The sequence below is a fragment of the Staurois parvus genome, unplaced genomic scaffold (assembly GCF_062004578.1).
Source record: "Staurois parvus isolate SC_StPar_1 unplaced genomic scaffold, SC_StPar_1.0 ptg000142l, whole genome shotgun sequence".
Classification (NCBI taxonomy): Eukaryota; Metazoa; Chordata; class Amphibia; order Anura; family Ranidae; genus Staurois; species Staurois parvus.
The window spans coordinates 2,163,996-2,224,823 of NW_028317938.1; the positions used below are offsets into that span (position 1 = coordinate 2,163,996).

A 60,828-nucleotide genomic window follows, 5' to 3' on the forward strand; every position below is an offset into this window, starting at 1 on the left:
ATCAGTGAGATGAGACCTTTTTTTTTTATATTGTTTAACCACTAGCCTACAGGTCACTTATACCCCCTTCCAGCCCAGGCCAATTTCCAGCTCTCAGCGCTGTCACACTTTGAATGACAATTGCGCAGTCATGCAACACTGTACCCATATGAAATTTGTATAATTTTTTTGAGAAAGATAGAGCTTTATTTTGGTGGTATTTAATCACCTCTGGGATTTTTATTTTTTCTTAAACAAACCAAAAACCACTGAAAATTTTGAAAACAAAAATTTTTTCTTAGTTTTTGTTATAAAATGTTGTAAATAAGTGATTTTTCTCCTTCACTGATGTGCGCTAATGAGGCTGCAGTGATGGGCACTGATAGGCTGCACTGATGGACACTGATAGGTGGCACTGATGGGCACTGATGAAGAGGCACTGGTAGGTGGCACTGATGGGCATTGACAGGCATCACTGATGGGCAATGAAAGGCAGAACTCATATATGGCATTGATAGGCGGCACTGATAGGCGGCACTGACTGGCACTGATAGGCGGCACTGATAGGCAGCACTGACTGGCACTGATAGGTGGCACTGACTGGCACTGTTAGGTGGCACTGACTGGCACTGTTAGGCGGCACTGATAGACAGCACCGACTGGCACTGATAGGCGGCACTGACTGGCACTGTGAGGTGGCACTGACTGGCACTGTTAGGCGGCACTGATAGGCAGCACTGACGGGCACTGATAGGAGGCACTGATACACACTGATAGGCAGCACTGACTTGCACAGATAGGCGGCACTGACTGGCACTGATAGGTAGCACTGACTGGCAGCACCGATAGGTGGCACTGACTGGCATTGATAGGTGGCACTGACTGGCACTGATGGGTGACACTGAAAGGCAGCTCAGATGGGCACTGATATGTGGCATTGATGTGCACTGGTAGGCACTGATGGGCACTGGCAGGTGGCACTGATGAGCACTGACAGCTGGCACTGATGGACACTGACAGGTGGCACTGCTGGGGCTACACAAATAATCAGGGCACACTGATCATCAGTGCCCTGATGATCAGTGCACATGTCCCCTCTGAGGAATGCTGATTACCGGCTCTCCTCTCCTCTCGAGCTGTCAGCGTGACAGCTCGTGAGGAGAGAAATGCTGATAACCGGCATTTCCCTATTTACATGTGATCAGCTGTGATTGTACACAGCTGATCACATGACCAAGCCGACATCTTCGGCTCTTTCCGTTGATCGGTGATCCGCCACCCAGGTTTAACCTTTGCCCTTATGTTTATTGCCCATTGGAATACACAGGATAATACCTTTATTTAGTATGTTCCCAAAGTATTTCCATTTTTGCTTAGTGTTCAATGCTTTTTGGATTTGGTCCCATTTGATACCTTGTAGTACTGAGCGTCATTTAGAAAAGTTGGTTCTTTTGAAATGTAGTGTTCTTGTACTACCCTTGTGCCTCCTTTTGCTATGATTTATGCTGAATGTAATTATCTTGTGATCACTGGTTCCCAAGTTGTCCCATATTTCTACATCTGCAACCAGATCTGTGGCATTTGTTATTACTAGATCTAGTAATGCATTATTTCTAGTTGGGGCATCCATCAAGTTGTCTCGTAAGACATTTAAGAAATTATGAGCCTATAGTATACCCCCACTATTATTTTCCCACTTGTTTCTTCTGTTTGAAGCTCTACCCAAAGGGACTCCACCTCCCCCCTTGCCCATTTGCAATGTCATCCCTTGTGTTCACTGGCGAATCATTCTTGTTGTTCTATGGCTGTAATTTTTTTTTCCAACCCACTCACCCAGCATTTAGGTATTATGGTTATACTACTACTAATGGCTCCATTAGCACCCTCCGACCTTCGCTTACTGCTGGCTATTGCTTCATCTGATCCCTCTCCCAGCACCTAGTTTAACAGCCCCTCCAACTTTTTGGCCATCCTCTCCCCCAACAGAGCTGTACCCTCCCCAATAAGGTGCACTCCGTCCCTACTACAGAGCCGTTAACTGAGAAGTCAGCATAGTTCTCCAAGAACCCCTCTTTTCTGCACCAATTTTTCAGCCTCTTGTTACATTTTCCATGTTTCATGTTACAACCATATTTAGGGTGTAACATGAAGCATGATAACATTCTGCCCCCCTCCTTACCATGAAATGCTGGTTGCTTTTGTCTGTAGCTTGTTGATATTTATTTTATTTAATTTAGTGTGACTGTGCATGGCTTTGCCCACACAGCCATGTTAAGGTCCAGGATCCATCAATGGAAAATATTACCAGTCCCATCTGCCACCACAGCAGAAGGAGCAGGGTGGTGCCATCACCACAACTGGAGTTCAGCCATGGGCGTAGCATCAGGGTTCTTAAGGGTCACGATTGTGACCCCGCTCATGCTTCGGGGGGGGCCTGTTCTGTCTCCCTGTCACTATGACAGGGAAAGCGGAATCCAGAGAAAAGCAGAAACTCTGACCTCTGAGCTTTTGGTTCCATTTTCAAGTCCTGAGCCAGAAAGTAGTGGAGGAAGGACAGGGTGAGGGAAAGTGTCAGCTCTGACAACCAGGCGAGGATGGACGCCGAGCTCTCACCAGGCTGTGGGAAGGAGGAGAGCACCTTCCAGGAGCTGGTACTGCTGTGATTGGGGAGGTAAAAAGATACCGGTTGGATCCATGCAGAGAACAGACACACCGCCCCACCCCTCCCCACAACTCCTGCTGATACGCACACAAAAATTCTCACAAAATTCCATAACACTTCCTGAGGGGCCCCCAAGGGACTGCGGGATTCAGAGGCTGCAGATGTTACTGTGAAGGTTTGAGCAGGATGAGCAGAGTGGGAGCTGGATGGGGAATCTGTCATTGTCAGCATTGGGGGAGGATATAATGACATTACCAGGACAGTGGGAGTGGGGAAACCAGTAATTCTCTGGGGAGGCCATGTTTTTGTTACCAGGAGGAGGTCACCTGAAGATGGGGGTCATCTGTCATTACCTGGTGCAGAGAGGGGGGGTTTCATCTGTCATTACCTGGTGCAGAGAGGGGGGGGGGTTTCATCTGTCATTACCTGGTGGGGGGGAGGGGGTCATGTGTCATTACCAAGAGGGAAGTCATCTGTCTTTACAGGAGGAGGGGGTCATCTATGATTATTTGAAGTGGGGCTCTTGAAGGAGGAGTCATCTGTCAATACCAAGAGGAGGCACGAGGGCATGTGTCATTGCTAGGAAGGGGGGGTTTTCCTAATATCCTGCACCTCCATATCACTGCAGCCTGGCCATGAGAGAGGTAACTGGATGCTGTTTAATAAGGTGTAAAAGATGTTTAAAAACAAAACAAAGGTGTGATATCTGTAGTGGTAGTGACACTCTCTGATCAGCCCCCACCCAGCCCAGTACAGTACCCCCCTCCCCCCTGCTCAGCCCTGAACATGCGCACAAGTTAGGGCCAGGCAGGATACACTGAGAACTGCTGGGTGAAAGCAGTGGGCTTGTATGTGGATATAGAAGTCAGAGGGCCTGCTGAGTTTCCTCTTTTACATACAAACCTACTGCTGTCACCCGACAGCTCATAGTGTGGCCTGCCTGCCCCCACCTTGTGTGAACGTGCAGACGGCAGCAGGAGAGAGAAAAGAGAGAGACAGCCACCCTACAGCTATCATATCTTGGTGCGTGGTGGGAGCATCTTGGCGCACGGTGAAAGGTAGTGGAGGGGGGGGGGCCCAGGTCAACATTTGCATCAGGGCCCACAAGCTTCAAGCTCTGCCTCTGAGTCAAACTACACTACTTCTAGCCCCATATCAGTCTGTAAAGCCACATGGACCTGGGACTGGGGACAAACACCTCAACAGCCTGCACACCATACCCACAATGCACTGATCATTGGTACAATGCTGCAGGCTTCAAAAGTAGTAAATGCTAATTAATCATAAGATCTGTATTGCTGCATTTACTACTTTTTTTCACAAAAGGATAACTGTGCTTTTAAAGTGTATAACCAGACAAAATTGTTTTCTTGGTTGTTTTCTTGGTTTTGGATAGCGTGTGAAAGGAGTAGAATCAATGCTAGGTTTTTACTACTATCTAGGCACTAGAGGGCACTAGACGTATTAGAAATATTTGCCCTCACTTTCAGTCCTGCTGACATTTTACTAGTAAGGGGGTAAAAGAACACAGACAGCAATAAAAATGTTTTCTCTTCAGTAGAGTTGCAGAAGGCTAGAACCCACATCAGATCTGTATTACTGTTTTTGTCCCCTGTTGCAGAGTATTTCCTCACTTCCTGTCTGACTGTTTTTAGTGGGACCAAAAGTGCCCAATTTCTTCTTTAGAATAACCAAAAGTATGTAATATAAAAACCTACATAAACTATCTAATCAATTTCAATTCAATCAGGCAGTCCCTTGCACTACACAGTTGTTGGTAGATGGTAAGGAGACTGTACAATCAGATTGTAACATATAAATATAACAAAAGTGCAGATTCCCTGAAGAAGTGTGTTGGCATGAAACACGTCAGGGAGGAGCCATGCGCTGATGTCACACCCCCACTTCCCTTTACAGAAGTGGTGACCATCTGGGTAAGTGCACTATTGTATATGTTTTTACTATTTAGCATCTGGATATTTTTTTATCATTTATACCATATGTTATTCTTAAGCATCAGTATTAAATTACTACACTATATCTGGCCCATTTTGGTATTTGGCTCCTTGCGTGAGTGCTTCTTTTCCATCCAGTGGCATTATGGCCTTCAAAATCTCCCCTAGTGGTGGGCTGCTGCTGCTACGGTCAGAAGACCTCAGGTGGATGATTGGAGCTGCATGTCCATAGAGTGGAAGCTGAGATTGTTAATATCTAAAGTATGACTTGCTGCATTAACAGCTAGTGAGCTGGTAAGTGCCGCCTTACCCTCAGTTGCACATGGTGCACGGACATTTCTGGAGCTAAAAGACTTCTTAGTTCATGTATTTTTTTACGTGTGTGATTTTCACTTTCACGTTATGCACATGATTTATAATGGATGTTTTCATTTATTTACTTGATTATTTAATTTGTTGTTGTTATTTTATTACTGTTATACTTGGGTTTTTGTATGCTTACCTATTGCTAGGAGCCTTCTATTTATAATTATTGTTTTAGCGCTGACTTATTACATTTATCTTTGGAGATTGAGATTGGAGCATGTGGTGAGCTTCACGTAGACATAAGATGACCATTAACCATTTTGATCACTTTTGCCCCAGATCTGACGGCAGTCTCATGTCAACTTAATGAATGGGAATATCCTCCTGCGCTTGGTATGGGTGAGTCCCTATCCTAAACAGCTGCTATCACTCTGCCTTAACCAATAGGTGATAAAGTAACAAACACAAAAATAGTGAAGCGCTAAAACGAATCCCTACATACGCACACAGTGCATATAATATTAAATGAAAACCATACCTCATAAGTAAAATATATCCGTGACATAAAAAATGTGTCAATAGAAAACCAAATAAAATATTTTCCTTGCCCCTAAATTATTTCTTTAAATCATACATTGGTAAAAAATAGAAAATCCATGATAATACGAATAAACAGTGATGAAAAAATATATATATATAAAAAACTGTGTTAATTAGTATATATATAAATATATATGTGATAATACCAATAATAAATGTGACACCTAACAGAATAAAAGCATATAAATAGTGAATCTCAATCAAATATACGTGATTGTTGTGAAAAAATTATGCTATTACATAAAAAAAACCACTAAAACTTGTGATGTTTAGATATAAAAAAGTGTCCATAAATGAACAAACACAGTCCATGCAGTAAGGTGAAAACGACACTCAGTGTTCTTCACTTCTAGTGCTCATAAAAAAGACAGGGAAGAAATCCTCCAATGGCAGCAATGCCTGCTCACCTCCCCAACTCGACCCGCAAAGGGCCACAAGGCTATATCTCTCCTCCAGGTAATCCTTTGCTTCCAAGCAGCTCAGTAAGGAATCACAGGACCTCCTCTCCACCTCCTCTCAAACGTCATATAGGACACAAACAGAGCTTCCCATAGTGTAATACCATTTATTTCAGACACTCCATATAGCAAAAAGTTTCCACTCACATGCGTTTTGTTAGTAAAATGCAGTCCTCCTCATTCCCTGGGTGCATTCACATGTACATAGGGAAACCAATATGGTCGCTGTGCTCGGACATCCGTCCCCACGTGACCGGAAATGATGTGTCTCTGGGCTGGGAAAAGCGTTCCGACGCGTTGCGTCACGTGCGTCGTGACTTCATCAGGGTCAATGAAGTCACGACGCACGTGACGCAACGCGTCGGAACGCTTTTCCCAGCCCAGAGACACATCATTTCCGGTCACGTGGGGACGGATGTCCGAGCACAGCGACCATATTGGTTTCCCTATGTACATGTGAATGCACCCAGGGAATGAGGAGGACTGCATTTTACTAACAAAACGCATGTGAGTGGAAACTTTTTGCTATATGGAGTGTCTGAAATAAATGGTATTACACTATGGGAAGCTCTGTTTGTGTCCTATATGACGTTTGAGAGGAGGTGGAGAGGAGGTCCTGTGATTCCTTACTGAGCTGCTTGGAAGCAAAGGATTACCTGGAGGAGAGATATAGCCTTGTGGCCCTTTGCGGGTCGAGTTGGGGAGGTGAGCAGGCATTGCTGCCATTGGAGGATTTCTTCCCTGTCTTTTTTATGAGCACTAGAAGTGAAGAACACTGAGTGTCGTTTTCACCTTACTGCATGGACTGTGTTTGTTCATTTATGGACACTTTTTTATATCTAAACATCACAAGTTTTAGTGGTTTTTTTTATGTAATAGCATAATTTTTTCACAACAATCACGTATATTTGATTGAGATTCACTATTTATATGCTTTTATTCTGTTAGGTGTCACATTTATTATTGGTATTATCACATATATATTTATATATATATTAATTAACACAGTTTTTTATATATATATATTTTTTCATCACTGTTTATTCGTATTATCATGGATTTTCTATTTTTTACCAATGTATGATTTAAAGAAATAATTTAGGGGCAAGGAAAATATTTTATTTGGTTTTCTATTGACATATTTTTTATGTCACGGATATATTTTACTTATGAGGTATGGTTTTCATTTAATATTATATGCACTGTGTGCGTATGTAGGGATTCGTTTTAGCGCTTCACTATTTTTGTGTTTGTTACTCATGTCAACTTAGCAGCTATAGAGTCTTGAAGATACAGAAAGCTGGCTTTCAGATAGTCTGTAACATGCTAAGTGACACCTTCTTCACTCTCCTCCATGTTCTAAACAGGAACTTTGTTTAAATCAATCATTCTTGTTTATGACTAAAGCTGTACACGAAAACATTCTCTGATGTCTTCAGCTAGCTTTAGGGCTCAAATGATTTTATTTTTTGCATTTGGCTTGCATTTGAAGTTTGCTTCAACTACAAGACTGCAGATTCCTAATTATCTTTATTGTGTGAATGACCATTCTGAGGCTGTTGGACCAGTTTTGTGTTTCTTTGGAAGCACTCGGTCCTATTAAGATCAGTTCTTGGCAGAGACAGAGCCAGAGACCTGAAACATAGAATACCCCCTCTGAATTCATGAGTAAGTAATTAACGACTCCAAAAATGGCACATTCTTCCTCCCCCTGACCACCAATGCTGGGGCACTCTTCTTTCCACTGACAACAATATTAGGGATAATCTTCCTCCCATCAAGAGAAATGTACAGTAAGGGGGAAATGTTCTCACACTGACACCAATGTAACAAGTGTTTTTTCCTCCCATTGACCATCAATATATGATAAAGCGTTCCTCCCCCTCCTGCTGACAGCAAGGTAAAGTGCAGTCTTTGACCCAGTGACCACCAATGTGACGGGTAGTCTTCATCCCAGGTAACGTATGTACTCTCCAGCGCCTCAGGAAATGCACAGCCAAAGGAAAGCCAAGCGAACCAGGACAGCGGCAACCAAAGGAGATGCTTCAGGGGTGAAGCCCTCCTCAGACAGGGAGATCAGCCACTAGATAAAGAATAAACAGGTGGTGCACACACCTAGTGCATTATCCAAGGTTTATTCAAAGGTATAAAGGATAAAAAACATACTCACAGACGAACCATGTATCTAAAAAGCATTTGCATTATGAAGATGGCCACAATGGCAAGTAAGGAGTTCCAACAGTCAATGCGGTCAAATGGCTGAAGCGTTTCGGGGACGAGTCCCTTTCCTCAGAGCTGCTGACCAGCCTCTAGGACTGGTCCAGATGTGTAGTGGATATGGTGGACCGATGGTAAGAGCCTTGCTGCTGATGCCTGGCTCTTACCATCACCATTCTTTATCTAGTCTTCATCCCACTCAGACTCGTCTTTAGAAGAGGCAAATGGGGCAGCTGCCTTGAGCCCAGTTATTGTTATGGGGCCCAAAGCAGCTGCCCCATGCTTGCCAACTGTTCCAGTTTACATTCCTTTGACCCTTAAAGTGTTCATCCTGTGCTGTGTCCTGATATCTCAGAGTGAACTTACTTTTTTTACTTTTTTCTGACCTCCGGAACGGATTAATTGGTTTTGAATGCATTCCTATGGGAAACCGCGTTTTGGTTTACGAATTTTTCGCAATACGAAATGTCACGCAGAACGCATTAAATTCATAAACCGAGGTATGCCTGTACACTGACCACCAATGTAATTGAGACATTTAGCCTATGTTCATATTTGTTCATACCTCGGTTCATACCTCGGTTTATGAATTTAATGCGTTCTGCGTGACATTTCGTATTGCGAAAAATTCGTAAACCAAAACGCGGTTTCCCATAGGAATGCATTCAAAACCAATTAATCCGTTCTGGAGGTCAGAAAAAAGTAAAAAAAAAAGTCTTTTATCTGTTCAAAACTCTTTATAAAGTGCAGTTTAAAGGCATAAATACTGTACAGGGACATCATTAAAAAAAAATTTGTAAATGCATTGAAAACCAATTAATCCGTTCCGGAGGTCAGAAAAAAAGTAAAAAAAAGTCTTATCTGTTCAAAACTCTTTATTAAGTACACTTTAAAGGCATAGTATTATAGAGGGACATGTTTAAAAAAAAATTGTAAATGCACTGAAAACCAATTAATCCATTCGTATTGCAAAAACAATTCGAAAACCGAGGCATTATTTTCAATGGATTTTCATTCGTAACCCGAACATTACATTAACCGAGGCATTTGTAAACCGAGGTATGCCTGTAAATCTTCTCATTACATTGGGGTGTGGTGTAGAATCCTTTCATTCGCACTAGTGGTCAGAGTGAATGTCTCCCTTACATTGATGGTCACTATGAATGCTCCTATTACATTAGTGGTGTAAATCCCCTTTACATTGGTGGCCAGTGTAGAAACTCCTCTTTATATTGGTAGTCGTTATAAAAAAACCTAACATGCATTTGTCGTCAGTGTCGAATCCTCCCTTACAATGGTGGTCCCCCTTAAATTTAAGGTCAGTGTAGAAATGTATTGGTTGTTAATGTAAAATCCCCCATTACATTGGTTGTCAGTGTAATTTCTTTATTACATTGGTGGTCAGTGCAAATTCCCCATTACACTGGTGGTCAGTGTAAATCCCCCCTTACATTGGTTGTGCTGTTACACTTGTATGAAAATATAATACAATACATAGTCATGGCTAATGTTCATATTACTGTGAATTGAGAATTTACAAAGGTAATTTCCCTAAGCCATTGTTTATTGACCCCAGTATATTGGTTGATATACTGCCATCTTGTGGTCATTTTGGTTACTGCACCATTTTTTTCTATGCTTCCTCCCAATTTATGATGTATTTTCCCTTCCTTCTCCCATTGCCTTCATTTCATAAAAATTGCTGCTTGTCTCATGGCCACATGTTAATCTACTCGCATTGGGGAAATGCATTACCATGTTTTGACCTGCAAATACAGTATTTAAAATCATCTGCCACATTCTGTTGTCTGCTGTACCCGGCCGCATTCAATAAAGATCTTCATGGATGAGAAAAAGGTGTTTGGTGAGTTCAGAGATCTGATTGTATCTGCTTATACGGGGCAGGCATACAGGTCTCAGCCAGGGATAAGCCACTAATACAACAGTTGAGCCAGACTCTTGGTCATCAGTGTAAATACCACCTAACATTGGTGGTCGGTGTGAGAAATGTCACCTCCCGTCCCCATCCTGCACTGCCACTGATCCCATCCCCCCCACCAGCGCTGCCACTGGTCCCAGGAGTCCTAGAATCCCTAGGGATTTTCGGTCTATTGGTGGGTCCCCTCGCATTCTCAGTCCATTGTGTGCAGGCAGTAAGATGATGTGTTGTAACCTTCAGAAACCAATCAATGAGATGTAATCAAATGTGGTAACCTCTAGCAAACAATCTTTAAGCTGTAATGATGTGTTGTAACCTCTAGCAATCAATAAGTAAATGGTAATTATGCACAGTAACCAATAGCAACCAGTGAGTGGTAATGATGTACAGTAACCTCTAGCAACCAATCAGTGAACAGTAGGGATCTGCTGTATTCTCCAGCAACCAATCAGTGAGCAGTAATGATGTGCAGTTACCTCTAGCAGCCAATCAGTGAGTAATAATGAAATGCAGTAATCTCTAGCAACCAATCAGTGAGTGGTAAGGATGTGCAGTATCCTCTAGCTATCAATGGCAGAGCAGTAATCAAGTGCAGTAACCTCTAGCAACAAATAAGTGAGTGGTAATAATTTGCAGTAACCTTTAGCAACCAGTGATCAGTAATGGTGTGCAGTAACCTCTAGTAACCAATCAGTGAGTGGTAATGATGGGCAGTAACCTCTAGCAACCAATCAGCAAGCAGAAATCATGTGCTGTAACCTCTAGCAACTAGTCAGTGAACGATAATGATATGCTGTAATTTTATTTATTTCAGGTACTTATATAGCGCCGTCAATTTACACAGTGCTTTACATATATATTGTACATTCACATCAGTCCCTAACCCTCAAGGGGCACACAATCTAAGGTCCCTAACTCAAATTCATACCTACACATACTAGGGACAATTTAGACAGGAGCCAATTAACCTACCAGCATGTCTTTGGAGTGTGGGAGGAAACTGGAGTACCCGGAGGAAACCCACGCAGGCACAGGGAGAACATGCAAACTCCAGGCAGGTGGTGCCGTGGTAATTGCCAGCAACCAATCGCAATTGCTGCCTGATCTGCTGCAGTAAGCTGATTTTGAGTCTATTTGAGTTGCTATGCACTGTATGTCTCAAAGCAGGTGGAGAATGAAATTGCTGGGGGGGGGGGGGGCTACCCAAGGTCCAATCATTAATAAAGACCGCACTGCTCCCATTGACACCTATAGAACAAGCAGTCTTCCTTCCACTGACATCAATGCAAGGGGCAGTCTTTGATCCACTGACACCAAAGTAAGGGGTAGTCTTCCTTCCACCGATACCTATGTAAGTGGATATTTTTCCTCCCACTGACACCAAGGTAAGGGGCAATCTTACTATACTGACACCAAGGTATGGGGCAGACTTCCTTCCAGTCACAACAATGCTGGGGTATTTTTCCTCTCTCTGCTAGCATTGTAGGGGGTAGTCTACCTTCCACTGATTCCACTGTAGAGTTATGCTTCCTCCCACTGACACCAATATATGGGGTACTCTCACCCACTGACACCTATATAACAGGCAGTCTTCCTCCCACGGATACTTATATAAGGGTCATTCTTTTTCCTATTGTTGGTATACCTTCCCCTGACTTCATTGAAAGGGTAATGCTTCCTCTACTGACACTAATGTGAAGAGCAATTTTGACTCACTGACACTTATATAACAAACAGTCTTCCTCCTACTAACACCAATGTAAGGGACAGCCCCCCTCCTCTGACACCAAGGTAAGATTTAGTCTTCAACCAACTGACACCTAAATAAGAGAATACCTTCCTCCCACTGACACCAATGCTGGGGTATTATCAGGGGCGGACTGACAACTCATGGGGCCCCCGGGCAATAGGGGATCATGGAGCCCCTGTGTCCTTGGCCAAACTGCCCTCGGGCAGTGCCTGAGTTTCCAAATAGTCAGTCCGCCCCTGGGTATTATTCATATCTCTGATACCATTGTAAGAAAGATTCCCTCTTATAATGATGTCAGTGGGAGGAAGCCTTCCTGATGTTTAGCTTCATTCCACTGACACCAATGTAAGGGGCAGTCTTCGACTCACTGAAACCAATGTGACAGTCTTCCTTCCGCTGACACCTATATAAGGAGCATTCTTCCTCCCACTGACATCAATGCTGGGGGTATGTTTCCTCTCCCTGATAGCATCATAAGGAATGGTCTACTTTCCCCTGTATCCATGGTAATGGTCATGCTTCCTTCCGCTATTGCCAATGTAAGGGGCAGGCTTTGACTCACTGAGACCAATGTAAGGGGCAGTCTTCCTCCCACTGACACCTCTATAAGGAGCAGTCTTCCTCCCACTGACACCTCTTTAAGGAGCAGTCTTCCTCCCACTGACACCTCTATAAGAAGCAGTCTTCCACCTACTGATACCTCTGTAAGGGGCCGTCTTTCGTCCAGAGCAACCTATATAAGAGAAAGTCTTCCTTCCACTGACACCAGTGCTGGGTTATTTTTCCTTTCCCTGAGAGCATCATAAACAGGGCTTAAAATTTCAAGTCCTTAGCTACTAGCCAGGCCTTAGAGTTACTAGCCAGGCCCTAGAGTTACTCGCCACCAACAAACACACACAGAGACACATGTATACACACACAGACATGTACATACACACACACATACACACACAGAAACATGTACACACATGCACAGAGACACATGTCCACACAGGCACCTACAGACACACATACACACAGATACATGTACATACACAGAAATACACACGCACAGACACATGTACATACATACACAGACACATGTACATACATACACACAAACACACATGTACACACACAGAGACACATGTACACACACGCATGTACAAACACACAGACCCTGCCATAAGAGATGGCCCTGTCATAAGAGATGGTCTACCTTCCAATGATTCCATTATAATGGCATTGCTTCCTCTCACTAACACCAATGTAAGGGGTAATCTTTGACCTACAGACAACTTTATGACAGGCCGTCTTCCCTCACTGACACTTATATAAGGGGGAACCTTTCTCCCTCTGACAACTAGATAGGGGGTTATTCTTCCTTCCACTGACACCAAGGTAAGGAGCAGTCTTCAATCCACTCACATCAGTGCAATGCACAGCTTTCCTCCCACTGACACCAATGTTGGGGTATTTTACCTCTCTCTGACACCATTGTAAGGGATGGTCTACCTTCCAGTGACTGCAATGTAGGTGGCAGTCTTTCTCCTACCAACACCAATGTCAGGGGTCTTCTTCCTCTCACTGACGGTCACATCAAAGCCGATTTTGAAATCGTGCGACTTACAGTGAAGTTGCACAATTTCAAAGTCAGGTGACTTTCTGATTTGAGGTGCAATTTGCAAGACATCTGACACAGATGTCTATGCAAATTGCACCAAAAGTAGTGCATGCACTATAGAAATCAGTGAGGCTCCAACCAAGTCGGAACTGCACCGATAGGACTGCTCTAATAGTGGACAATAGGGTGCGACTTGGCATATGATTTGCAAGTTGCATGGCATACAAATCGCAAGCCAAGTCGCACCCGATGTGACCTGGGTGTTACTGGGCAGTACATCACATACTCCTGACCCCTGCGCTCTGCACAGGCACTGTACACTACAAGGCTGTTCATAGACACTAATATATTTAATACATAGTAATTCTGGTTATTGCTGTGTTATGCAGGCCATAGACGGGTCGAAAATCGGCCGATTTTCACATCGTTAATGGGTTAATTGGTCGGCCGTTTTTCGGGATTTTGGCACATTTTTTTTATCAGTGAAGTTGGAAAAAAATCAGCCGATTTTGCCGATTGACCGATTTTCCTGGCAATGATGGGCAAATCAGCCGATCTTTTTACCGATAAAAAATCTGCGCATGAGCCGTGACCAGGGGCGGACTGCCCATTTGGAAACTCAGGCACTGCCCGAGGGCCCGGGGTCAGTAGGGGGCCCCATGAGATGCCCCTGGTACCTTTTTCATAGGCATTTTTGAGTTTGGGCAAGGACACCGGGGCCCCATGATCCCCTATTGCCCGGGGAGCCCCATGAGTTGTCAGTCCGCCGTGGCCTGCAAGAAGAAGAAAAAGAAGAAGGAAAAGAAGAAGGAAAAGAAGAAGAAAATGAAGAAGAATAAGAAGAAAAAGAAGAAAAAAAGAAGAAGAAAAAGAAGAATTCCAGTCCGCTATTATATCTGACATGAAAAAGTATTGCGGTTATAACAATGTATCTATTTGTATCTGAATAAAAACATCTGTATCCAAAATGGATACAAATAGATACATTGTTACAACCACAATACTTTTTCATGTCAGATATAATAGCGGAGCTCTCTGCAGGGACAGAAGTAATTAAATGCTGTAGACGGGACAAAAATTGGCCGATTTTTTTTACCGTTGGTGGTAACGTTGGCCTATTGAACGACCGATTTTTCTTTTTTTTTTTTAAAACGGACGGTTTTTGATCTGTCTATGGCCTGCATAAGATGAATGGAATGTAATGTTCAGTATATATTATGTTTGTGGTTATAATGCAATACAGCTGCCTGTGATTACATTGATTAGAATTGTGTTTAATTGCTTAAAGTGTTACTAAACCCAGGACCCTACATTCACTATATCTGGTCTCCCACAGTACACACTACATGGAAATTATTTTAGTAAATATAAACTGATAAATACCTTTTCTCATCAGTAGTTAGAGCAGTCTTGTGACTTCTATCAGTGTCCAGCCAAGCACTGGTTAAAACTTGTGGGAGGAGTTTTCATTTTGCTCTAGGAGGATGCAGAACCCGACCTCTGTCTGGACAGCTCGGATTGGCCCTGTGCTGATCCCATGCACGCTACCAAAGAAAAAAAAGAACCCCTTGGGTTCCACAGTGAGTATAACAAGCATGGTTTACTGATTTTACTGTTGTGGGTTTAGTAAGACGTTTAGCCATGCTTTACACTCTACAATTGGGGAGAGGAGCTCACACATTAGCATACATTGGCTGTAGTAAAATGCTGGCACCAGCCTTCCTGATGTGAAGTAGGAATGGTACAGGTCCACTAAATACTCTGTGTACTCCCAGACCTCAGGGAGACTTCCACACACTTCCTGAATCATTAGAAGTGAGAAGCCCTCTCTGTGAGCATTCATTCCCAATGTACATGAGAACTGTGACATGGAGCCCTCCTGCTTCTGAGGAGCCCGCCCCTCCCTACAGACAAGCAGCCCACACATACACCAGCAACGTTTATTCCACACTGGGAGACAGAACCTATCAATGTCACTCAAATCTGAACACACACCGCCAGCGGCGCCTAGCAACAGGACCCGCCCCATGGTTCGGACGTTCCATTGGTTACCCGGCTAATGACGACCACGCCCTTTGGCTGTGATTCGCTAGTGACCGGAGACTAAATGGCGGCTGCACGGTATCGACGTTTTCTAAAACTATGTGAAGAATGGCCTGTGGACGAGACTAGGAAAGGACGGGACCTTGGAGCCTTCCTGAGGCAGCGGGTGACTCAGGCATTCCGGGAAGGAGAGACTACCCAGGTAATTAGGGGGGAGAGCTAGCGCTTCCTAGGTCTGGGGACACGTGACTCTCGGAAGAGAGCCAATAGTAGTACTTGTCATTGCCGGCTGTCATTGAGGATCATGGCTCCCTGTGATAGGATAGGCGAATGCAGCCTAGCTCAGGCTTTGTGATTAGATAGGGTGCTTACGGGTAGGCGGGGTTTATTCTTCTTCACACCTACGGTAATATCCTAAATCCCATGTATTTTAATGGTGGCTGTTCACAATTGAGCGCTGAGGCTTCTCTGGCATCCAGCCTGTCACTCCAGAAGATACGTGAACTACTTTGGAGGCAGAAATTGGCATTTTAGTCCTATAGACTTCAATAGGAGAACCTGACAATGAAAATAGAAGTTTTGTTTGTCTTTTTTTTACCCTGTAAGGGATTGTTCACAAAGGCATTGATTCTGAAGAATGAAGCAATGCTCCTACGGCATTTATGATGTGTTTATGGAGCATTGAAAAAAAGCTTCCAGAATGTTCGATAGATGTCCCTGTAAGGTCTTGTTCACACAAAATATTGACACTGAACACACTTGCAGTAAACGGCCAATCACAGTGGCTTTTTACCACGTGATTAGCTGTGTCCAATGACATAGCAGATCACTGGGTAAATCCAGTTGCCGGTTATTTGCTGTCACAGCGTGAGGAAAGTGCTGCCGGCAATTGTCAGCAAAGGGATTGGCACTGATCATCAGTGCCACCCATCTCCACCCATCAGTGCTGCTTATCAGTGCCACCTCATCAGTGCTGCTTATCAGTGCCACCTCATCAGTGCTGCTTATCAGTGCAGTCTCATCAACGCACATCATTGATGGAGAAAAATTACCAGTTTGCAACATTTTATACTAGAAACAAAGAAAACGTTTTTTTTTGCTTTTTTTGCTCTTTTTTTGTTTATAGCGCACAAAAATAAAACACCCAGCAGCAAGTAAATACCACCAAAATAAAGCTCTATTTGCGCTAAAAAAAGCTAAAAATGTCATATAGGTACAATATTGCATGACCGCGCAAATGTCATTCAAAGTGTGACAGCACTGAAAGCTGAAAATTGGCCTGGGCAGGAAGGGGGTATAAGGCCCGGTAGGCAAGTGGTTAAACATGTCCAGTAAAAAAACTTTAAAAATCAACTTTGGTTACACATTTAGACAAAAATGTATTCTGCTACATGTCTTTGCTAAAAAAAAAAAAAAAATCCCAATACGTGTAAATTAATTGGTTTACATGAAAATTATAGCATTTACAAATGGCAGTATAGATACTGGGATTTCTTTTTTTTTTTTTTTCCCTACTAGTAATGGCGCTGATTAGCGACTTTTAGCGGGACTGTGGCGGGCATTCTGACACTGCGGGGGGGGGACTAACTTGGTGTTGCTGACATCCTCAGTGACACCAATACATCAGTGATCAGTGCTAAAAAACACTTCCAATCTGTAAACCAGCTGAACATATGATGAGAAATAAAATCACAATATAGTAAAATAAATGTGTAAAGTGGTGACAGCCTGTGGTAAGTGCTGGTTACAGGAGATGTAAGTGACTTCAACGTTCCGGGTGGCGAGGTGATAAAATAGCTAAAATACGCACTCATCAGATGCATATCTTTATATACGCATATCAATAACCAGAGGTCCTCCTCAGAGATGGGATGGATGAGCTGAACCGCTTATAACAGACTCTCCCCCACTTGGTATTGGTCTGGTCAGTAGTCGGCTCTCTTGGGAAAACCCCGAGTACCACCGTGGAAGCCTCTCAGATATAGAGCCAGGTGGATGAATTGCAAGGAGCTGTAACGCCGTGACATCCTGTCACCTGGTTCCTGTTATAGGTCCGGTGGCCTCCTTTATGATACTATACGGTCAGTGTACTTTTTGCATTTATATAACTTGATTTTATCGTTTACCATTTACCCACGTGGATTAATAAATTAATTTTTATCAAATTACTACACTATGGGCTATTATTCTTGTTGACTCCCCCGTGAGCCAGCAATTCATCCCTAGCGCCCACACTCCATGGAAAAGGAGATATCCCTATATTGCTGACTCCAGCATACCACTACCTGAGGAGAACGCCAGGTCCAGGGTGATCCACCCGGCTCTATATCTGAGAGGCTTCCACGGTGGTACTCGGGGCTTTCCCAAGAGAGACGACTACTGACCAGACCAATACCAAGAGGGGGAGAATCCGTTATAAACGGTTCAGCTCATCCATCCCATCCCTTAGGGGGACTTCTGGTTATTGTTATGCGTATATGAAGATACGCATCTGGTGAGCGTGTATTTTAGCTATTTTATCACCTCGCCACCCAGAACGTTGAAGTCACTTACATCTCCTGTAACCATCACTTAACACAGACTGTCACCATTTTACACATTTATTTTATTATATTGTGATTTTATTTCTCATCATATGTTCAGCTGGTTTACGGATTGGAAGTATTTATTTGTATTATTAGCGCTGCACTTTCTTTTTAGTATCCTATGAGATTTTATTCTGGTTGCCTTTTCGTGCTTTTAGCTGCTATATTACTACTAAGCGCTCACTGATTATATTGTACTGTTCAGTGCTAAAAAACAGCACTGACACTGTACTAATGACACTAAGCAGGAAGGGGTTAATGTGGGGGGCGATCAAAGGGTTAACTGCGTGTAGGGAGTGTTTTACTAGGGGGTGGGTGTGCTTCAATGTAAGCACACTGATGGGGATGGCTGTGCTGTGCACAACCATCCCAAGCAGTGTGCGCGAGCTAACAGGGAGGAAGACTGTTAACAAAACAGTCTTCCTCCAAGTCGGTGATTGTCGGTAATCACCGGGTGCCAGCAGGTAATCACTAGCCGTGACCCGGTGATTGACATCCACGGCCGCGAATGGCGGCACAGGTAGGGCGCGCACCCTCTACCCAGAAATGAAAATCATGTATGTATGTGTGTGTGTGTGTATGTATGTATATATATATATATATATATATATATATATATATATATATATATATATATATATATATACACACATGATTTTGCTCACCTGTGCCGCCATGTACAGTTTATCTGCTATACGGCGGTGGGGAAGCGCTTAATAACAAAGTCAAATATATTGTTTTTTTTTCCTCAAAATTGTCAGTCTTTTTTTATTTTTTTGTTATAGCGCAAAAAATAAAAACCGCAGTGGCGATCAAATACCACAGAAAGAAAGCTCCATTTGTGGGGAAAAAAAGGACGTAAATTTCATTTAGGTGCAACATTGCATCACCGCACAATTTTCAGTTAAAGTAATATATATTTAAAAAATGGACACAAATTGACAAAATAAACTGTGCAATCTTTAAAGTGATAACACTGAGCAAAATACAAATAAAATATTAATATTCAGTCCCAACATGTGAATAATTGGTGCAACGGTGCTTTATCTTTAACGGTGATACTCCATACTGAAATGACAAGTGCTTCACTGGGTTCACACTGGTGCCCCACATAGATGTAAACTCACCGTCATTTCATGACCACCTATCTCTAGGTAAGTCACACTCGCTTTTTGGGACTATCCCAGTTTGCAATCCGGTCCTGATGGCCGATATTCCTTCGCCCTTATAACCGTGGTTGCTGGTAGTAACCAATAACTTTCCACTAGATCTGCATCAATGTTAGGCAACTCCTCTCCTCCACAGGCAGTATTTCATATTTTCAGCATAAATAAAAACAAAACCAGACATCCCATAGTATAAAACTTTAATATCGGGTCAAACAATTGAAATGCCACTCACATAAAAAGTGCCTTTCCTGGCACTAGGTGTATTCAGCTTTGTATATTATGAATGGGAATTAAGATGGCTGCCGCATTCCAGCGTGCGTTTCAAATATTATTATTATACAGTATTTATAAAGCGCCAATGGTTCGCTCAGCGCTGTACATTACAAAGGGGGACAGAACATGTGACAGAACAATACCAATACAATGCAAAACATGAGGGGATCGAGGGCCCTGCTCTTTCGAGCTTAGAATCTAGGAGGGAGGGGATGGTGGCACAGGAGGAGATAGCTGTGGGGGATGGAGTGGTAGGAAGAGTAGAGGAGGTCGGCAGGTTAGCAGGGGGTGGGGTAGGCTTCCCTGAAGAGATGGGTTTTCAGGGTGCGCCTAAAGGAGAGGAGAGTAGGTGATAATCTGATGGGTTGGGGCAGGGAGTTCCAGAGGATGGGTGACCCCCTGGAGAAGTCCTGGAGGCGGGCATGGGAGGAGGAGACCAGGGAACTAGAGAGAAGGAGGTCTTGTGAGGAGTGGAGTGTGCGTGCTGGCCGGTACTTGGATATTAGGTCAGTGATGTAGTACGGGGCAGTATAGTGGACAGCTTTGTACGTCAGTGTTAGGATTTTGAATTTGATCCGTTGCGCAATCGGAAGCCAGTGGAGGTATTGACAGAGGGGGGTGGCGGAGATGGAGTGGTTGGAAAGGTGAATGAGTCTGGCAACCGTATTCAGGATCGACTGAAGCAGGGATAGCCAGCGGCGAGGCAGGCCAGTGAGGAGGGAGTTACAGTAGTCGAGTCGTGATATGATGAGGGAGTGGATGAGCTGTTTAGTGGTTTCTGGGGTTAGGAACGTGCGTATTTTGGCGATGTTGCGGAGGTGGAGTCTGCACGAGTTTGTTAAAGATTGGACTTGGGGCTGGAAGGATAGGTTGGAGTCCAGAATGACACCAAGTACTCTGGCCTGCGGGGCGGGTTTGATGGTGGCGTTGTTGGATGTGATGGAGAAGTCAATGTACAGTATGTTTTTTATGCACATGCTGGCTATAAAAGGTTGGGGAATGGGGTGAAGTGTAACTAAAAGGGGGGGTGGTGTCCGGGCTGGGGGGAAGACAAGAAACTCGGTTTTGGAGAGGTTCAGTTTAAGGAAGTGGAGCGACATCCAGTCTGATATGTCGCTCAGTAGGTGTGTGATTCGGGCAGAGACCGAGGGGGTGAGGTGGGGGGTTGAGAGATTTGTGTGTCGTCGGCATAGAGGTGGTAGTTGAAGCCGTGAGAGTGTATGAGTTGGTCAAGGGAGGAGGTGTAGATGGAGAAGAGAAGGGGCCCGAGGACAGAGCCTTGAGGGACCCCAACAGAGAGGGGGAGTGAGGGGGAGGTGGTAGCATTATAGGTAACGCTGAAAGAGCGTTGTGACAGGTAGGATGAGAGTCAGGAGAGAGCAGAATCTCTGAGGCCGAGGGAGTGTAGTATTTTGAGGAGGAGGGGGTGGTCAACTGTGTCGAAGGCCGCAGAGAGGTCAAGGAGTAGGAGCACTGAATAGTGGCCATTAGCTTTGGCGGTTAGCAGGTCGTTGGAGAGTTTGAGTAAGGCAGTTTTGGTGGAGTGTAGGGGACGGAAGCTGGACTGTAGGGGATCGAGGAGGTTGTTGTCGTTGAGGTGAGAGCTTAGGCGGGTGTAGACTAGGCACTCGAGGAGTTTAGATGTAAATGGGAGCAGGGAGATGGGTCTGAGGTTGTTCGGGTCATTGGGGTCCAGGGAGGGCTTTTTAAGTATGGGGGTTATGTGTGCATGTTTCAGAGGGGAGGGGAAAGTGCCGGAGGAGAGGGAGAGATTAAAGATGTGGGTGAGGGAGCGTAGGATGGAGGGGGAGGGAGGTCGTAGGAGTTGTGAGGGGATAGGGTCGAGGGGGCAGGTGGTGAGGCGGGCATCAGAGAGGATCTTGGAGACTTCTTTGATGGTAGTAAGGTCAAAGGTGTGGAGTGTTGGGGGGGCTTCAGTATGAGGAATGTAGGGTGGGGTGGAAGTGGGGGTCAAAGCAGTGGTGGGGCTGTGGGAGAGGGGTGATGAGGGGGTAGTTGAGTAAGGGGGAACGGGGTTGGAGGGAGTTTGAGCAGCGACGAAGTCCCTATGGGTTATGTCGAGGGAGAGAGGGGATGAGGGGGTAGCTGTGTGAGAGGGGACGGGTTGAGAGGGCGTGTGAGTTGCGGCGATGTCCTTGCGAATTGTGTCAATCTTGTTTTTGAAGTGATTGGCAATCTCAAGGGCAGTGAGTGAGGTGCTGGGTGGAGGTGGGGGTGGCGAGAGTAGAGAGTTGAAGGTGGAGAAGAGTCGGCGAGGATTGGAGGAGAGGGCCTTGATGAGGGTCAGGAAGTAGGCTTGTTTGGCTGCGTGGAGGGAGGAGGTGTAGGTGTGGAAGGCAGATTTGTAGCGGGTGAAGGCTTGTTGGGATTTGGTTTTGCACCATAGTCGCTCCAGGGTACGACTGCGTCGTTTGAGGGTTTTGGTGTGATCAGTCTGCCAGGGCTGGAGCGGTCGGGGTCTGATGTTGCATGTGGTTAAAGGCGCTAGTGAGTCAAGGACTGTTGACAGCGCGTTGTTGTAGGCAGTCATAGCCAGGTCGGGGCAGGACAGGGGGAGGATGCTGTCATGGAGTTGATCAGCTGCAGAGTGGAGGGGGGCAGGGTTAAGGTTGCGGAGGTTACGGCTGGTAGTAGTGTGGCATTTGGAGGGGTAGGCGTTGGAGGACGAGGAGATAGAGAAGGTAATCAGGTTGTGGTCAGAGAGAGGGAAGGGGGTGTTAGTGAGGTTGTGAGGAGCGCAGCGGTTGGAGAAGACAAGATCAAGGATATTACCGTTGGAGTGGGTGGTGGATTGTATGCACTGTGCAAGTGCAAAGGAGGAGGTTAAGTGGAGGAGATGGGATGTGTCTGGGTTGTCGAGGTTGACAGGGAAGTGGATACTGGAAGTGATGTCAGCGGAAGTTGCGCCATAAGCCCTCGACTAGTTTCGACCAATAGATCGTCTTCAGGAAGTACCAGAAGGTACTTCCTGAAGACGATCTATTGGTTCGAAACCATTTAAATGAATAGGCTGCCGTACTTGCGCAAACACGGGCTGCAGTAGTGTGAACCGGGCCTTAGATCGGGATCAGGTCAGGATTTTATCCTGTTCACAAATGATGACGTGATTCAGAAGCATTCCCATAGAAGTCATTGAGTTTGAATTCGCAACTGAGCCAGTCCACACTGCTCAGAAAACTGACAGGATTCTTTTTCAGTTCGCACTGAATCTGCACTCTGGTTGCACTGCATATATGTCAACAGGCACAATAGAAACCAATATTATTTCACATGTCATGCAGTTCAGAATGCATCCAGTTCACATACAGTTGTGTTCAAAATAATACCAGTCAGACATCACTAACCTGATCAATCACTGTTTTTGGTAGAAATTATATTTCTACATGGCAAATAATTTAATAGCAGGTGTAGTAGAGTAATAGAAATCCAACAGACCCAACAGTCATGACATGCATGCTGCTGATTCTGTGTAATTGAATCACTAATTGGAAGGGGCATGTTCAAAATAATAGCAGTGTGGAGTTCTATTAGTGAGGTCATTCATTCTTTGAAAAACAGGTGGCAATTATTGCCCTTATTTAAGGAAGGAAGGCAGCAAATGTTGTACATGCTGGTTACAGTGCATTTCTCTCTGAAATTCTGAGGAAAATGGGTCGTTCCAGACATTGTTCAGAAGAACAGCGTACCTTGATTAAAAAGTTGATTGGAGAGGGGAAAACATATAAAGAAGAACAGAAAATGATAGGCTGCTCAGCTAAAATGATTGCAAATGCTTTAAAATGGCGACCAAAACCTGAAAGACGTGGAAGAAAGCGAAAAACTACCATTCCAATGGATAGAAGAATAGCCAAAATGGCAAGGACTCAGCCAACAATCAGCTCCAGGAAGATCAAAGAAGGTCTAAAGTTACCTGTGAGTACTGTTAGAATTAGAAGACTCCTATGTGAAGCCAAGCTATCTGCAAGAAGCCCCCACAAAGTCCCACTGTTGAAAAAAAGACATGTGCTGAAGAGGTTACAATTTGCCAAAGAGCACATTGACTGGCCTAAAGAGAAATGGCGCAACATTTTGTGGACTGATGAAAGTAAGATTGTTCTTTTTGGGTCTAGTGGCCGGAGACAGTTTGTCAGACGACCCCCAAACACTGAATTCAAGTCACAGTACACTGTGAAGACAGTGAAGCATGGTTGCGCAAGCATCATGATATGGGGATGTTTCTCATATTACGGTGTTGGGCCTATTTATCGCATACCAGGGATCATGGATCAGTTTGAATACATCAGATTACTTGAAGGGGTCGTGCTGCCTTATCCAAGAAGACAACAACCCCAAACACACCAGTAAACGTGCAACATCTTGGTTCCAGACCAACAATATTGACGTTATGGAGTGGCCAGCCCAATCTCCGGATCTTAATCCAATAGAAAACTTGTGGGGTGACATCAAAAATGCAGTTTCTGAGGCAAAACCAAGAAATAGAGAAGAACTGTGGAATGTAGTCCAATCATCCTGGGCTGGAATACCTGTTCACAGGTGCCAGAAGTTGGTTGACTCCAAGCAACACAGATGTACAGCGGTTCTCAGAAACAGTGCTTATACAACTAAATATTAATTGATTCAAAGGAAAGCAAAATCTTCAAACATTTTTCAGTTTATATAGTGAATGTTTGAGTTTGTAAAGAAGAATACAAACACTGCTATTTTTTTGAACAGTCTAATATTCACTTTTCTTCAATTTTTTTAGAGGAACAACACAAATTTGATATATTTTTCTTCATGTTTTGATTTGGAATAGAATGTGTAGTGTTCCCAATGCATTTGTGTGTATGGAAATAAAAGCTATTAGAAGGATTTTGAGCTTTATTCACTTTTTTCAACATACTGCTATTATTTTGAACACAACTGAATATGTGAACCGACTCTGAACCTTGTAACTGGAGATCTGCACTCACCAGAGCAATGCAGTCCCAATCCCATGATTTCGATTGCAGTGCTTTGTAGGCTCTAATGCAAAAAAAAAATAAAAAAAATGCACATTTGTCTTTTGATCAGTACGGTGGCTTTATTATTATTTTATATATATATATATATATATATATATATATATATATATATATATATATATGAAATATTTATTTATTTTATTTTTTATTTTTTTTTTGCAAAAGGTGGAATATGCCTTTTAAAACAACTCTGTGACCACATTAAAAAACAAAACATTACCTACAAAGGAATAAGTGAATACTTGCTCATCCCTCTGCCCACACCTCAGTTTTCGATCGCTGCTGACAAATCTTTAGAATTAGACCTACCTCTAGAGCAGCGGTTCTCAACCTGGGGGTCGCGACCCCTTTGGGGGTCGAACGACGCTTCCACAGGGGTCGCCTAAGACCATCGGAAAACACATATTTCCGATGGTTTTAGGAACCGAGACACCGCTCCTCGCCGCCGCCGCCGCCACCGCCGTCTCCAGGTGTGGGCGGGATGACATGCCGCCCCTGTCATCTGGACACACCTCGAGATCAATCCTCGCCTGTGATTGGCCGCCGGCACTGTAGCTCAGGAGAGGCACACAGGCGGCCAATCACCGGCAAGGAGGTGGAGCTTGGAGAGGAGGAGCCGAGCGGCACCGCGAAGATCGAGCGAGTGAAGAGGAGGAGAGCGGCCGGAGAAGGAAGACATCTGACAGGTAAGTGTCGGTACCATGGGAGAGGGAGGGAGCGAGCGAGCCCAGGCTGGAGCAGGGGTCTGCAAGGTAAGTATCATTGGTGTCAGTGGGAATAGTGCCCCATCATTGGTGTCACTAATACCAATGATGGGGCACTATTCCTCCCACTGACACCGATGGGACACTATTCCTCCCACTGACACCAATGATGGGGCACTATTCCTCCCACTGACACCAATGATGGGGCACTATTCCTCCCCCAAATGACACCAAGGATGGGGCACGATTCCTCCCCCACTGACACCAAGGATGGGGCACGATTCCTCCCCCCACTGACACCAAGGATGGGGCACGATTCCTCCCCCCACTGACACCAAGGATGGGGCACGATTCCTCCCCCCGCTGACACCAAGGATGGGGCACGATTCCTCCCCCCGCTGACACCAAGGATGGGGCACGATTCCTCCCCCCGCTGACACCAAGGATGGGGCACGATTCCTCCCCCCGCTGACACCGAGGATGGGGCACGATTCCTCCCCCCGCTGACACCGAGGATGGGGCACGATTCCTCCCCCCGCTGACACCGAGGATGGGGCACGATTCCTCCCCCCGCTGACACCGAGGATGGGGCACGATTCCTCCCCCCGCTGACACCGAGGATGGGGCACGATTCCTCCCCCCGCTGACACCGAGGATGGGGCACGATTCCTCCCCCCGCTGACACCGAGGATGGGGCACGATTCCTCCCCCCGCTGACACCGAGGATGGGGCACGATTCCTCCCCCCGCTGACACCGAGGATGGGGCACGATTCCTCCCCCCGCTGACACCGAGGATGGGGCACGATTCCTCCCCCCGCTGACACCGAGGATGGGGCACGATTCCTCCCCCCGCTGACACCGAGGATGGGGCACGATTCCTCCCCCCGCTGACACCGAGGATGGGGCACGATTCCTCCCCCCGCTGACACCGAGGATGGGGCACGATTCCTCCCCCCGCTGACACCGAGGATGGGGCACGATTCCTCCCCCCGCTGACACCGAGGATGGGGCACGATTCCTCCCCCCGCTGACACCGAGGATGGGGCACGATTCCTCCCCCCGCTGACACCGAGGATGGGGCACGATTCCTCCCCCCGCTGACACCGAGGATGGGGCACGATTCCTCCCCCCGCTGACACCGAGGATGGGGCACGATTCCTCCCCCCGCTGACACCGAGGATGGGGCACGATTCCTCCCCCCGCTGACACCGAGGATGGGGCACGATTCCTCCCCCCACTGACACCGAGGATGGGGCACGATTCCTCCCCCCACTGACACCGAGGATGGGGCACGATTCCTCCCCCCACTGACACCGAGGATGGGGCACGATTCCTCCCCCCACTGACACCGAGGATGGGGCACGATTCCTCCCCCCACTGACACCGAGGATGGGGCACGATTCCTCCCCCCACTGACACCGAGGATGGGGCACGATTCCTCCCCCCACTGACACCGAGGATGGGGCACGATTCCTCCCCCCACTGACACCGAGGATGGGGCACGATTCCTCCCCCCACTGACACCGAGGATGGGGCACGATTCCTCCCCCCACTGACACCGAGGATGGGGCACGATTCCTCCCCCCACTGACACCGAGGATGGGGCACGATTCCTCCCCCCACTGACACCGAGGATGGGGCACGATTCCTCCCCCCACTGACACCGAGGATGGGGCACGATTCCTCCCCCCACTGACACCGAGGATGGGGCACGATTCCTCCCCCCACTGACACCGATGATGGGGCACGATTCCTCCCCCCACTGACACCGATGATGGGGCACGATTCCTCCCCCCACTGACACCGATGATGGGGCACGATTCCTCCCCCCACTGACACCGATGATGGGGCACGATTCCTCCCCCCACTGACACCGATGATGGGGCACGATTCCTCCCCCCACTGACACCGATGATGGGGCACGATTCCTCCCCCCACTGACACCGATGATGGGGCACGATTCCTCCCCCCACTGACACCGATGATGGGGCACGATTCCTCCCCCCACTGACACCGATGATGGGGCACGATTCCTCCCCCCACTGACACCGATGATGGGGCACGATTCCTCCCCCCACTGACACCGATGATGGGGCACGATTCCTCCCCCCACTGACACCTATGATGGGGCACTATTCCTCCCCCCACTGACACCGATGACGGGGCACTATTCCTCCCCCCACTGACACCGATGACGGGGCACTATTCCTCCCCCCACTGACACCGATGACGGGGCACTATTCCTCCCCCCACTGACACCGAGGACGGGGCACGATTCCTCCCCCCACTGACACCGAGGACGGGGCACGATTCCTCCCCCCACTGACACCGAGGATGGGGCACGATTCCTCCCCCCACTGACACCGAGGATGGGGCACGATTCCTCCCCCCACTGACACCGAGGATGGGGCACGATTCCTCCCCCCACTGACACCGATGATGGGGCACGATTCCTCCCCCCACTGACACCGATGATGGGGCACGATTCCTCCCCCCACTGACACCGATGATGGGGCACGATTCCTCCCCCCACTGACACCGATGATGGGGCACGATTCCTCCCCCCACTGACACCGATGATGGGGCACGATTCCTCCCCCCACTGACACCGATGATGGGGCACGATTCCTCCCCCCACTGACACCGATGATGGGGCACGATTCCTCCCCCCACTGACACCTATGATGGGGCACTATTCCTCCCCCCACTGACACCGATGACGGGGCACTATTCCTCCCCCCACTGACACCGATGACGGGGCACTATTCCTCCTCCCACTGACACCGATGACGAGGCACTATTCCTCCTCCCACTGACACCGATGACGAGGCACTATTCCTCCTCCCACTGACACCGATGACGAGGCACTATTCCTCCTCCCACTGACACCGATGACGAGGCACTATTCCTCCCACTGACACCGATGACGGGGCACTATTCCTCCCACTGACACCGATGACAGGGCACTATTCCTCCCAATGACACCAATGACGTGGCACTATTCCTCCTACTGCAAAATTACAGTTATGAAGTAGCAACGAAAATAATTTTATGGTTGGGGGTCACCACAACATGAGGAACTGCATTAAGGGGTCGCGGCGCTTGAAAGGTTGAGAACCACTGCTCTAGAGGATGACCAGTGAACTACTGTACACCGATTTCCACTGGCCCTTATGTCACTAATTCCTTTTTTAGGAAGGAACTATAGTACACATAATCCTCATGCACATGGGCTTATAAATAAGAATATTTTTTTCCTACCAGAATTTAGCAGAATCAAACACCTCTAATATTACAATATGTATGTATGATGTTTGAGCATATATGTATTCTACTGACCAGAATATTTATTTATTCTGGCCACTAGAATACATTTATATGCATATGCACACATTTATACACATGCACATGCTTTTTCTGCTCAAAAGCTCCTCTTAGAACTTGCCTTTTGTTTTTTTTTTTGTTTTGTTCTGCTTGTAAACACTCCTCTTTGAATATGCCTGTACGCCTATGTGTACATGGCTACATAGGCTAACATAGAGGTGCTGTAAAAGTTTTGTTTTAAGCTGTGTGCATGAGGCTATAGAGGGACCATACATTCAGACATCCAGACCACCCATAAATGTCGGATGCTTAAAGTGGTAGTAAACTCTTCTTTAATAATAAAGCCTACCTGTAGGTAAAATTAATATCTCCTAAATGTGAACCATTTAGAAGATATTAGCCTTTCAATATTTGGCGCATGATTGATGTCATCATGGCTCGGCCAGTTAGCTGGCTGGAGCTCGCAAGCCTGGAAGGAGGTCCAGGTGAAGATGGAAGCCTCAGGGAGCCGTGACAGCGCTCCGCTGGAGGGCTTAGTTTCAAGGTAAGTCCTTCATAATGTGCTAGTATGCAATGCATACTAGCACATTATGCTTTTATCTTGCAGCGGTTTTTTTTTTTTTTTTTGTTTTTTTGTTTTTTTTCTTTTTGATGCGGTTTACTACCCCTTTTAAGATTTTTTTTTTGCAAATTTAGCACTATATGCATTTATTTTCATTTTTTTAATGTAGCTATAGCCACTTTAATGTGCAACCAAGACTTGGGCAGCTTGTTGTTCCCATGTCCTCAGTTGGAAAATGGAGGCCTGCCGCAGCAGTTTGAGCAGGAATATGCTGAAGCAACTCCACTGAGCCCTTCCTGAATTATAAGGTCCACTGGTTTTCAGCAATAAATAGATTTACAGGTTTTTATTAGGGAAGCTTTTTCTGAGCACAGTGTTACTGTGTGAGTCTGCAAGTACTGTATATTTAAATAATGCACAAAAAGAGAAGAGAGGAAGATAAACCTGCATACTTTAGTTAATTGGGATTTCTGCTTCACTACCTGCAAAGATATTTTTCTAATAGTACAGAAATAGTATACATTTGCTTTCAGATTCAATTAAGGAAAAATTGTCATGAGAAAAATAAAGTGTCTGCCATTGTTGATATTTTCTGTAAATGACCATTGCCTAGCTGTCACATTGATCTTCTGACGTCAGTACTTTTGAATTGCTGACTTGAAATGGGGATGCAGATCAGCAGTTCAGACTTTACTGGATGCATGTCAAAGGTCAAGTGAGACAGCCAGGCATCTGGACTTTCCAGGATTACAGCAATTGCAGCACCTTTATCTATGTTATTGCAGGTTGCTTTTAACCTGCACTGATAGTTTATTCTGTTATAGCTACAGTGAAGGAAATAAGTATTTGATCCCCTGCTGATTTTGAATGTTTGCCCACTCACAAAGAAATGATCAGTCTAAAAATCGAATGGTAGGTGTATTGTAACACTGAGAGACAGAATAGCAACACAAAATTCTAAAGAAATGCATGTCTAACAAATGATGCACTGATTTACATGTTCATGAGGGAAATAAGTCTTTGATCCCCTTTACAAAATATGACTTGGTACTTGGTGGCAAATCCCTTGTTGCAAAATATGACTTAGTACTTGGTGGCAATCAGAGGTCAGATGTTTCCTGTAGTTGGCCACCAGGTTTGCACACATCTCAGGAGGAATTTTGGCCCACTCTTCTTGGCAGATCCTCTCCAAGTCATTAAGGTTTGGTGGCTGATGTTTGGCAGCTTGAACTTTTAGCTCCCTTTACAGATTTTCAATCGAATTAAGGTCTGGAGACTTGCTAGGCCACTCCAGGACCTTCATTTGCTTTTTCTTGAGCCACTCCTTGGCCATGTGTTTTGGGTCATTGTCATGCTGGAACACCCATCCAGGACTCCTTTTCAATGCCCTGGCTGATGGAAGAAGGTTCTCACCCAAGATTTGACAGTACATTGCCCCGTCCATTGTCCCTTTGATGCGGTGCAGTTGTCCTGTCCCCTTAGCAGAAAAACACCCCCAAAGCAGAAAGTTTCCACCACCATTTTGACTGTTGGGATGGTGTTCTTGGGGTCATAGGCAGCATTCCTCCTCCTCCTCCAAACACAGCGAGTTGAGTTGATGCCAAAGAGCTCGATTTTGGTCTCCTCTGACCACAACACTTTCAACCAGTCCTTCTCTGCATCATTCAGATATTCAGTAGCAAACTTCAGATGGGCCTGGACATGTGCTTTCTTGAGCAGAGGGACCTTGCGGGCACTGCACTTTTTTCTGATTACATAGGTAACAAAATGAGATTAGCAGCACTCCCTTTAAGAGACTGCTTCTAATCTCAGATTGTTACCTGTATGAAAGACACCTGGTAGCCAGAAATCCTGCTGAATGATAGGGGATCAAATACTTATTTCCCTCATGAACATGCAAATCAGTGCATAATTTGTTAGATATGCATTTCTTTTTAATTTGTTGTTGCTATTCTGTCTCTGTGTTAAAATACACCTACCATTCGATTTTTAGACTGATCATTTCTTTGTGAGTGAGCAAACATTCAAAATCAGCAGGGGATGAAATACTTATTTCCTTCACTGTACTTGCTTGTTGCCTTAATGCAGTGGTCTCCAAAGTGTGGCCCTTTGCTTGCTCTTATCTGGCCCTTGGGGCACTTTTTCTCCCAGCGATACAAGACACTAATCCTCCCACTGACGCCAACAAGGGGGCATAATTCCTGCTACTGACATCAACAGTCACTATTCCTCACACTGAAACAAACCATGGGGCCCTATTCCTCCCACTGACTCCAACAACGGGGCACTATTCTTCCCACTGACACCAAGGATGGGGTACTATATCTCCAACTTACACTAAGAATAGGGCACTATTCCTCCCCTAATACCAAAGATGCATTGTTTACTCCCAATGACTCAGGACAATTTCTACTCCCAATGGCCATAGTCCAGCCCCCCTAAAGTCTGAAAGCCAGTAACTGGCCCTTTGTTTAGAAAGTTTGGAGACCCCTGCCTTAAGGCATCAATATCCTAACTAACAGCCTAAATAACATTTGCTATGGTAATAGGCAATTCTGTTTTGACAATCTGACTGTCCCTTTATCGTACCATATTTTTGAGGAAAGCACAATATTTGTACTGTTGAAGGTAATGAAGCAGGGGGTGTAAAGGGCACTTTTTGTACAAGCGCATTCTTTAACCACATTTCTACTGGGCCAGTTTAATTTTTCATGCACAGATTGCATTTGATTAACTGCTTCCTTGGCTACTTTAGTTAGGAAATGACAAAAGGCTTGCTGCCAACAGATTCATTTCGTGCAGAGGTGATCAAGGAACTGATGTTCCCCATGCTCCTCCTACACATGCTTAAGTATTTTATCTCGATCCCAGGCTCCCCAGAGAAATGAGAGGGACCAGGAATCACCATGGGCGCTGGTGGGTGGCACCTTCTCGGTACTGTAAAAGTACATGATTGGCTCTATAGCCACCTGGATCACTTTTACATGAACGTTATTCGCCACCTATAAATCATGAGCTTGGTGTAACCCCTTAAATACCAGGGTGTTCATAAATGTACATTAGTAGACAAGGGATTAATGAAAACTTGTAGTGAGTAAGGCTAGCCATAAATTTCATCCAGGTCCTGTTGGCACTACTCCATGTGACATCCTTTTGATTAAAAAAAATCAAAGGACCTGAGTGGCAAATTGTCCGGTGAACATCACCTGCAGGCCCCGTTCAGGTAATGTGACAGCCGAGGGTGCCGGCTGGCAGAATACAATAGCCTCAGTAGGAGATTCATCTACAGTAGCTACGCTCGTTAACGTGGATGCAGAAATCTGTTTGGTTGCTTTTATTCCACTCGCAGAATAACTTGCACGAGAGAGCGGTTTTCTTGGTGTTCGCATTCTTGACAAACATTAAACAAATGTAAACCCTATTCCAGTGATGGAGTTCAAAATTGGCACACCGTGTTCAGTATCCTTCAAAAATCCTTCACAAATGCTTGACAGAAACAAAACAAACACCTGTGTACATCATTATATTGCAGCAAAATGTGTCCCGCAACAAGGACTTCAAAAAGTACCTGCATAAAAACAACTCTTGTATTTTCTTATCGAAAATGCTGCAGCACAACATAAAATCTTAATGTCAATATTTCAAGCCAAACAAGTACAAACACAAAACATCAAAAGATTAACCCCCCCTTTCCCTAACCAATCATAAATTGCCACAGATATATGTACATCATTAACCAGTCCGACAACATGAGTGAAGGTGCATTGTGACCTCAGCCCATACTTCTCCAATGCTCCTAGAGGCAATTTCTCTGTATCCCTAGTAGGAACTAGAATTCCTAGAAGAAACCTGTAACATAGCTCCTAGGACCACTGTTATTATGGGGTTGTCCTCATTGAGGTCTTGTATAGCTCTGCTGCATGAGGCTGAGACCTTCACGGTGTCCACAAGATTTCCTTATATCCTTTTTAATTTTTTATGTTGGTTTATGCACCATAATGGAGCAGTATGTTTGCAGAGGATGTAAATGCATCATTTATCTCCAACGTCTGACCTTATTGAGCCTCCACCTCAAAATATGGCTTAGGCCTCTATTACCTTCTCTGGATCAGAGGGCTCATAATGCACTTCTGAAAGAACTCTATTTGAGCAAATTTCATGTGAAACATATGATATATAATACGTTGTTTCTATTTTGATTGATGCAGTAAGTTCTACCATGTGGTTGAAGGATCAGCATAATGTTTCAGACATAAGGTTTTTTAGAGGGCTTGGGCTGCAAAGAATTTCCCAATACACTGGGGATTTAAAATATTTTGCCATTAGGACTGAAAACAACCCAATCATGTGTCCCACCTTACAATGTGAAGGAGCTTTTTTCCTTTTGAAAGGGAATATTTATTAATAAGTATTCTCTGCCAACTGTGGACACCCCAGTCATCTACCTTAACAAACATACCGCTTTTTAGGTGATTGTGTTTTTACATTTAGGGTTTTCACTGACAGACAGTTAGATTCCCTACTTGGGTCTCAGTTTGAGTTAACTGGTGTAGCTCTCAGGCCTTAGTTGGTAGCAATGTTGATTTGTGAATCCGGAACTTTTGGAACAAATATCTGGAGCCCTGCTCTTGTCCTGCATGGGGGTGATGTCTGTTCACATGCTTAGGGTGCTTTGTCTACATGCCTGGGATGCTGAGGATACACCCAAGAAAATGATTTACTTGGGAAGGCATCTCTTCAGATCTGTCCCTTGATATTGCCATTCCCAATTTAATAGAGCATGCTCTTGTCTCTGTGATGAGGCAGGAGATCTGATGAGTGGAAGGTGGAACACCATTCTTCATCTACTACTGCAGTAGGAGATCAGAGTCTACCTCTCTCTCAAGCCCCAGATCTCAAGGCCGAAAGTCTCATCTGCATGAAGGTGCATGCACACTTTTGCAAGTAGGGACATCTTTGTTCATCCTTTTGGGTCCCTTAGTAGTTTACCATTTTATGTGGTCCCTGCTCACCCTGCTGGCATTATTGTACACCATTGTGCATCTCCCTGGATCTGCTGGAGTTCCCCATACCATGGGATCTCTGATTCCTACTCTTATAGAACCCTATGTTTAGAAGAGGTATTCCACTTTAGCTTACATGCTCTATATAGGGGAACTGTTTTTCATCACTGATGATTGCTCCCTTTATGGTGCTTGGAGGAACATTGCCCCATCATTGGTATTAGTGGGAGGATTAGTGCCCCATCATTGGTCACTGTGAGAGGAAAGGTGCCCCATCATTGGTATCAGAGGAAGGATTAGTGCTCCATCCTTGGTATTAGTTGGAGAAATAGTATCTAATTATTTATATCAGTGGGTGGAATTGTGCCCCATCATTTGTGTCAGTAGAAGGAAAAATGCCCAATAGTTGGTGCCAGTGGAAGAAATGGTGCCTTGTTGTTGGTGTCAGTGGGAAGAATAGTACCCCAAGGGCCGGACAGAGGCAGGGAAAGGGCCCAAGTTTGGAGACCACTGCTGTAGATCTCTGACCTAACACTTTTTTTCAATTTTGTGGGATTCCCCTCCATCATACTGTCTCTTAGTCTCTACCTCAGATAAAGAATCTGAAATTTGGGCAGGGCATCAGCTGGTCCCTGCAGACCAAAGCGTCCCGGAATCTTTTTTATGGACTTTTTAACCAGGGTGGAAACTGTAATAAATATACAGTGTATATATATGTGTGTGTGTGGTATATATTAAAACAAGACCTTGAGCTTGCACCTTCCTTAGTTGACCATGATCCAATCCAGAGACCTCAGGTGACCTCAGGCCTGTACGTTTTTTATGTTAAAGGTTGAACAGGCTTCAGCACCACCTACAGTAGTTGTGCCTGCATTTACATTTTGATGCCTTATTTAGAGCCCCAAGTACTGTGAATTCTGGGATGCTGTAATATGCAAATTGTGACAATTCTTGGTAAAGTTGATCAACCTTCTGTTATCTCCCCCACTTTACTACTGGTCTGTTGACATGGTGGACAACCATTCCCTCCAATAGAAAGACAGAGGGGGTAGGCTTTTTTCACACATAGGGGTTTATTTACTAAAGCTGGTTCACTCAGAATCTCATGCACGTCTGCATAGAAACCAATCGGCTTCCAGGTAAAGCTTAGTTGAACAAGCTGATTGGCTATCATGCACAGCTGCACCAGATTCTGAGTAAACCAGCTTTACTAAATATACCCCCATACTGTAGACATTTGCATTTTCAAATTCAGGGTACCTGGAGCACTGGAAAAAGACATCCATGGGTATCTTTGTAGTGCTGCAACCTGTTCAGTATCTTTAGTATACAGACAGATTTACTTTTACGAGTACATTACTTTTATATTCTTACATGAATGTGTGGGTGTATAATCTATGGTAGGTGAACGAAAGCTAAATATGATGAGTTAGCATGTGACAGCGGATGGAAAGATAGGAATTAACAACCACTGTTCTACAGCTGCTGACATGGGAGTGCATTTGGTCACATTTGACAAGAAAATATGACATGTTGCACGTTACAATACAGCATTAGCAACTAGAAAATGAAAGCGTTCCATATGTGGCCAGAATGTATGTCTCTTATCTCTCAAAGAAGCTTGACAGCAAGCTGCTTAATGTAGTGATGTGATCTGTCACAGTAGCCCTTTCAGCGTTTCTGACCTACGCATTGGGAGAGTACGTTTTTTTTTACAGCTGGTGCAGAATGAATTCCTTGGTAGATCTCTGCTCATGTTCTCAGCTTGTCTTGGGTGTGAGATTTATAGTCTTTTGCTTGCTCATGACAATACTTGCATGAAAAAAGCAAATTACATTTTTAGAGCCCAATTCATTGTATGTGTTTGATTTTTTTTTTTTTTTTTTTCTTTTTCTTTGGGCAAGTTCAGTTTATTGTAAAAACCATGTACCGGTAGCGATACCATCACCACAGGCAGTATTGCTATGTAGAACAAAGCTGGTTAGTGGAATACTCGCTTGCCTGCATGTGTAGCTCTATTGCTGGCTGGATAAGTAAGTAATTGAATAGGTGCACATGGACAGGGCAATATATGGAGCAGTGGTAAGCAACCTTAAAGAGGTAGAGATCTACCTGAACAACATGGGAGAAGCCAAAGATCTCCGGGCACAGTGGTGCCTCCTCACACCTGATTTAAACCTCTAATTGCCGTACTACCGTGTGTGACGACCACTGCGTCAGACCCCAGCCCTTCTCATCAACTCATGACCGAAGGCCTAGCCAATCTAAAACCGTGTGTCACGTGCGTAACAATGCCACACCCAGCTGCACCCTGCACAAAGATTTTCCAGCTAATGGACCACAATCTGTGTACTTGCAGCCTGAGAGCGATTGTTACTGGGTCAGGTTAAATACGCAATTAACCCTTCACACTGCCACCGCCTCCTTTTTGTACAGAGAAAGAGGAAACTCGGCAATATCAGCAATAACACTATGATGTTTGAATAATCGTCTGTATACCACTGTCATCGCAGGCAGGATATACAGAGGTTTAAACACACACAGTAGCGCTCTTCAGAGACAGGGGTTCTTAGTTTGCATTAAAGAGCTTTAGAAACAGTTCAACACTTTCAGAAAGTAAGACTTATTACTAAAAGGTCAAAAGGGTGCAATAAAAATATTTACAGAAAAAAGATGTAGCATAACAGCTTTTCTAGCAACTCAGCAGGGTGTCTCCTTGAAGCAGAGAACCAATCACCTCATTTGGGGAGGGAGTTGTGGGCGGAGGCCCCAGCTAGGACCAAAATCCCTCCCAAGTTGATATCAGCGCAATAACTTTCCCTGGATACATATAACATTCTATCCACGAGTAGATTATTACGCAGAATCATCTGCTGAACGTCTAGATATGAAATATGACATACCTGCTGGGATGAGGAGATATCATTTTCTGCTCTCCTGTATATGTCAGCTAGGGGATGTAACCTATCAGGCGACTTGTAATAAAGTGAGCGGTCTGAATATATGCCTGGTTTTTATGTAAGTCTCTCATATTCCAAGATATGTAATCATAGGGGAAAAGGGGATGTTTAAATGTGAGTCCGTTTTACTATTTATCTGGAATGTCTTTGCGCTCAGTGAAGGACTTGGTTTATGGTTTTAAGATGTCCCAGATTGAGAAGTTAACAGACATCTAGGCACCAGCTCGGTTGGAATTTATTAGCCCTGGAGCTCTCCTGTTGAGCCTTGACTTGCCTGTGACCTTTGCCTTATCCAGACCACGTCACTCAACAGAGAGGGAGGGGGGATGTGGAGGAGCTGATTCAGGAGTAGAAAATTATAGAAGATGGAGGCCTTTGCCAAAATGGAGGTTCGCATCCATCTCTGTGTGCACGATTGCTACACCGTGCATTGCACGACAATCATGGCTTTAAATCAGGTAGTGAGGGGGCAACATATCTCCTCCTCATTACCTGTCAAACACACTTGGATCACTTTTCAGAGGAGCAGCAGTGCCTGCTGCACTTGTGAATGAGCCCTTAGTGTCATTGGTAGTGGCACCCTTAGGGCTTGTTCACACGTAAAGTTGGCGGTGGTAAAACTCTGTGGTTGAGTTGTGGTTTTTACTGTCCCCAATTCCTACCTCCTTTTGCTGCTGAGGCAGCAGTCAAAGGTGTACACATGCTGCAGCAAGAATTAAACCCCCTGTTGCTGTTGGTGAGTGCTACCACTTGCCAATCACAACCCTTTCAAGTAAATGGAGCCACTCTGCAAGTGCCCATACAACTGCATGCTTCTGCGGGGTCCAAGGATTTAAAGCCGGTGGTGAGAAAGCATTATAACTCTGCCTGCTTTAACCCCTGGTTTGCTGTACTGCACAAGGTTGCAGGGGCTATACCCACCAACCATGACAGGGTGTATACTGGCTGTGGCATGTGGACACCCCTGGCCACTGCAACTAAAAGGGGTGCGTTTGGGGTGGGGGTGGTAAGAACACATCTTAACTATGGGGTTTTAACAACCCTCCCAAACTTGTGTGAATGACTAGCTGCTTCATCCAGAAGTATCCATGAAAACAAGTACATTTTTTTATTCCTTTGCAGTATGAGGTTCATTTTTGGAGAAACCTCTTCTAAGGCAATTCTATGGATTTATATGAAGCAGGTTTTCTTACTCCACAACTGAAACTAGTTTGCTGGTGAATGAAGGCTAAAGTGGGATACACATTATGAGAAAATCAGAAAAACTCTATATGAAAATCAAACGTTCGTTCCTTATACAGTGTACACACAACTTTCGATATCTGATTCAGGCTTTCCAAATTAACATTTTGGACAAATTGCTAATTTCTTCAGTTTAATGTGTACATTTTTTGTTCGAAAAAAATGGATGCAAAAGACTGCACATGATCCGAAACAATAAAAAAAAAACTACGCTACGTTTCTTTGTCAAACAAAAAAACCTGTGTCGTTTGAGAATTTTTCATTCAATTATGTTCGACTTGCTGTGTGTGTTTGCCTGAATTTCTTATAGTGTACACCTACTTTAAGCCTTCCTCTTAAGAATCTGTTATAGAAAGTGATATTTTGGGGCAATAATGAATTGTTTCATAGCAGAGAACCATGTGAATTTCTAAAGGTTTGCTAAAATCCTTGAGGCAGAAAAGTTGGAATGGGTAAAAGATTTTTTTTTTCTCCTCAACTGTACTTGCGCTCTAAATGTGTTCCTTATTCTTGTGCATTGACTATACAGTTTTACCTATTCTTGTGCATTAAGCATGCAGTTTCCTTGATAATTGTGCACTTGCAATGCATTCTCAAGCCATGTTAGGCATTGGATTTAAATAACGTAGGAAAACTGTGACCATTGAATTGTTACTAAAGCCTTGTTTTTTTTTCCTTAAAAATAACAAACATGTCATACTTGCCTGCTCTGTGAAGTGGCTTTGCACAGAGCAGCCTGGATCCTCCCACCTGCGCTCCTGGCCCCTCCCTCCTGTTGGGTGCCCCCATCGCAAACAGCTTGCTATGGGGGCACCCAAGCAGGTGCACTCTCAAGCTGTGGCTCGGCTACACCCCTCCCTCTCCTGTTTGGCTGCCAGTGAGCCAATCAGGAGTGAAAGTCCTCAGAGAATCGAGGCTCTGGTGGTCATCACTGGATCAAGAGGGGGCTCAGGTAAGTGTTGGGGGGGTGCTACACACATAGAACGCATGAAGGTAACAAAACCTTGAGAATTTAGAACCACTTCAACAGAATGTTGCATCTACTACTACAAGCTGGCATTAGTTGGGGAGAGGGGCATGTGGTTTACTGACCTAAAATAAATATAATATGCAGATCAGTTCTCACATAAAGCAGCACGCTATGTAAAGTATAACTGAAGGCAGCTTTTTTTCTTTTTTTTTTTCTTTTTAGTGTTTATTAGAATGGAAAGGAAGTAGAACACCTGTCATGTTTTGCTTGCTGTGTCCCTGTGGGGAAAGGGAAAGACAATTCACAATTTTGGGTTGTCCCCAGAACAGGGAAAGAGAGGATATCTTCAGATGGGGAAATCGGTTATGGTGATTCCTCAATGGGCACAGATGGCAAACAATCAACTTACTCTAAAATGGAAAAAAGTATTTTCTTCAGTTCAGCTTTAACAAAAAATTGCAATCACAAAAGCTTTTTATTGCAAAAGAAGCATTCGATGTGGGGAATTTTTATCAAAACGGGAGCAGCTAGAATGTGGAACAGCTGTGCATGGCAAGTAATCTTCAGTTTGCTCAGTCAAGCCTTGAAAATGAACGCTAGAAGATGGTTGGTTACCATGTCCAGCTTCTCCAGATTATGGCTGCTACTGTTTAAATTTCCCTTTCGTCTCTTCTGCAATAAATGCTTCCTGCTTGCAGACCTTCTTTACACTGTACACTAAGCTGTTCAGGCATGCCTGTGCCGGGGTGGACAGAATTCCAGCCCAACCAATCAGCATGACCAAAAACATTGACCCCAGAAGAGTAGGGGAGCTCACAGACATCACATGCAGGACCTGAGGTACATTTAATTCTTTTATATTTGCTATGGGTTATCGATGCATAACATTGGTAACATGGTAACATTTCATAAAATGGTCTTCAGTTGGAATTTGTATATTTTGTCAGTACAGGTTTTCTTTAACCTCCCCATAAAACTGACCTTTTATCCAACACTCGAACAAAAATGTAACGCTCACCTCCAGCTCTTTTAACAACTTGACTTCTGGAAGGCTTTACGCCCCTTCATGACTAGAGCAGTTTTGTTTGTTTTTTTAGTTTTTTTTGCTATTCAGCACTGTGCTACTTTAACTGGCAATTTTTTTGGTCTTGCAACACTGCACCCAAATGTTTTGGAGTTTTTTTCACACAGAAAGCTTTCTTTTGGTGGTATTTAAATACCACTGTTTTTTTTTGTTTTTTTTTTGTATCAATGAAAAAAAGACAACATTTTGGGGGGGAAAAGTTTCTATTAATTTCTGTTATAAAAGTTTGCAAATAAATAGTCATAAATTTACGTCAAATGTATTCTGCTAAATTTTATTTGGTAAACATTACCCAAATCAGTGTATATTATTTAGTATGTGTGAAAGTTATGGAGTCTACAAACTATGGTATGTATATTTGAAAGTTGATCAACTCTGGTGTACTAATTTCTTGAGGCCCTAAAATGCCAGCATAGTACAAACACCCCACAAATTACCCCTTTTTGAAAGTAGACAGTCCAAGGTATTTAGCAAGAGTCATGGCAAGTTTTTTGAGCTTGTAATTTTTTTTTTATACAATGTTTTGAAAAATTACAAAATAACTTTTTTTTTTTTTTTTTTTTTTATACTGTCACCAGGGCAGTACAGTGTATCATCCTATGACTGATGTTGTGGTGATCAGGATACTGACTGGTGACAGTATGTGGGGGCTAGTGTGCATGTGCCAGGGGAAGTACCAGTGCATTGCCCTGCCTGACTGTGCCACCTGCCCTCAGTAAATATACTATGGGCAATCAGCAAGTTTTTTAAAAATACAGCTCATATAAAAATATGTAGGTATATGTACACACTGATGAGATTGTGTATCTGCTCCTTCTGCTGTCTGTTTTCTGACAGCACATGTCCATGCAGCAAACGCTGATAGGCTTCTTGGTTTCCTGCCTCTCACTATCTGAATGCTGCTGTACAAGCGGTAGTTGCACTCATTGCATCAAAAAGCTTCTTTAGTGACTTTTAATGTACGCATAGCTGCATTTATTTTTTTACATTTTATATTTGTTGTGTTGACTTTAAACCTGTAATTAAATTTAAGTAACTGCTACTGTTCCAGGCTTTTTAATAGTGCATTAGCTGCATTCAAAGCTCTATTACTTACAGTGTCACAACCACATTGGGCAGTCTTCTGTTCTACAAAATAGAGGGATCTGGAGTTGGAGAAAGTTGCCTACGTACACTGACGCCTATAAAAAGATGAATGTAGACTGGCCTAGTCTTTCGAATATAGTGTGTGTACGTACGTATATACACACTGTATAACAGACCAAAGGAAGCAGAGCAGCGAAATTCGTTGTTGTGGTTTACATACTCTATAATTTACTAAGCACTTGAAAATCTATCTTGTGCCATCATAAACGTTCAGTTTTTGATAATGGCTTGTATTGAATCATTAAACTATCATTGAAATAGTTTCACAAGCCTGGAGGTTACTCCCTGATGATGACACTGATAGTAATACCTCTGCTATGTTGCTCATTTTTTTTTTTTTAGGGCCATTTCAAATGTATTTGTGAACGTAATACTATTCATAATACTAAGGGCAGCACAGTGGCTAAATGGTTAGCACTTCCACCTAGCAGTACTAGGGTCGTAGGTTCAAATCCCAGCCATGGCACCACCTGCTTGGAGTTTGCATGTTCTCCCTGTGCCTGCGTGGGTTTCCTCCAGGTACTCCGGTTTCCTTCCACACTCCAAAGACATGCTGGTAGGTGAATTGGATTCTGTCTAAATTGGCCCCAGTATGTGTATGAATGTAAGTTGGGCACCTTAGATTGTACGCCCCTTGAGGATTTGGGACTGATGTGAAAGTACATCATATATATGTAAAGCACTGCATAAATTGATGGCGCTATGGAAGTACCTGAAATAAAAAATAATAAATATTCTAGCCAACTGTTTTTCGCTACAAAGCATTTTCTAACTATAATTGCATTTGTTACTAAAAAAGAAAAAACAAAAGATGAATACTTTTTTTTTTTTGTAATAATATACGTGGCAATCACTTGACTGCATATCTTCCAGTTGTCCCTACTCCCCATATGAAGGAGGCATGTTTGTCTAATGGGTCATATGACAGACAGCAGCTCCTTCTCTCCTTCTTCCTGCTTGGAGATACAGATGATTGCCACACCACCTGTTCAGCCCTTTTGTGTTTATTGATAGGAACTTCAAGAAGAAGCTGCTGTCAATCACATTTCGGGTAACAAACTGGCTAGCAATGCAACACAATTGATGAAATAAATTGCAGCACACCACAAGGCCCAGTATGTTTGTTTTTGTGTTCTACAGTCCACTAGACTTCGCTGCAGAATGTACTAGGGTTCCATTCGCAATGAATTACACCACAGTGCATCGCTCATAGTGGTTACATTGCCATGTTCTGTGGCGATGGGTTTTAAAATGCACATTGGCACAGCAAACTGTGAATAGGCCCTTCAGGGTTTACACATACATGTTCATCCTCTTCTCCTCCCCTAGAGATGACAGATAAGTAGTCATTAAAAATATCTAATGCAATGAACCATGGAGAATTAATTTTTTTGTATTAAAGAGTTACTAAACCCAGGACCCTGCATTCACTATATGTGGTCTCCCACAGTACACAGAACATGGAAATGCAATTAGTTTAGTAAATATAAACTGCTAAATACCTTTTCTCATCAGCAGTTAGAGCAGTCTTGTGACTTCTATCAGTGTCCAGCAGTAGAAAGAGTTTTCTTTCTGCTCTAGGAGGATACATGACTCTGTTTGGACAAAGCTGATTGGCCCTGTGCCGATCACATGCCCTCTCCCAATGAAAAAACTCTCTAGAAATCCACAGCAAACTGAGCATGTGCAGAGTGACTCCGAAGACTCTGTTATCAGATGAGTCAGAGACAATGGAAGAAGGGGAGGATCAGAAAAGCCAGAATCAAACAGCATTTTTCCACAGTGCAGAGAATTAACCCCTTAGGGGTAAGTATAACAAGCATGCTTGACTGCACATATATACTGTTGTGGGTTTTGTCACACTTTAAGCAACCCATATTTCTCACTTTTTCCATCTTAAAGTGTAACTAGAGTTATTTTTATTTAGTTTTGGATAGAACAGAGAGGTATTGAAACACCTGTCAGTTTTTATTGCTGTATGTGTCCCTGTTGGGGAAATTCACCCTCTCTATTTGTCCTGTTCATTGTTAATCAAAGACATGAAAGTAAAAGAAAATCCCAAACTTTGGGTTGAGTCCAGAACAGTAATAGTGGGGAAATATTACAATGGGGATACTAGTTCTGGTGACACCTTGGGATTCCCTCATTTTGTAGAGATTTCCTCTCACTTTCTGTTTTGGCTATTGGGCAGGAAGTGAAGAGAAATTTCCGCTATGGGACACAAATGGCAATAAAATGACGGGTTATAACCCTCCCTTACCTTATCCAAAAAATGCCTTTAGTTCTATTTTAACAGTCTTTTTACAGTTCAGATTTTCAGTCCACTCTTTATCAGTGGGAGATAGTGATAACATTCATATAGGGTCTATATTCTTTAACCACTTCAATACCGGGCTCTTTTACCCCCTTCCTGCCCAGGCCAATTTTTAGGTTTCAGCGCTCTCACACTTTAAATGACAATTGTGCGGTCATGCAACACTGTATCCAAACTAAAATTTTATCATTTTGTTCACACAACTAGAGCTTTCGTTTGGTGGTATTTAATCACCACTGGGGTTTATTTTTTGCTAAATTAACAAAAAAGACCGAAAATTAAAAAAAAAACAAACACGTTTTTTCTTTGTTTCTATTGTAAAAGTTTGTAAATAAATAATTGTTCTTCATAAATTTAGGCCAAGATGTATTCTACTACATGTCTTTGGTGAAAATAACCCAAATCAGTATTTATTATTTAGTCTGTAGGAAAGTTATAGAGTTCACAAACTATGGGAAATATCTGAAAATTGATCAGTCCAGAAGTACTGACAGCCAATCTAATTTCTTCCAAGATCCAAGAACAGTACAGATATCCCCCAAATGACCCCTTTTTGCAAAGTAGACAGTCTGATGTATTTCATAAGAGGCATGGCGAGGTTTTTGAAGTTGTAATTTTTTTCTAAAAATGAAGAAATTAAAAAAATTATTTTCACAATTTTTATTATTTTTTTTTACATACTGTCATCACTGCAGTTCAGCATATAACTGGTGTGGTGGTGATCAGGGACACTGACTGGTACGAAAAAAAAAAACATTGATAATTTTTTTAAAAATGTTTTATTATTTTATTAAATGGTTTCTCCTTTTTTTTTTTTTTGACAGATCTGTCATCGGTTGGGTCCGAGGTACACAGCCGGTGACAGATCTCGCCTCAGTGGGCACGTGCAAAGCGTGATTCAGGTAGGACGTCCTATGACACCCTCCCGGAGGGACGAGGTGTTCACCCTGCCGTCATTTGACTATAAGCCAGGCGGCAAGTGGTTAAATTGGTTTTATCCATGTGATCTTGTGAAGAGAGGTTGCAGTATCCGTTGCACAAGTAGAGTGTATATATAGTTAGATCCATATATATTTGAACACAGGCACAATTTTAGTATTTTTCTGGTATTTACCAAAACCTATTGAAGCGATTAGTTAAATAATAGATATGGTCTGAAAGTTCACACTCTCAGGTTTAATTTGAGGGTATGTACATCTAAATGGGAGGAAGGGTTTAGGAATTACAGCTTTTAAGAGTAGCCAACCCCCCTTTTTCAAGGGACCAAAAGTAATTGGACAATTGAATTAAAAGAAACAATTGTTTCATGGCCAGGTGTGGGCTATTCCTTTTATTTGTCAATTAAGCAGGTAAAAGGTCTGGAGTTGATTCTGGGGCTGGCCATACATTATACAATTTACTTGAGATTTATGGTTTAGATTTACCAAAAACCATATAATAGGAGGTCAAACCTAAACAACACTTTCAGTTGTATCCAATTAGGAAAGCCCTTGCACTACAAAGTTGAAGGTAAATCTAAAGGAAATTGGGCAGAAATTGAACAGAAAATTGTATAATGTATGGCCAGCCTAAGTGTGGTATTTGCATTTGGAATCTATTGCTGTGAACCTACATCATGCGTTCAAAGGAGCTGTCCATGCAAGTGAAACAGGCCATTGTAGGGCTTCAAAAACTAAACAAATCCATCAGCAGCAACATTAGGAGTGGCCAAATCAACAGTTTGGTATATTCTCAGGAAAGAAGAATGCTCTGGTGAGCTCAGCAACATAAAAAGGCATGGATGTCCATGGAAGGCAACAGTGGTGGATGATTGGAGGATCCTCTGAATGTTGTGAATGGGTTTTTCTTTACCATGCAGACAAGTGAAGGACAGTCTCCAGGAGGTAGGCTTATCATTGTCAAAGTCTGCTATCAAGAGAAGACTTCACGAGAGCAAATACAGAGGGTTCACCACAAGGTGAAAACCATTCATAAGCCTGAAGAATAGAAAAGCCAGATTAGACTTTGCCAAAAAACATCTAAAAAAAGCCAGACCAGTTCTTTGGATGGATGAAACTAAGATGAATCTGTACCAGAATGATGGGAAGAAAAAAGTGTGGAGAAGGCTTGGAACAGCTCATGTTCCAAAGCACATAATGTCACCTGTAAAACATGGGGGAGGCAGTGTGATGGCATGGGCATGCATGGCGTCGAGTGGCACTGGGTCATTGGTGTTTATTGATGATGTGGCAGAAGACAGAAGCAGATGGATGAATTCTGCAGTTTAGAGATATACTGTCAGCCCAGATTCAGCCAAATGCAGTAAAGTTGATTGGATGGTGCTTCACAGTACAGATGGACAATGATCCAACACAAAGAAACCCCGGAGCTTTTGAAGGAAAAGAAGTGGAATATTCTACAATCGCCAAGTCAGTCAATCACCTGATCTCAACTCAATTGAGCATGCATTTCACTTGCTGAAGGCAATACTAAAGGCAGAAAGACCCACAAACAAAGAACAACTGAAGACAGCTGCAGTTAGAGCCTGGCAAAGCATCAGAAAGGAGGAAACCCAGTCTTTGGTAATGTCCATGGGTTCCAGACTTCAGGCAGTCATTGCCAGTAAAGGATTCTCAACAAAATATTACAAATTAACATTTTATTTATGATTATATTCAATTATCCAATTGCTTTTGGTCCCTTGAAAAAGGGGGATGGCTACTCTTAAGAGTTGTAATTCCTAAACCCTTCCTCCAATTTGGATGTACATTCCCTCAAATTAAACCTGAGTGTGCACTTTCAGCCCATATCCATTATATAACTATAGCTTGAATATGTTTTGGTAAATACTTGAAAAAAAACTACAATTGTGCCTGTGTCCAAATATATATGGACCTAACTGTATGTGAGAATGTATGTACAGTATGTGCATGTTCTATGTACTAAGAAGTAGCTTGTTCACTGCTATGACTTTGAATTCACTGACATTTTTAAATTAAAATTATTGGAGATGCTGCCACTAAAAGTAATGTACCCCAAAGATGTTAAATAGAAATTCAAAACCTAGATTACAGAGGTTATCTGATAGCCGCTATTTCTGTGTATCTCTAGTTTTGTGTCATATACTAAAGGAATTGTAAGTATAAAAAAAGAAAAATGCTAGGTCTGGAAATGTCTTATTTTAGTACAGTACTTCTTATTCTGGTGTATCCTTTGCACCTATTTCCCTTCCCCCATGCATTCCTGTGTTTGGTCCTGACTTCTCAACGCATCAAAAGAACATGAAAAGAGCTGCAGAATCAGAGAAGCTTGTGCACGCTTTTGATGTGCTTTCCATGTCGTGATTCATTGCTCATATATTCATTTAACTGTATAGCATTCTAAACACTGGCTTCTATCTTTACTAAGCATATTAAATTTGCACTAATTGCTGCATAAAATTTGGCAGGTGCTTAAGATCCCAATAGACATAGAATATATATTTGTTTCATGAGTCCAATTTAATACAATAGTACAAACGTTGCTATAACATTGATATTGTCAATATCATACAATCATGGTACAATCGTTGCTATAACATTGTTATGACGAATAGATCATAGTTGCATACTGTAGTTAGGTTGAAAAAAGTCAGTCTAGTTCAACCAAAATCCTAAGCCAACAGTTATCCAGAGGAAGGCAAACAAAAAATCCTACAAGCATGGTCCAATTTGCTCCAGCGAAAGAGAAAAAAATAAATTCTTTCCTGATTCCCAAAAGGCAGCAGGATATTTCCTGCAGCAACCGTCCCTGGTGTTTTTTGACTGTAGATGTTCTTATCCAGTTATTTTTTTGTTCATGTAGGAATGCATCCAGTTCTACTGAGCTGACCAGAACTAGTTCTTGAAAGAGTCTCTTCCATGGTTTCACATCTATTACTGTGCAAAAGCCTTTCCGTTTTTGTGGAGGTTAAATTTCTCTTCCGCCAGATATTAAGAGCGTACTCTTGAAAGAGAATAACTCTAAAAACCTGTAAAACCCTGCAAGCTGCTAAATGAAATATATGAATGAAAACCTTTTCCTAGTGCAATTCAAAACCTTTTACATTGCATATATCCAATTTAAAATAGTGAAAAAAAAATGTTTCTATTAAAAATGTTATCCTTGTGTCAACAGCTATGCACCTTGTGTGTATCACATATATTACACCTCAACAAAATACAAAACAATACGTTTGTGCAGCTCCTAGTATAAGTAATATCTATCATAACATATATAAATGTATCAATACCAGTGTCATCAATCATTGACAACATTATTGAAAACTTCTAAATTGAATTAATAAAAGTCCTCTTTCTTCAGTGAATAAAATCATGTGCTTTTTGTTCAATACGTGAACACCTCTTGGGCTTAATCCAACTGTATAATGTGATAACACCACCACCAAATGTCCGCTCACCTCCTCACAGAAACTGCTCGGTCAATCAACCCCTTTTGTCCCTTTTTAATGGACCATGTGGAACTCCTGTATGGTCTTGGATCAATGTCCACATCCTCTGTTAATCTCCTTCCATCAGAACCACACCACCTCATACAAACATGACAATAGTGCTTTATCCTTTAAGACTTTGTCATCAACAGATAAAATTTGGATGCTAAATCGCACCAGATTTAAACAGCATGAACGAAAGATTTGGCGGTCCCGTGCTATACCTCCTCTACCGCTGATTCGGTTACTACACCTTTTTTTTTTTTTTTTTTTTAACCGCCTCCTGCCTTCCATATAAGGAAATGGACAGGCGATGGTTCTCTCATTCTGGGAGGATGTCATATGAGGAATTTTGCCACTAAGTACTAAGTCATGTTTTGTGACCCATTTTAAACCCCCCCCCCCCCCTAGTTTTTTTTTTTTTTTTTTTTTTTTTTTTTTTTTAGGTCAACAGATTAAAAAAAAAGGACAAAAAATGCAGATACCACATTGGTGAGATATTGTAAGGAATGGTAAGCTGCAATAAAGATTTGATGTATGGTGGTGCTTTAAGGTTTCATTCACACGGGCGCTTAGGATGGTACAATATGAATGCGTCATTTATTTTTCTGTTCTAGCGCTGAGCTGCATGCAGGCACCCCGTATTTGTGAATGGACACACATCGACTGTATTGGGATTACCTGCACAGCCAAGCTTGACCAGTACACAGGAATCATGTCCTCCATGATCTGATCTGGTTCCTTCTTCCAGATTGCAGAGTAAGGTACTGAGGGCAGTGAAGCCACAGGCTCCAGCCGCCTTCAGTAGGAATCAGGTGGGGGTGTCTTTCTGGGCACTGTATGTGCCTAATGGACAATGGCCGTGAGCAGGGGCGGACTGACCATTTGGAAACTCGGGCACTGCCCGAGGGCCAGGAGTCAGTTGGGGGCCCCATGAGATGCCCCTGGTACCTTTTTTCATAGGCTTTTTTGAGTTTGGGTAAGGACACAGGGGCCCCATGATCCCCTATTGCCCAGGGGCCCCATGAGTTGTCAGTCCGCCCCTGGCCGTCAGCATGCGCACATTGGTGTCTTCTTCGCAGCCAACCTGCTAAGGAGACACCATAAAAGGTAGGGGATGCGAGTGCCTTACAGCCAGCTGTAAGCTTGGTTCTGGCTTTAAAGTAATTCTAAAGGTTCATTTTAATTTTTTTGTAAAATAACAAACATATCTATACGTACCTGCTGTGTGTAGTGGTTTTGCACAGAGCAGCCTGGATTCTCCTCTTCTTGGGTCCCATGCAGGCTTTCCTGGCTTTTCCTTTCTGTCGGATGCCTCCATAGCAAGCAGCTTGCTATGGGGGCACACGCTGCTCTGTGTCCATTCACACACGGAGCCACAACTTCAGCCCCCCTCGCTCTCCTCATTGGCTGACTGGCTGTGACTGGCCAGTGGCTCCCGCTTGTTGTCTCAGCCAATGAAGAGGCAGAGACCTGGGACAGCTAAGGCTGTCACTTGCATCGCTGGAAAGCGATAAGGCTCAGGTAAGTATTGAGGGGGTTGGGGGCACTGCTGCACACAGAAGGTTTTTTACCTTCTAATAATATAATAATAAATTTAATTCAATAATATAATCAAACAAAAAACACTGAAATTTGAAATATAGCGCCAAGTTCGCACATCGCTGATCAAAGTCGTAAAATCGTTTTCAGTGTCTGATGACGAATTTCCCCACGAATCATTATCACTCAATTCTGCAAGTGGATCTGATTTACTATCACTGTTCTCTAGCTGGTCTAAAACCGCTTTTGACCTAAAAGGGACGCTTTTTGGACGCCATGGACATTTCTCAGTTTCCAGGCAGAAAGAACAGTAAAAATGCAGGCAGGGCACAGGACAAAGCACTCGGGACAAAATGTATGTGTAATGGTTTGATACAGTAATGTTTTACTATGTAATTTTATATTTTTAGTGTATTTTTGTGAATATCACTTTTTTTTAAAAAAAAAATTTAATTTTCCGCTGGTGCCAGCCCCCGTACGTCCCGACGCTCGTAGGGACTGGAACCCGGAAGATAGATGCCGGCATCGGCTGGAGGAGATGGCCGGGGATGCTGCAGGAGGGACATCGCAGGAGTGCAGGACAAGGTAAGTGAAACTGGGAATCCCTGAGCAACGCTGCAGGGTATTCCTGAGTGTAGCTCAGGGTTACCGCTTTTGACACTGATAATTAACCCCGAGCTACACTCAGGAATAACGCCAGGGAGGTTAAAGCGTGATAGGGTGTGTTCACCACTCTTCATTCCAATTCTACCTTCCACCCAGCTTCTATACAGTCTGGTTGTACAATCTCCTTTTGACCTCCTATCAGCTATGTAGTACAAGGGCCTGTCTGATTTGATCCAAGTTGAATAGATTGTTCAGGTGCGTCCTCCTATTTGATAGTTCTGGTAAATCTAAAGAAAATTGTACAGAGAGCGTACAATCAGTTTGCTTTGTGTATGACCATCTTTATACAAGTACATGGGAAGGAGTTGATGGAGACACTCAGTTGTCAGACCACAGGTTCACATCTCCACGTAGCAAAAACTCATTCTCGCATGCATTTGTTTTGGGAGTTTTCACTTGTCACGCATGGAACAGCCCATTCACTTGAATGAGCCGCCCCACATACAGCAATCACCTCAGAAGCATTTGCCAAACTTGGGGTGCCTTTAATATGTAATGACAACACAAACATGATGCACATTTGCAGTGTTTCTGAAATGCATGTCAAACATGCATCTTCTGTGCAGTTTGCCATGCGTTCGGAAATACACAGATGGAGTCTCCTTGTTCTTGTGTAAATGCTCCAATTTCACTTTCACACCCCATTCACACATAAAGTAGTGGGATTGCATGTTTTATGGCTCATTTTTCTAGTGATACGCATAGGGCAGCCCATTTAAACCGCAGTTGGGCTGTGCTACACGTGGCAAAGTAGCTCATTGGAAATTTTGGTTTGATGTGGGTTACACGTTTATTACTGTTTGTTTTGTTTTTTTTTTTTTTTTTTTTTTTTAATATATAGGTCATGTGACTCAAAAATGCAACATGCTGCATTGGTTCACACCAATGCAGCTTGCGTTTTTGTCCATTTTTCGGAATAAAAACGCAAAACACGTCAAAAATGTGTCAAAACCGCACTACGTCCATTTTTTCCAGCGTTTCTATTGTAGTCGTGTAGTATTGTATTTGTATTGTAGTTTATTGAACCAAAAACGCAGAGCTTTGCGTTTTAAAGAAGTCCCTGACCCTTTCCAAAAATGCAGCAGCTCAAAAAAGCATAGATGTGAACATGTTCCATACGAAACCATGTTAAATGGATTGTAGTTCGTTTCTGCAAACAGCACTAAAAAAACACATAGGTACAGTGGATATAAAAAGTCTACACACCCCTGTTAAAAGTTCAGGTTTCTGTGATGTAAAAGAATTAGACAAAGATAAATCATTTCAGTACTTTTTCCACCTTTAATGCAACCTATAAACTGTACAACTCAGTTCAAACAATCAGATTGCGAGGGCACCTCCTGTGCACAGCCCTCTTCAGATCACCCCACAGATTTCCGATCGGATTCAGATCTGGGCTCTAGCTGGGCCATTCCAAAACTTTAATCTTCTTCTGGTGAAGCCATTCCTTTGTTTGACTAAGGCCCCAGTTCCAGCTGAAGAAAAAAAGCCCCAAAGCATGATGCTGCCACCACCATGCTTCACTGTGAGTATGGTGTTCGATTGGTGATGTGCAGTGTTTGTGCGCCAAACATATCTTTTGGAATTATGGCTAAAAAGTTCAATCTTGGTTTCATCAGACCAGAACACATTTTTCCACATGCTTTTGGGAGACTTCAGATATGTTTTTGCACAATTTAGCCGGGCTTGGATGTTTTTCTTAAGGAAATTCTTCCATCTTGCCATTCCATAGCCCAGACATATGAAGAATATGGGAGATTTTTGTCACATGTACCACACAGTTAGTGCTTGCCAGATATTCCTGCAAGTCCTTTACTGTTGCTCTAGGCCTCTTGGCAGCATCTCAGACCAGTTTTCGTCTCGTCTTTTCATCAATTTTGGAGGGACTTCCAGTTCTTGGTAATGTTACTGTTGCACCATATTTTCTCCACTTGATGGCTGTCTTCACTGTGTTCCATAGTAGATCTAATGCCTTAGAAATTCTCTTGTACCCTTCCCCTGACTGAAACATTTTAACCATGAGATCCCTCTGATGCTTTGCAGACCATGGCTTTTGCTGTAGGATGTGACTAAGAAAATGTCAGGAAAGATCTTCTAGAACAGTTGAACTTTTATTTTGGGTTAATTTGGGGCACTTTAAATGATGGCAGGTGTGTACTGACTCCTATTTAACATGGTTTTGAATGTGATTGCTTAATTCTGAACACAGCTACATCCCCAGTTATAAGAGGGTGTGCACACTTATGCAACCACATTATTTTAGTTTTTTATGTTTACTCCCCCCCCCCCTAAAATATTTCAGTTTGTTTTTCAATTGAGTTGTACAGTTTATAGGTCACATTAAAGGTGAAAAAAGTTCTGAAAGGATTTTTCTTTGTCTCATTTTAACAGGGGTATGTAGATTTTTATTTTTTTTTTATATCCACTGCATGAATCAGGCCTCAATAGGAAGGTGCTTTTTTTTTTTTTTTTTTTTCTTAACTGATCTAATATGCACCTCCAAGGGAAGTGCGACAGACCAATGTAAAGACATACATTGAATTTAAAGGGATACATTTTTTTCTTGAGCTTTTCTTTCTTTTTCTTTTTTTTTTAAAGCAAAAGCTCTTCAAAAACTGCTCAGTGTGAAAGCAGCCTATTGGCCTTAATGGTGCTGAAAATAAATGTATTTTTAATTAAAATCATGATATTAATTAAAAAGTCAAGTGTGTGTGTGTGTGTGTGTGTGTGTGTGTGTGTGTGTGTGTGTATATTTTGTTTTATAAAAAAAAAACTGTCCGTTTCGTGTTTTGGCCAAATGCATCCTGAGCTTTCAGTCCAAAATGTTCATTTTGGTGCACCACAAGTATAAAGGTGGTTATACACTATACAATCTGATTGTACAATCTCTGTGCAACCTCCTTTTAGATTTACCAAAACTATATCATAGGAGGGCACACCATCTATATAATCAGGCAGGTTCTTACACTACATAGTTGACGGTAGATCTAAAAGATTGTACAATCTGATTGTATGGTTGGCTTTACAGACCCCAGGACACACTTCTCCTGTTTTCAATACTACAGCTCTATCCACATAGACTGTTATCTGATCGCTCAGCACTCTGTTAATTGAATGATCTATGTAAGGTGAAATTAAGATAGAAATAAAAATCATGCCTGTGTATTTAGTGAGAACAGTGATCACTGATTAATTGCATTGGACAACTGTGCACCTGTGGAGGTGGGTGGTAGTGATCTGCGTGTGTGGTAACCAGGTCAGCTGATTAAATACTTCCTGTGTCTTGGCCGGGCCATACATGGGTCGAATTCTGAAAGCATTTTCTTTCAAAAATCTTTTCCAAGAATTTTCATTCTAATTTCGAACCATTATTGGGACACAGCAACTGGCAATCTTTGAGCAACCATTGACGTTGAGTCATCGGGCATTTTGGAAATTGTTTGAGAAACAAACTAATTTCTAATAAATGATGGGAGAATCGTGTGAGAAACGTAACTGAAAAAGAAATGAGCATGAACTGTGACCTGGAAAGAAAAAAAAATTCTTGGCCACGAAAATTATTTTCTGTAGCAATATGGGGTGAAATTAAAGGCTTGGTTGGTCGAATTTAGAAATCAATGGTGGCACCATCGGATTACAAAACGCACAATTTCCGATTTTCTAAAGAAAATTAGTTCGGATTTCGACCCATGTATAGCCTGCATTACTGTTTTTTCTGTCCTAAATCTACATACCAACAAGTGATGAAGCTTTCTAAGAAATTCAGCAAGGGTAAGGCCCTGTTATCAAAATCTAAGAAAGCTTTTATTTTTCTGCAACAGCTGTTCATTAATGGTATATTGGTACATAGGGGAGCTGGAATATAGAAAAAAGCGTTCAAGAACCTGAAAAGGGCTTTCTGATAAGTGTTTCCAGCTCCCTACTCTTTCAGAAAATATATACTTTTTGAGACTGTTTACGGTACTTTCTATCAAAAATTGCAGATTTTACCATGTGCAGAATAAAAATCGCCCTGATAGGCAAGTGGTTAATTTTCTCTGCATGGAGGTTTCTCCAGATAGAATCCATAATGAACTAAAAACGGAGGTGCTCCTTCATTACACAGAAATGGTATTAATTTTTCTTTAATATTGGAGTCCTGTAAGGTGTCTGCAGCAAATAATAGAACTAGTAACATTAATTATTCTGGCATAGCCATGTAAATTATAAATACAAAATATGTTTATCTTAAACCTTCTTGCTAGTTCGAATCCTGTGGGGAACCTGGGCAGTCATATCAATGTTGACACTTTTATATTGTGAAAAATTTGTTTTTACAGCTTTCGTTTGCGCAGTAATTAAAGTTTGCAATTACTGTTTATTGCAGATTCAAGATCCAGAAGTATGTGACCAAATGTATGAGAGCCTGAACAGGATAAACAGCAATTATTATAAAGAAAAGGTATTCCATGCAATAGTATACTCTCACTTTTCTACAGAATGCAGCTCTTTATACCTCTTCTGTAATTACCCTAAAACACATCTAACCTTGTACTAGGTTTTCCCTATAAAAACCTACATGTGCAGGAAAAGTTTGAATGTTGCGTTTTGTGTCTCTCATGTTCCTTCTTTTTTTTTTTTTTTTTTTCTTTTTTTTTTTTTTCCTGTGTCCATACCTTCTTGAAATAACTTCACTTACAATTCTATTCTGTTAGTTGATGCAGCCTTGCTGAATGACTGCTAAAGGAAATGATAAACACCTAATCTAAGCAGATCTATAGATTTGCAGTATTGTAAGCTGATATCCATGCCATGTCCTTATATGTAGCCCACATACTATATATGGCTGTCCCATGTACTGTGTGTGTAACACACTATGGTGCCAAAAATACTGGAACACCCCTCCAAATCATTGGATTCAGGTGTTCCAATCACCTCCATGGCCACAGGTGTATAAAATCAAGCACCTAGGCATGCAGACTGCTTCTACAAAGTGAAAGAATGGGTCGCTCTCAGTAGCTCAGTGAATTCAAGTGTGGTACCATGATAGGTTGCCACCTGTGTAATAAGTCCATTCATGAAAATTCCTTGTTGCTAAAAATTCCATGGCCAACTGTTAGTGGTATTATGACAAAGTGGAAGCAACTGGGAACAACAGCAACTCAGCCACAAAGTGGTAGGCCGCGTAAAATGACAGAGCAGGGTCAGCGCATGCTGAAGCGAACAGTGCGCAGAAGTTGCCAACTGTCTGCAGAGTCAATAGCTAAAGACCTCCAAACTTCATGTGGCCTTCAGATTAGCACAACAACCGTGCGTAGAGAGCTTCATGGAATGATTTTCCATGACCAAGCAGCTGCATCCAAGCCTTACATCACCAAGTGCAATGCAAAGCGTCGGATGCAGTGGTGTAAAGCACACCGCCACTGGACTCTAGAGCAACGGAGACGTGTTCTCCGGAGTGACAAATCACGCTTTTCTGTCTGGAAATCTGATGGATGTGTCTCGGTTTGGTGGTTGCCAGGAGAACGGTACTTGCCTGACTGTACTGTGCCAAGTGTAAAGTTTGGTGGAGGGGGGATTATGGTGTGGGGTTTTGTTTTCAGGGGTTGAGCTTGTCCCCTTAGTTCCAATGAAGGGAACTCCTTAAGGCATCAGCATAGCAAGACATTTTGGACAATTTCATGCTCCCAACTTTGTGGGAACAGTTTGGGGATGGCCCCTTCCTGTTCCAACATGACTGTGCACCAGTGCACAAAGCAAGGTCCATAAAGGATGAGCGAGTCCTGACCTCAACCTGTAGATCACCTTTGGGATGAATAATAGTGGAGACTGCAAGCCAGGCCTTCTCGTTCAACATCATTGCCTAACCTCACAAATGCACTTCTGGAAGAATGGTCAAACATTCCCATAGACACACTCCTAAACCTTGTGGACAGCATTCCAAAAAGAGCTGAATCTCTTATAGCTGCAAAGGGTGGGCCAACTCAATATTGAACCCTATGGACTAAGACTGGGATGCCATTAAAGTTCTTGTGCATGTAAAGGCAGGCGCCCAATATTTTTGACAGTCTAGTCTGTATATATATTTACAAACTACAACCCAATTCCATAAAGGTTGGAACACTGTGTAAAATCTACATAAAAACAGAATGCAAAGATTTGCAAATCTCATGATCCATATATTTTTTACTATATATAGGTAACACTGATGATTGTATTCTGCCGGTGGGGCAGGCTTCTCACCAGCAGAATAGAACACTGTAGCTCAACAGGAGTCATTCCTTTCATTGAATGTGTGTATGGAGGAATCAGGTCAGTTTTTGTATTTTTTGTTCAACACATTGATTGAATGGGAAAAAAAAATTATGTATGGCCAGCCTAAGTATGTTACTGGGGGGAAAAACTTTCCTAAGTTTACCCAGATTCTGAAAGGCTCTTGAGGATTTGTTCACTTTGCAGTCATTCAGCAAGGTTGTTTGGGTTAAAACCAGAGTCCATTTTCTCTTATTGTCATCTGTGTCCCGTAGACACAAAAAGAAGTGAAATGATGTCTTTCCAAAGTGAAGGAATTCCCCCAGTTGTTACTGGAACAAGAGTTCCTATTAGAAGATTTCCCCATATTCCTGTTTTGGTGGCACGTTTTTAATTTCCCCTTTCTTTCCTGGTGTCATTCTTAAGCCCCTTTAACACTTGCATTTGTTTTTCATCCATCCCTTGACGGATGAAAAATGGACATCAGCGCATCTGTAAAAATAGATGCAAATGGATGCAGATATGGTGGGGGGGGGGGAGCAAGAAAGGCAGGAGAGGAGCGGAACAGTGTATGCAGTGAGGGAGCAGTGTATACAGACAGGTTCCTCACTTGCACTGTCATTGGCAGTTTTAAATATAATTTCAGGCTTTTTTTTATCTTTACTTTATAAGCTGTCACTTGGCCACCACTGAACTAAACAAAGGGGCGGGGTCACTGGGGATGTCACTGGATGACTCCGCCCCTTTGTTTACTTTTAGCACAGGTGAATGACTGCTCCTTCCCAGCACTGTAAAGAAAAACAAAGCCAGCAATTACGTTTAAAACGGGCAGTGACAGCACAGGTGAAGGAGCCTGTCTATATATACACTGCTCCCTCACTCTATACACTGGTCCGCTCTTCTCCTGTCCCTCTTCTGCCCCCCACCCCCACAAAGAGGACCTGTCACTTATATGCTATCACATAGGGGATTATTGGGCCTGTATGTGATGGCAATAAAAAAGTAAAAAAAAAAAAAAGTGAGCCTCCTCACACCCACATATGCAGGCATACATAAGAAAATGCATTAAAAATGCAATCGTTGGGGTGCCTATGCAAAAAACGTCAATTGTTACATATTACTGTGCATCCCAGAGTGAGATCAATCATTTCAGCACCAGAGCTTATGGGTAACGCTAAACTAATGTCCTGTAGGGGCTTTTCAAGCATCACCTATGGAAATATATGGTATTGACATTTTTGCACGGTTTCACGGGTGAACGCAATTTTAATGCTTGACATGTTGGCTATCTATTTACTTGGTGCAACATAATCTTCTATATTTTACCAAACAATTGGTAAATTATTGTTTGTGTGCCCTAAAATTACTTTTTGTGTAATTTTTTTTTTTTCTTTAACTGAAATTTTTGCATTGTTTAAACCATTACGCTAAGATCAAGTGACATAAAAAATTGGAACTATCACAAATTTTATTCTCTAGGGTGACTACTTAAACCCCCCCCAAAAGTATATATTTTCTGAAAGTAGTCTTCAGGCCTAAAAAACTGGCTCTGGGACTCAAGTGGTTACGTGGATGTAAAAAACTGATGCAAATCTGATGAAAAACTGTAATCGTACTTTAGGCTATTAGCATTTTTTGAACTTCAGCATCTAGGAATAGAAGAAAAATAGTTTCTGTAGAGTTTTTTGGAGTGTTTTTCCAGGAGGAAAAAAACCCCAAATGCTCCTAATCGCTGCTAAAATGCTCCTAACCAGGGGCGGACTGACAACTCATGGGGCCCCCGGGCAATAGGGGATCATGGGGCCCCTGTGTCCTCGCCCACACCCAAAAAAGTCAATGAAAGGTACCAGGGGCATCTCATGGGGCCCCCTACTGACCCCGGGCCCTTGGGCAGTGCCCGAGTGCTCAAATGGTCAGTCCGCCCCTGCTCCTAACCGCTTTTTTTTTCTAGCTTTTTAATTTTTTTTCCTCTACATGTACTGTAAAAATGCAAATAAACTGCAAACGCTTTTGAACGCTACTAAACCGCTATTACCAGCATTTTATGCATCTTTTTTTACCAGCATTTTTGAGCTTATAAAAAACATTCCTGTGCATGGAGCCTTAATCAGGACAATTAGAGAGTGGATCTCCCTAATGGGTACAGACAGCGATTCTAACCAACCTACCACTCTATTCAAATCGAAGTTTAGCCTTTTATTTCAACTAAATATTACACTAACAGTACTAAGTGAAGCGAATTCCTAATAATTTGCCCTTATGAATGATGTGCAATAAATGAACAAAAAAAAACCTAAATTCCAGTACATCTGTGTTTGTAGGGGAGTGGGCTAATGCAGATACTCAGAACTTTTTTTGTCATTTTAAAATCATCTGTATGTACCATGTCTCTTGATTCTTCAAAATTTTATAGATAACTAAGGTTATCTATATCTTTAGGTTGATTTACTAAAACTGGAGAGTGCAAAATCTGTGCAAGAAACCAATCAGTTTCCAAGATTTTTTGTGAAATCTTAGTGAACAAGCAGAAATTGGAAGCTGATGGTCTGCCATGCACAGCTGCACCAGATCTTCAGTTGTAGCAAATCAACCTGTATGTGTGCATGTTTTTATTTTTTTTTTAATGGACCTGGAGATCCTGGATGATTTGGCCCTTACACTCAGATAATGATGCAATTTCCCTTGTGTGGCTTTACCATCCCCTTCTCACTCAGATGATTATCACTATATCCAGCAGGGGGAGCACAAGCACATTGTAATGGATTGCTTAGATGGCGTGTTCAAAGCAGCACATAGCATTTTAAAAACCTGTTCCATTTTTTTTTTCCCTCAAGTTTCCACGACTTCAGGATACAAGTTTTACAGAAATCACTGCTGAGGAATACAGAATGGTACTTGCAAGTGGTAAGCCATTTATTCATATTAAATCTGCTGCTGTATCTTCTAGATTGTAAGCAGGGCCCTCTGTTTCCTCTTGTACCAAATTGTATTGTAACTGTAATGTCTACCTTCATTTTGTAAAGCGCTGTATAAACTGTTGGCGAAATATAAATTCTGTATAATAATATTTGTTTCTGTACATTACTTTGACCACTTGCCATTGTGAGTAGCAGACTTGGAGAAGCAGAAATTTTGCCATTATAGATTTTTATTTACAGTTAGATGTTTTTCTATAATACATCAGCTTTAGATTTTCAGGAAATATTTATTTTATTGCAAATATATTTTATGTTCATGTAAACATTTTATATTTTTGTGGTGTCTTGTGTTATTTATAAGCCATAAACTCATATTACTGATAGTGTTTTATCCAGCAAATAAAATTTGTTCTTTTTGCCACAGACAGTCTGCAACAGATGGATGAAATGAAAAGAGGAATGTGGAAGAGACTTATAGACAAGTTTAATGTTAAATCCCCTCAGGATGGAGCAAAGGAGTAACTCTTATTGTTAATGGAACAATCCATGTGCACTCCCTTCCTGAACAATCCCCATCTGCTATATACAGGCTCTCCTAATAAACAGGCCTTTTCCTTCCCATTCCTTGTGTTTTCTTTACCCCATGGAAATGTCTGAACTATTGCCAGGTGAAATATGTGGATTGAACTTTTCAGATTTTCTATATTCAAATTTGTTTTATTTATCTCTTCTTTACAAGAAGTTATATTGTTTTAGTAATTCTGACCAGGGTAAAATTCCTGGAAACATACATAATATCAGGTTGTGTGCACTTGATGTTTGCTACTTTTACTGTGCTAATATTGTAGCAGCTGAAAATGAAGAAACTGTTTTTTTTAGCAGAACATCGAAATGTCTTCCTATTACCTTCTGAATAACATCTAGTGATCAGAAGTGTTGAGACTTGCGGCTAAGGGTCAGTAAAAGCTCTTGACTGAGTTGTGGTTTTTACATTGCCAAACACGACCTATTAAAGGTAATGGGTCTGCACCTCAAGCCCCTAGAGTTCTGCTAACCAAACACAGCACTTTCAAATGCAAAAAACAAACAGATATGAGCAATATACCCCCAATAGTTATTATTTTACAGCTTCAGTAGGTACAGTGTAGATT

At 43.0% G+C, this 60,828-nt stretch overlaps 1 protein-coding gene across 1 annotated transcript; it reads left to right on the forward strand.

The window, feature by feature from the left end:
* Positions 1–15,465: 15,465 nt before the first annotated feature.
* On the forward strand, positions 15,466–60,298 carry UQCC2 (ubiquinol-cytochrome c reductase complex assembly factor 2). The gene is made up of 4 exons (XM_089673592.1): positions 15,466–15,714; positions 54,895–54,969; positions 59,594–59,663; positions 60,102–60,298. Exons 1-4 carry the CDS (start codon positions 15,577–15,579, stop codon positions 60,197–60,199), a joined length of 381 nt encoding a protein of 126 aa, XP_089529718.1. The 5' UTR covers positions 15,466–15,576; the 3' UTR covers positions 60,200–60,298.
* Positions 60,299–60,828: the final 530 nt, after the last annotated feature.

What these genes read in the sequence shown, in the direction of transcription:
- UQCC2 (XM_089673592.1), top strand. Translation starts at nt 15,577, where the DNA reads ATGGCGGCTGCACGGTATCGACGTTTTCTAAAACTATGTGAAGAATGG. An exon ending in GCAATTATTATAAAGAAAAG is followed by an intron (nt 54,970 to 59,593) that starts GTATTCCATGCA and finishes TTTTCCCTCAAG; the next exon opens with TTTCCACGACTTCAGGATAC. An exon ending in CAGAATGGTACTTGCAAGTG is followed by an intron (nt 59,664 to 60,101) that starts GTAAGCCATTTA and finishes TTTTTGCCACAG; the next exon opens with ACAGTCTGCAACAGATGGAT.